General features: G+C 47.0%; 3 protein-coding genes across 3 annotated transcripts; 1 reads left to right on the forward strand and 2 right to left on the reverse strand.

The window, feature by feature from the left end:
- Positions 1-682: 682 nt before the first annotated feature.
- Positions 683-24,331, reverse strand: LOC135820698 (cAMP-dependent protein kinase regulatory subunit-like; the record flags this gene model as incomplete). Its single annotated transcript, XM_065333703.1, is given in 7 exon segments — positions 683-742; positions 4,241-4,339; positions 5,701-5,809; positions 9,342-9,433; positions 14,717-14,850; positions 19,494-19,626; positions 23,372-24,331. Coding segments are annotated over 7 exon segments (786 nt in total), but the record flags the coding sequence as incomplete, so codon positions are not given.
- A 4,847-nt stretch (positions 24,332-29,178) lies between these two features.
- LOC135820699 (uncharacterized) lies at positions 29,179-41,937 on the forward strand. Its single transcript, XM_065333704.1, has 4 exons — positions 29,179-29,593; positions 36,699-36,832; positions 38,086-38,188; positions 40,161-41,937. The coding sequence occupies exons 2-4, from the start codon at positions 36,725-36,727 to the stop codon at positions 40,964-40,966; spliced, it is 1,017 nt and encodes a 338-aa protein (XP_065189776.1). The 5' UTR covers positions 29,179-29,593; positions 36,699-36,724; the 3' UTR covers positions 40,967-41,937.
- A 4,696-nt stretch (positions 41,938-46,633) lies between these two features.
- LOC135820700 (uncharacterized) lies at positions 46,634-52,316 on the reverse strand. The gene is made up of 3 exons (XM_065333705.1): positions 51,712-52,316; positions 48,841-49,056; positions 46,634-48,215 (listed from the first exon to the last, which is right to left on the reverse strand). The coding sequence occupies exons 1-3, from the start codon at positions 52,151-52,153 to the stop codon at positions 47,302-47,304; spliced, it is 1,572 nt and encodes a 523-aa protein (XP_065189777.1). The 5' UTR covers positions 52,154-52,316; the 3' UTR covers positions 46,634-47,301.
- Positions 52,317-72,089: the final 19,773 nt, after the last annotated feature.

A 72,089-nucleotide genomic window follows, 5' to 3' on the forward strand; every position in this document is an offset into this window, starting at 1 on the left:
TCCCCGATTATAAGTCGCATCTCCATTTTCAGGTCCCTGTCATATCACTTCAATGCATTCACTTCAGTAGTAAGTCATGCTCGATTGTAAGTCACACCCTCTTTTTTGGCCATGAAGTTAAGAGTAAAAAGGTGTAAGACTTCTATTCGGGGAAATACGGTAAGGAAATGTTGACTGTATCATTGCATACAGAGATAGAATTGATCATGAGTCACTTGATGTTTGGACCACACTTGCCCATTTCTTGAGAAAGAAACATCAGTCACTTTTTTGAATGCTATCGCCAGCTACCTTTGAGACACTGAGTCACCAAAAAAGGATACAGGCAGGCAGGCAGCCAGGCAGGCAACTGAGGCAAGTGGGTGGGCAGGCAGGCAGGCAGGTAGCAGGCAGGCAAGCGGGCGGGCGGGCTTTTTGGGCGGGCAGGCAGGCAGGCAAGCGGGCAGGCAGACAGGCAGTCAAGTGGGCAGACAGGCAGACAGGGAAGGGGGCAGGCAGGCAAGAATGCATGCAGGTAGGCAGGCAGGCAGGCCAGCAAGCAGACAGACAGGCAAGCAGGCAGGCAAGAAGGTAGGCAGGTACGAAAGGCAAGCAGGTACGCAGGCAGATAGGCAGAGGTAGAGAGATAGACCAATAGTAAATTGGAAATACAAAGAATTCCACTTCTAAAAGAAAATCTCACCATGAGAATGCGCCGATAGCTGTTGTGATCAATACACCACAATGAGAGATCAGTCTTGGCCTGTACATTGTGCACACGCACATACACACATACACACATACACACACACATGTTCGTGGCAACAGGACTTTAGTTTGCGAGACACTTTCGTCCTGTCATCGCGGACGCAATTCTTAGTGCTGCTACCAGAAAACTCCGAGAACAAAACGATCGTAAGTCATTTGGTGAAGCGAGTCGTGTCGGTGAACAGCTGGAGAATATTCTGCCGCAGTGGAGCAGCAGTCCTAACACTTTTTAACTTCAGAGAATGAAGCGCTTCCCTATTCCGTTGACAAGCGCGGCGTTCACGGGTGTAATGCATTTTCGCATCAGCTTGCAGTAGATCGTCAGGAGCCAGAGGTACTACAGTCCATTTCAACAAGATTAGCAATCAGGTTTTGGTCTTAAAAAGTATGAAGATAAGGGAAATTTCGACAACAAAGTACATAGAATGGCCTGTTAGGACACGGCAAATTGTTCTGTGAAGGTTTCGGAACAATTGGACAAGCCGTTGAGGAGTTAGAATTTCGGCCAGGTTTCCGGCCTTTTCCCATGATTTACAATTTGCCCTGGAAGCCAGTATCGATTTTTTATCAAAACCCACGATTTATTCTTTCCTTTTTGGCCTTGCGGTTATGAATGCTGTCTGCTGACGATGAAGTTGTGAGTTCAAATCCCAAACTATCTTCAAGTCTAACTTTTTTTTCATTGTTTTGGTGATCACGCTGGTAAATCTACAAAAAGTACAAGCCAGAGAAGGTGGCTGCGCCAAACGACTTGTTGTTGGAGCTCGCGTTTCCTGCCGAACTTACTGACACTTGACTGGTTCACGCCATGTGAACACACCCACAACACTGAAACGGTGTGAGTGAACACGGAAGTCATTGCGCTGTAGCTACGTGTTGTTGAATACAAAGGCACATCGATCGATCGATTTCTTTTAGTACTTCAAGATCGCCAATTTATTTGAATATAGGAGTCAACGCCGTCTTCTATCAGCTTTCACAGGCGTCTGCTTTTCTCAAAATGTCGTCGAAGTCACACGGATAGCTTTGCCAAGTCATGGCCTTGGGAATGAGTCTGTGTCGATGTCGTTTTCGTCACTGATGGTGTCAATTCTTTTTCTATCCGTGCTGCATTGTTCTTTAATGCACTACACTCTGAACTCCGCAGTTCTTCACACTCAGCATTTCATGCAGAAATTCAACAACTTTTTGAAGGACCCAATGCAGGTCAACCGCTTTCTTAATTTCCTTTTTGGCCGCGTTACCAATGTGTAATGAACGTTGTATATCCTTATTGACTTCTTTTTCCTTGGTGCAAGTCACACTCCATGTATGTTCTTCATTATCTTTCTTTACCTTTACTGGGTGTTCACATTGTCTATAGCCTCATCTTTTAACTTTTCTTTTTCCTTTTTGCCTCATCGGCACTCTTTGAATTTGTGTGTCAACACTGTTGAGTTGTTCGATGTTAAATAGATACTCTTGCTGCTGCTGCTGCTGCTGCTACTGCTACTGCTACTGCTACTGCTACTGCTACTGCTACTGCTACTACTACTACTACTACTACTACTACTACTACTACTACTACTACTACTACTACTACTACTACTACTACTACTACTACTACTACTACTACATCATGAGAGTAAATTACATCGCAGCTCAAAGAAATTGGGCACGAAACGAATTAGGACCCATCCCGCTCGTCAACATTCACCACACTTTCGACATGTCCTCTCTGACTCCATATCGATACGAGGAAGATCTCGTTTGTTGTAAACCAGAGTATCGACATGAGTGAGTTATCATTTTTCATGCTTTCGCGCGGATTATTTCTTCGAGTTCACAGTGAGTTTTTCCAGCCAGCTCTTGAGCGCGCATACGGTAAGACGGCAAACTCCCCGGGCGATCGCCAGGATTGCTAATCTTTTTGAAATGGACTGTAGGTAGGTGTCGTTGTGGAAAGAATATAATTATGTTGTAGCTGCCAAGTGACATATGTGTAGTGTCTCTTCACCGTATTGATCGCCATTGTAACATGGTACATCTTGGAAATTTTAGTTCTGGACCAAGTGATCGCTGCCAGCGCTGTTTCCGTCAAGTTTGCAGTGAATGCGTCCGTGAGGAATCCATCGTCTGGTTGTCTCTACTCGTGACTCCAACCGCCTATCGCACTGCAGTGTATACTGTATACTGAGTATGACCAGCATAGCCACTGCACTGCAGTGTATACTGGATACTGAGTATGACCAGTATAGCCACTGCACTGCAGTGTATACTGGATACACAGTATGACCAGTATAGCCACTCCACTGTCGTGTGCATAGTACATCAGAAGTACAGTCGTCGCCAAAACCATCCGGCCAACATTATGCTATCTGTACATGGGCCCCATGCACTACCACTACTAGTGCAGTACATATGCGCTGACTTAGTGACTATGCCCTGCTATCCCCCCTGCTATCGGACCTGCAACCAGTACAGTGCTCGGCAACAGGCATTGCAGATCAGGGAGTCTGTTCAGTGCTGCCCTGGTACAGTAAATGCATGGATTACACCAAGCACTGCCGGTGAAGCTGCCTGCATTACACCAAGCACTGCCGGTGAAGCTGCCTGCATTACACCAAGCACTGCCGGTGAAGCTGCCTGCATTACACCAAGCACTGCCGGTGAAGCTGCCTGCATTACACCAAGCACTGCCGGTGAACATGCCTGCATTACACCAAGCACTGCCGGTGAACATGCCTGCATTACAGCAAGCACTGCCGGTGAACATGCCTGCATTACACCAAGCACTGCCGGTAAACATGCCTGCATTACACCAAGCACTTCCGGTAAACATGCCTGCATTACACCAAGCACTGCCGGTAAACATGCCTGCATTACACCAAGCACTGCCGGTAAACATGCCTGCATTACACCAAGCACTGCCGGTGAACATGCCTGCATTACAGCAAGCACTGCCGGTGAACATGCCTGCATTACACCAAGCACTGCCGGTAAACATGCCTGCATTACACCAAGCACTGCCGGTGAACATGCCTGCATTACAGCAAGCACTGCCGGTGAACATGCCTGCATTACACCAAGCACTGCCGGTAAACATGCCTGCATTACACCAAGCACTGCCGGTAAACATGCCTGCATTACACCAAGCACTGCCGGTGAACATGCCTGCATTACACCAAGCACTGCCGGTAAACATGCCTGCATTACACCAAGCACTGCCGGTAAACATGCCTGCATTACAGCAAGCACTGCCGGTGAACATGCCTGCATTACACCAAGCACTGCCGGTGAACATGCCTGCATTACACCAAGCACTGCCGGCGAACATGCCTGCATTACAGCAAGCACTGCCGGTGAACATGCCTGCATTACACCAAGCACTGCCGGTAAACATGCCTGCATTACACCAAGCACTGCCGGTGAACGCGTATCATACCTCTGTGTATCCATGGTGTTAGCATTGGCCGGATTTTTCAGGCAACGACTGTATTTATGAATAGCTTACCTTGACTGTGGCTGCTCTTGGTGTGCCATAGATGAGAGCTAGTTCACCAAAACTAGCACCACTACTAAGCGTGGCAAGGAATGTATGGTTCTTCCAAACCTGTAATACCACACACAGAAACACACAGAAACACACAGAATAATTACAGGAAAACCCGTTGAAGGTAAACACCCGTCTTTTCTTTCGGTACAAAATTCTCACCCGCTTCTAGCTACCAATGATTGGGTTTGTCAGTGTATAGAATGTGAAGAGTTGTTCCCGTATGTCACGTGATTGTCGCCTTGGAGTTGACCAATGACAGATGAAACAGCGCGGGCTGGAAAGCGCGGTCCTGCCTGCTCAAAGGTGATGGAACTGGATCCACTGCCCGTCGTCAAGTGACGACGGGCAGGAACGGATTCCACTGCCCGTCGTCAAGTGACGACGGGCAGGAACGGATTCCACTGCCCGTCGTCACTTGACGACGGGCAGGAACGGATTCCACTGCCCGTCGTCACTGGACTGACTCTCTACTTCATGGTTTTTCATTGGTTACTAATAAAATAAAGAAAGCAGATGAGCGACTGTTTGCAACCACAACTGTCATCATGGCGCTCCAACATTTGATCTGGAACTGGGAGAAAAGAAGCCCCTTTGTTGAACGATATTGGCGATGTGAATGAGCTCCTCCGAAAGGTTGAGGTTGAGACTGAAACTTTTATTGCGGAGTCGCTCGCGAAGGAGATCTTGGACGAGCCGGATGAGCCTCAACCAAAGCGCGCAATGCTCAGCAAACTGCAGGACCCGCGCAATTATTTGCCGAGGTTTCCGATTAAGACGTGGGAAGAATCCGTAGGAACAGAACAGCCAGAATGCCTGATGCCCAGTCGACAATGCATGTCAATGGCCCCACGAGAAAAAAAGCACTATGGACTACTACGAAAAAACTGTACCAGAAAACAATCACAAAACACAATGCAGGTGTGTCCAGGTGTCTTGTATCTCTTTATTTGGCTTGGGTGCACACGGAAAACACGTTCCAGTCACTCATACTCGGCCAGTACCGCTGTTCATCCAGCCCTTGCCGCTATCGCGGCGCGGGCTGGATTCCGCGGTACTGCCCTCGTACTCGTGCAGGAACCTGTACTTCTCGTATGCACATGAATAATACAAAGTAGAAAGCGGGGCGAATGGATTTGAGTACAGTCAGGCCTTGCTTATCTGGTCCTCTTTTATCCAGATCCCTCGCCACCCGGAAGAAAATCGCTGGTTACCAATGTGCAGCATACGTTATGCATACAACATAACCGGACCTCGCGATCCGCATACCGGTGCATGATTTTGTGTACAAACTGGTTGAAATGTGTACAAAAAAGTGTATCCAGAGTTGTACACTCTTGGAAACTTACATACTCATGCTACTATGCATTCACACCCACATACACGGAAGAAAAGAGAATACTGTGGGTTGTCAGACCTACCCCCACTTCCCCAGACTCTATGATGTAGAAGTTATCTCCAGGAGCACCTTGGTTGATGACGATCTCTCCCTCATAGAAATGTTGGGCAAACATTGCATCAAAGATATCACTGAGCAAGTACAATAACAATGAACAAAGGACAGTGAACAACGGACAATGAACAACGGACAATGACAACGGACAAAGCACAACGGACAAAGCACAACGGACAATGTACAACGGACAATGGACAACGGACAATGACAATGGACAACGGACAATGACAACAGACAACGGGCAATGGACAACGACAATGGACAACGGACAATGACAACAGACAATGGACAACGGATAATGGACAATAACAATGGACAATGACAGAAAAAGAAGCAGACATCTCTGTGTTACTGGAATATCCAAGGCAAATACTAGAATATTCAAGGCAAATACCAGAATATTCTAGGCAAAACCAGAATTTTCTAGGCAAAAACCAGAATATTCAGGCAAATAACAGAATATTCTAGGCAAAAACCAGAATATTTTAGGCGAAAACCACAAAATATAAGGCAAAATATCCAAGGCAAAAACAAGAATATCCAAGGCAAAAGTCAGTTGGCTATCAGCAATACATAGGGTAGAGGGATTAATACGGTAAAAATTGCCCCAAAAGTATGAATTCCACCTGATCGAACCTGAGTTCTGCAAGCCTTTATGGTGTAGGTACCATGAATCCAGCATGGATACAATAGAGAAGTGACAAGGCTAGAACAAAAATATGTTTGTTTTGGATCGGCAGCCACCCCCAAAAAATAGACTCGGTGGGCCGGGGAAAAAACCTCTTTCGGACAACTTATTTTGGGTGCATATGACAGAGCAATAGTGAACCTGGTGTGTACTTCCATTGGTTTGGTTGTACTTCCTCCGCGCCATCGAAATTGTCGCAGTTTGACTAGTGACTTTGTCACTTGTTACTGACAACTCCATAAGCTAAGCCATTCAAAACTTATTACACAGTATGATAGTCTGAAGACTAGAGTAACGTTCCAGGACAGTTGGACTGAGAGTTTTCATGCAGAAATGAAGTCCTCGTCGTCGCTGATGTCAATGGACGCAAAAACATCGTTCCGAAATATTTCAAGGAAGGTTGAAAGTTGGTCGCGCCTCATCTCAAACGCTTTGACCTTCTCCACAGGACAAGAGCTGCTATGCTTGTCGTCTGCTAGCTCTGGATGATTTCTACTTCACCACCAACGAAGCCTAGTAAGAATACACGATCGTTGCGAGGTCGGTTGATTACCATCGGCGGAATAACCTCGATCTTGAAAAGAACATTTTTTAGCCGGGGCATGCCCATTTATTTTACCTGTGTGGTCACAGCTCATGCAGGTAAGTGTAGGTCTACTATCACGTCCAGCGTGCCCTCTTTTTCAGCATCACCGGTATACCATGGTACGGCACCTGCGCGTGCATCACTAGCACTACGTGTAGAGTCTACACGGCTCTTGCAGGCACAATCATGTACTGAGTGTCTCAGCCAGAGCGACACATTTTATCGCTGTTGCAGGCATTTAGTTTGCTGACCCCTCGATGTTTCTCCAAGCGCTGCCCCTTGTTCCACGAAGTCATTCTCACCCCAGCTAAGGTAAAACAGGGATGAGGCTTGAGTGAATGGCCATAAGCACGAGAAATGTGCAGTCTGCAATGCCTGACTGATCTCAGCGAGTCGAAATTACCATTGCAGCGACATCAGCGAAGAAATTGCGTCTAGTTCAAAAAATTCCAGCTTCCAACAACAGAAAATAGAACTTTGCCGTCACCCTATACTGATGACTATCGCCTATGTCCGATTCCTTTCCTCTGGTACGAGTGCTGGTGAGTAAATACCCCGTTTTATATCAAAAGTCAAACTGCGACAATTTCGATGACGCGGAGGAAGTAGGTAATTACACTTCAAGAGGCTGGACACTGTTACTATTCACCCAAAAGTAGCAGGTATGTGGCAAAACCATGGAAAATTAGTGATAGAGATAGCAGAGATTTCCACCTTTGTGCAAAGTATCTTCTATAGTCTTCTTATCACTCTGGTATTTTTAGCTACTTCCTCCGTTAACAAAAACTTCGTGATGGATTTTTGAGGGACCGGTTTGCGCACAAACTGCCATGAAATGAGTCGCGGTCACATTCTCGGCCTTCCCTGACATGCCATGAAAGAGGTACGATGCAAGGAAAGCGACCTTTCATGACAAGCCGAGCGGAATCGATGGTTGTGCTGTGGCAACATAGGTGATTTACACTCATGGCGAACGAAATTGAAATAACACTTCTTCGAGGGGATAATGCCCTGCACGCTTGGCCTCTCTACGACTCTAGCACTGAGTTTGAGAGTGATAGAGAGCGATGGAACGGAGCAACGAGCCTACACAATGAGCGAGTGAACAAGGAGCTGCTCCGATCGCACTGCGCAATGAAATAACTCTCAAGTTTTTGTTCAACTGCGCAAAGCCCAGATTCGAATGCTGATGACCATGCATTCTTTCAGAAGTCTGCAGTCCGACGCGAGTTTCGTGGCTAAGGAAAGTCGACTGGACTTTTTAGGCGCTCTTGTTCAGTGCTTGTAGGAGTATCCATCCGAATCAGTTTGGCTGTGCCATTACTCCCGCGTTTCGCGGAGTTCTGGAGAGTGGAGATGAAACCAGGGAGTCGGAAAATATTTTCACGACTCCCTGGTGAAAACGAGTAATCGCCACTGCAGCCGATCTGTCAAACAGCTTGAAAGCCAACTTGAACGACGGCGACATCACCAAAGTTAGTTCAGCAGAGTGTGATCAAAGAAGCTGAAGAAAGGCTGAAACGAGCTGAACAACGACTCGAGAGAGAGAGATGATGACTCGCGTGCAGCAGATGACGACAGCGACGCAGGGTCAAAAATGAGTCGAGCGAAAGGGACGCAAACTGAACTCTCTGCTCACTCTGCCAACAGTTTCTCTTGTAAAGACGCTTTACATGGGGTGAACTACCTCCGTCCAGTGATTTGCAGTCGATACAAACTGTTCTTGACCTGTTCTAAGCGTTTTCATATCCATTAAAATCCATCACAAAGTTTTTGTTAACGGAGGAAGTATGAGCAATCGCTTCAGAATAAATATACCGGAAGTATGGGTTTGAAGTTCCATCTGCTCAAAATATGTTGCACAGAACTTGATTTTTGCCGGCAGTGAACCCCAAACTGCTATGCGAAGTGGTACCTCCAAACCTCAACTGTCTGCCATGGCTCATCTGTTCACCGTAGGACCATGGCTCATCTGTTCACCGTAGCACCATGGCTCATCTGTTCACCGTAGGACCATGGCTCATCTGTTCACCGTAGGACCATGGCTCATCTGTTCACCGTAGGACCATGGCTCATCTGTTCACCGTAGCACCATGGCTCATCTGTTCACCGTAGGACCATGGCTCATCTGTTCACCGTAGGACCATGGCTCATCTGGTCACCGTAGCACCATGGCTCATCTGTTCACCGTAGGACCATGGCTCATCTGTTCACCGTAGGACCATGAACCTTGGCTTAGGAGGAGCATAGGTATAATGTTTTCGAACTACAAAAATACCAAAGTGAATTTTTGTAGCCATAATGTATGGGCCAGACCATGTGTGGTGCATACCTTCTTTCATTTTCATCCAGGTGTGCGAACAAGATGTTACTTGCAATGGATGCACCAAGACGAGACATAGTCTTGTAGTCTTTTGGTATTACCTGTTACACACACGCACAACCACAAAAATACAGACATACAAAAACACGCACACACAACACACACAACAGACGCACGCACACACACTCACACGCATGCACGCACACACTCTCACACATACACACACACAATACGCACATACACAATACGCACATACACAATATATACATACACACATACATACATACTTTTACTTGTTGCTCACCGCCAAAACTGGCCACGTGGGTCTCCCCGGGAGAGGGGAGAGAGACTCAAAAGGAATCTTGGAAAGATGACTCAATTGGCTATTGATCCGCCCAACGGCCGACACCCCCTGAAATCCCCAAAACTCTGGGTGGACTTGAAAATGATCCCACTTATGGGCTCACCACACCTCAGGAAGTGGGTGAGGACAGGTTCAGAAAAAGGATTGACGGCATCAGAGTATCCGTCCTGGGATCCAACTGCAGTTACCCCTGCCCCCAGTGAAGGTAATACGTGCTACTAGTGTGGGTGGCTAAATAAGAGTGGATCTGATATAAGCTTCACTAGCACCATTGATTACACAAGAGTTAATCTACCCAGAAGCAGTCCATGGTTAACAGGTATGTATACTTCAAATAGAAAGTATATGAACCCTGGAACCAACAAAGGTGGCAGGTACAACATTACACCTTCAAGCAGCTGAGCCCGTTGGCAACAGACCCAACACAATCCGGCATAAGTGTACCCATCAACCGAACTAGCTGGCACATACACACATACACGCACATACACATACATACACACATACATGCACACCATGCATGTACACACATACAAACCAAAGACAATTAGCAAACATACACATCACATACACACACAAGTACATACACCTAAATACAAACACACAAAAACACAATCATACTTGAAGTATGAACCAGCTGAGGCACCTTCACCTCGGTAACCACAGCAGTTAACCGGATCGGGTAGCACGACACCTTTGCCTCGGTCACCACAGCAGTCAACTGGGTCGGGTAGCACGAGTTCATCACAAGTTTTCTGCAGATTCTCTGCATGACTAACTTTTCGCGAATTTCTCAATATTTACATCAGTCTAGTTGGCCAGTAAGCATCTCGCTGTCCTCCTCTGTTCACTGTCCTCCTCTGTTCACTGTCCTCCTCTGTCCTCCTCTGTTCATTCATGTTATGTGCTATTCCTCTAGCTTCATTCGACATCAAAGGCCCATCAACATCATTAACTTTCTTAGGACATGCACTACTGTGACTGCCAGGAAGCTAGGCTAGTAGGCTACTACCGTATACATTGCATGTGGTGAAGCGGACATCTGTACATGGATACCAAACAAGTACTACTTTGAATACTCATGACGAATAGCTCTACCAAGCAGCCGAGCGGGTAATTTTCTTCGGATTACTCCGATGTGCTTAGCTTCCTAATGACATCACAGGGTGGTGCATCAGCTTCCACGGTGACGGAGGTCTTACAGTCTTCATGCCATCATCTTAGACGCACGTCTTTGGCAAAGCCACTACCGTCTACATTAGCCCAACAGTACGAGCCCATACTGTAAACCGTGAAATTATTGCGATGGTCTAATTTCTGCGAAATTCGCGACCGCGTGGAAATCGCAAAATTTAGACAGCGCGAAAAGGAGATCCATAAAAGGTTTAGCATGAATGCCACAGTATCAAATTCTGCAATCGCAAAATTAAAACCTCGCAAACCTGTCCGGATTCTGGAAACGCGAACTAAAAACACCGCGAAAATTTCACGCTTTACAGTATTACTGTGCTGGCCATTACATGCCATAGATAGTTAGTTCCTCTTTGTCAGTTGCTACCACGAACCTGAACAACACTTAGCCTGGTTCACAAAAAGTCAATGTTTCAGCTGGCATGGAGTTGCACGAAAAAATCCTCAAGACAAGCGTGACATTTGCCTGATATGAATGGTGTTGTCCTGCAAGCTTACGGCATTTCTCGGGAATTGTTTTGTCGTCCAGTTTTCCGGTCAAGTATCGGATGGTCTATAGTTGGACAGAAAGCAGGCCAATGAGAAGTACTAGTACTTGCATGTTGTGAAGCGGGCCTCCAACCAATCGCTGACGGCTCTTCACCATGACAGCAGAGAGCGTTGGTGCAGATCGTGAGCTGCACTGGATCGCTACTGCACTGTAGCCTTTTCAGGATGTTGGCCCTTGTAGCTCGTGTAAAACGATGTGAGCCAGAGCGCGCTAAAACATGACCACAGCTTTTTTTGAAAAAGTCGAGATAATCGCGATTTGAATTCCGCGTCAAAAAATACGAAGTGCAGTGCAACGCGAGTCGCTGTTGTTGTTCTCCTCGGTCGACTGGACTGTTCCGGATGCATTTCTTTGTTGCAAGTAAGTTTACTTGTTTGAGTTTGTATTCCATGTTGCGCTGAGTTGCCTAAAACTGATCGTCAATGTATCGACGGAAGAGCCTAGTAGTAGTAATGTACTGCGGAGCGGAAGAAGACGACATCCTCGCGCTCCATGCGCGGGATAATATATTTTGAGGATTCGGGTCGGAAACAGAAGGAAGACAATGATGGCTACAGCGACGAATCATTTGAGGGCGACACTTTCATCGAGCGTAAAAGATTTGATGCTGGTAGTCCCACGGTCTGCATTGACGATGAATTCTAATCTGATGACAACCCGGCAAGCGATTGGCATCGACACTGACTTGGGAGGCGAGTCGGCCGATGATTTGGCCAGAATGGACATCGCTGCACATATCCAGGACAATGCCAGTCTTGGTTGCAAGTGCAAAAACAATCAATGGACTCTGCTGCTTCCTCAACTTGCTCAAGTCGATAATTTGAGTACCCTTATGCGGAACATCGCTAACACGAGCAGTAGGCAGCGAAAGCAGTACTCTCTGGCGAGCGAATAAAACCGTGTGCAGATGGGCTTTGGTGTGGGGAATATGAGTGCGACGTCGAGTATGTTGAGGAAGACTGTGTGCCGCAGTGTATACTGTATATCTGAAAGTACACGTGGAGTGTGATGGAGAGCTAGAGAACGTGAAGTGCCAACTTCTTCGGCCATCTACAGATGTTGACCGTGTTTTCGCTGGCGGTTCTCCAGTGGTGCTCCAAACAGGAGGTATTTCGGACACCCAGCTCAGCTGCCTATAGAAATTTAGGATGTGGCCGAGCACCTGTCAGCTCATGCTATAAGACCCTGGACAGAGGAACTGACCAGGAAAGGATGAACCAAGGGACATATCAACTTTGTGCAAAAATGACAATCCCATTGCTGTACATAGAATTTCACCATGTCAACAGTGCTGCATATAATACCATTGTAGCAACACTTAGACATGTCCAATCAATCACTTTCAGACAGTGAACATTAGGTGTGTTTGATCATTTTTGAACAAAAAACTGAAAATCGAATTTTTGGTCTGTGGTCATATTTTAGCGTGCTCTGGCTCATATCATTTCCGCCCTGGCGTCTGCTACGGTCGAGTTCGGCCCTGACGTCTGCTACGGTCTAGTGCGGCCCTGACGTCTGCTACGGTCTAGTGCGGCCCTGGCGTCTGCTATGGTCTAGTGCGGCCCTGACGTTTGCTATGGTCTAGTGCGGCCCTGACGTTTGCTATGGTCTAGTGCGGCCTCAACGTCTGCTATGGTCTAGTGCGGCCCTGACGTCTGCTATGGTCTAGTGCGGCTGTGTACCACGTGTACGAGTATGCACATGCCGGAGTTGGTGACGGAGCATCAGCCGAAATATTGGCCAACTCAACAAATATCTGGCACATATCTATTATCGGCTATTGTCAACCTGGGCATTTTGGGACGAAAAGTTGTTGTGGCTGAAATTTCGTTCTGCAAGGATCAGTATGACAGTGTATACAGTACAGACCGAAATGTTAATGTGGCCGAAATGTGTTGTGACTCTGAAATTTATAGGCGAAGAAAATGTGTATACTTAGAGTATTGCCGTAATCACCACCACTACCTTCAACATACAGAGCTGGCCGTAATCACCACCACTACCTTCAACATACAGAGCTGGCCGTAATCACCACCACTACCTTCAACATACAGAGCTGGCCGAAATCACCACCACTACCTTCAACATACAGAGCTGGCCGTAATCACCACCACTACCTTCAACATACAGAGCTGGCCGTAATCACCCACAGACAATACTGGTATCCGCAACATGTAATGCTCCGACCCATCCCATATCCTAGAGCAAACCCTAACCCTAAACCAACCCCTGTTCCGCCCCAGTTTGTTACACCACCACAGTACCTTTGCCCGCGACAAGTACTGCCAAAAATTGCCCAGCCAACACTACATACTCCGCGACCCTGTACTATCATCCGTGACAAACCCTGCCAAAAATTGCCCAGCCAACACTACATACTCCGCGACCCTGTACTATCATCCGTGACAAACTCTGCCGAAAATTGCCCAGCCAACACTATATACTCCGCGACCCTGTACTATCATCCATGACAAACCCTGCCGAAAATTGCCCAGCAAACACTATACACTCCGCGACCCAGTATTATCGTCCGTGACAAAACCTGCCAAAAATTGCCCAGCCAACACTATATACTCCGCGGCCCTGTACTATCATCCGTGACAAACCCTGCCGAAAATTGCCCAGCAAACACTATACACTCCGCGACCCAGTATTATCGTCCGTGACAAACCCTGCCAAAAATTGCCCAGCCAAAACCATACTTCCAACCTAGATATGCGCAAGTTCAGCCCGCTCACATGCATGGACATAACCCGCAGCACCAAATGAACTGTAGGTCTGTAACCACCACACACATCTCAAAGGTTACTATAAATTATCAAGGCGCCTGCCCCACGTCGCCCATGCTTCTGACAGTCAACTTCGTCTCGCACCAGCTCGAAAAAAAGCTGAGCGTCGTAGGAACCGTAAACGCATAAAAACACGCATTGCAGAATTAATTACAAAGTAAACCAAGCCCACCACACTAGTGACAACTATAGGTGATTTTGACACCAATGAAATATCTTGCGCTGTCCTGGGACTCAGACTTAAACTCGTCCTGCATACGCACTCCCGCAATCTGGGTAGGCGCAACTCAATCCAGGTTTAGGCATGGCCCGAGCACAACAGAAGTGGTCTGTATGCAGCGCTGGATTGCGTCTAAGATTGCGTAGCGCTACAACTGGGAATGCCACATGCTGGGGATTGACACACACACTCACGCACGCACGAACGTACGCACACACACATGTGCAAGATGTGTGTGATCGTGATCGTTGGAATTACAATACTACTCACCCTTCGCTCATAAGAAGCAGCATCTGCCTCTGTTAGCACCCCGGCACTAACACCACCCCGTCTTTCTCGCTGCTGAGGATCTTGTGCACGTAATGATGACATGGCTGCTTGATTGTTCGTTTCCTTGTGGGAACCTGCATAATATTACACAACAGCGCCAGCAGCAACGGCAGCAGGAGCAGCAGCAACAGCAACAGCAATGGCAGCAGCAGCAACAGCGGCAGCGACAGCACCAGAAGAAGGAGCAACAAAACAATCTTAAAGGTACAGTGCCCAGACAGCAATGCATATCATTCCAGTGTACTCCATCTCTGGAGCGGCTAGCTGTTTTGCTCACAAGTGATATATATGTATACATGGCATCTGATGTTTTTCTTTATTGTTTTTTTCTCACCCTGGCTTCCTGATTCAGGTTTTGATACTCACCTGTATCCCTGCCCTCCCACCCTTCATTTCCATTCATCTTGACCTTACTTTTTACAAGTAGGCACCAAACAAGCAGAGCAGTTTAGCTTGCACCAGTTTCTTTACATCAAAACAAAATACATTGAGAAGAAGAAGATAATTGGTCAGCGATTGAGTTTATTTTCAAAAATTGAAGTGAAATGCCCAACAGCACAAGATTCCAAAGTAGAAGTCTGTGATTGATAACCTTTTTTCAAGGCTTCAAAGGCCCAGGCCTACCGAAGACCTGATGCTTACCAAGACTGGAAAGCCTGGTACTCAGCTGAAGAGCACTCCCATCTATTTATTTTCTGGAAGATCAGCGTAAACTCTGGTGGAACAAAATCTCTCTGTACACTACGTACATCTTCATCAAAAATGTTGAATAGTCGATCTCAGAAATTCTCAAGTGAATTTCAACAGCTTGCATTCAGAGTGAGGACTTTCAGATCATGATGGCAAATTGCACAGACCACGGATTATGTACAACTTTCAAATCCGGGGACGAAATACACATCATTCCGGGTACTATGATCTTGTGTCGTCTCCCTGGCCTAGATGATACGACACCCTCGGCTAACCAAACCCTTAGATAAGTTTAAGAGCAGAATGCAAGTGATTATGCGTTCTACTCCACCAAAACAAGGGTGCTTAACCCTTTGTGTACCAGGCCCATCTCGAACCGTAACGTACGTTACGGTTCGACGCGCCGCACTGCGACGCGCCGTTCAGCGGCGCCCTTGCTTCGATCTACTCGCGGCTTGTTGGGCTAGACAGCTGAGATCCCACTGCAAATTTTGATGTGTGATGTGGGTAGGTTGCCATTTGAAAGTATGGAGAACGATCGCGGCGAAAAGTGCAATTTCAGCACTCTGCGATATATTTTAGCAATTTCGATCGTGTTTTCGTTCGGTTACGCTGCTTGTGTCGGGAATATAGCTTGCTCTAGCTGCTGGCGATGTCTACTAGTGATGGTGAACGCCTGGAGAGAGTTGTAGCAGCGATATAGTCTCAGGATCTGGATCGAAAATGAGAATTTCCGTTGCTGAAGCCATTGCAGTAGTCGCTTTCCAAGCAGCAGCGAGAGGGAGCGCAGCGATGGCCTGAAATAATCGAGGCAGGTGAAATTCCTCACCCAGCGACTATTCCTGGTCTTCTCAATCACCAATACCCTCGCTGGACGCAAGTAGATCAGCGAAAAGTACATATTCAAATCTGACACAATTTCAATATTTCGAAATTTTGATGCAATTGTTTGGCATCTGGCATTCACGCAATATGGCTCTTTTCCGTCCATTTCGCTATTGTTCCAGCCTGCAACTGGCGGCTATACTCTAGTGCACTGGTCTCCTGTTGCTCTGTGTGAAGAAGGGCAATGTCAGCAAGTCTATTCACGATTCCAAGTACACTGATCTAAATTGTCAGAAATACGGACAATTGACTCAAAAATAGGTATTCCAGGTATGGCCTGTATGTGTAGTTGTGTGCTCGGTCAACATATTTTCTTACCTGGACACAATGATACCAACAGATTCAGAAAAAAACATAACTTGCACATATAAAATGTGTCTTAGTTTCATGCTATAGGTCCATCATTACCGATGAGTACCTCGCGTATACATTGGATGCCTGGTACACAAAGGGTTAACATCACATGGTAGAGCAATCATAGAAAGCAACAGCTACCTAATAATCTCTTGGAGCAGGATGCTCCGAGTCGTAACTTACTATCCTCTTTCCCTCTTCTCTCTCTCTCTCTCTCTCTCTCTCTCTCTCTCTCTCTCTCTCCCTCCCTCCCTCCCTCCCTCCCTCCCTCCCTCTCTCTCTCTCTCTCTCTCTCTCTCTCTCTCTCTCTCTCTCTCTCTCTCTCTCTCTCTCTCTCTCTGCGTGCATGCGTGCACGCATATGTGTGTGCGCATGTGTGCATGTGCGCGCATGACAGTGGCGGATCCAGGACTTGGCCGAAGAGGGGCCCAAGGTATCCACCCCCCCCCCCCCCCAAAAAAACAAAACAACAAAATTAATTATTATTATTATTATTCACACATATCCGCCGGATGAGTACGCGTGGCCCATGCACCATGGGGACCCACGAATACAAACCAGCATATGTTCCCTCAGCAATACAAGCAAGCAAGCACGCAAAGATAAATGAGAGCCCAGGCAGCGAAAACAAAACGAAGAGAGATGAGGACATAGGCAACGAAAACAATTCCAAAGCATAGCCAGGGATTGAATGTGTGCATCTGGGTACGACAGTTAACACGGCTAGTGCAGCCGTACAGAGCGCAGCAGCATGTAAATACAAAAGCGCCACAGCAGCAGCAGCCAAGAGTGTGCAAACACTAAAAAAGAAGATCAGTCCATGAAAAAATTATTGTCGCCACAGGTAGACATCTCCGGCAAGAATGCATGCGTGCGCACAAGTAGGCAGGTAAGCATGTCAGATGTAATCGTATTATTATGGCCAGGCTAATTAACAGTGCTGTTTCGCAATGAATTCCATCGGCATTTATCATACGCCACCTTCCGAAGCTGGGCTAGGCCAGGTCGCGACAGAAGCACAAGCCCCAGCTTCTCCCGACAATCCAGTGAGAGAGTGGTTAGCAGTGTTGTTCTTGGTCTGCCTATCCTTCCCCGCAAGGCACCAGAAGCAGCAAAATCGAGAGCGACCTGTGGCGGTGCCCCTGATGGCATCCGGAGCACATGCCCCAGGAAGCTCCATCGCCTCGCCGCGATCTCCTTGGAGATGGGTTGGGTGCGACAGCGGTTGTAGAGTTCCGTGTTTAAAATTATTAATACAACAACAAAGTCCTGAAGTTGTGAAGAGCTATTGTATTTAGGGTCCGGCGGATTCTGCCGGCAGAAAAATTGGCAGAATTCGGTACTTTTTCTGGTAAGTAAGTTTCATGCATGTTTGGTATGTGGATAACAAAATGGAGCAGAATTCGAGGAATTGCCCGCCATAAGGTTTGTATGGTTCTGCCAATTTCACTGCTTTTCGAGCAGAATATGCCACCTTTTCGAGCAGAATCCGCCGGTCCCTAGTTTTATTCCATTCTCACGACATTTTCAAACTGCATCGGAACATTTCCACTCGACAGCGGCCGCGACGGACCTTTGGACGGCTCTTCAACGCGAGCTCTCTTATCTACCGGTCCACTGAAGAACGACCTTATGTCAGACGCTTTCCTCTTCATCGCATATCTGAAGGTAACCCGTTGGCTACAAGCGAAGTAGAGAGCTAGAGAGCGTTTAGTTTCTGACAAGTGAAAAAGAAAAAAGGAAGGACGAAGTCGACAGCACCGTGCACTATACAGGACTTCAGCCCAACGCGATCGCTGCACTATGTACCAGGCCCTGCATTTTTGGCACGTTTTTCACATGTTTGAAGTGCGGCCGTGTCCTCAGGTCGCAGTGCGTACAGTAGTTGTACACAGCGCGCTGACTAGTACAGTGCGCGACACCGGACACGTATAAAAGTACCCAGCACGCGAGACCCACTTGATACGCCAAGTCATTTCGAGCGCTCATTCTACAGTCTACTGTAATCCTAGACCAAGGTCGATATTTTCAAAGGGGGGGCCCAGGCCCCCCTGCCCCCCCCCCCCCCCCCCCTGGATCCGCCACTGCATGTGTGTGTGTATGTGCGTGCGCATGTGTGTGTGTGTATGTGCATGTATGTGTGTGTGCAGGTGTGTGTGTGTGTCCATGTGTGTGCATGTGTGTGTGCATGTGTGTGTGTGGGGGGGGGGGGTATGCGTACGTACGTGCGTGTGTGGCAGAAGCACATTCACATGTCTTGCAGGGTATGTACATGTCTTGCAGGGTGTGTACTGCTACCAAGGGTACATAATCAAGTGTGTCCAACTCGACGATCCCCCAGTCCACGGGGGAATTTTTTATGACATCAGTCTTTGGCGGCTGTTTGGCTCACTGATGCCATCATGCGTAGCCAGAGATCAAAGTACAAAGAATTTGTACATCACAGCTACGGTAGTTGAAGCAGAACAACGGACGATAGATCGATATGTTCTGAACCCGATGAACTCTCACTGTATCGACAAAACAAGCGCGGAAAGTATACGCACTTGATTATACTTCTCAGTAACTTCTGCCAAAGAATGACGCAATAAAAAAATTCCGCCGTGGGTGAACCCATCGCAGCTCGAGATAGGAGTTGCACACTCTTGGTCATGTACTCACACTCTTGGTTATGTACTCTTGCCGCCGCTACTAGTGTACGTGTGTGGAGTAGCTGTCTGTTGTTGTTGTTGTTGTTGAACATTCAACTAAGACTAGCGATATATTCAAGTATTCAAGTGAAGCTAACCTGAAATAGATGCTGCCAATCCTCCTCCTGCTCCACCACCTGCCGCTAATGCTGATGCTGCTGAAGACATATCCCGGTGGGCTTGCGGCGTCGAGACACCAGGTGCGCCATCATACAAATGGCCGTTGCTTATCTACACAAGAAAATCAACAAAACAGAATGGACCACAAACAGAAACGAACAATTTGATGCACATGAAGCATTCCTAAGCAGTATATTCGAATTGATGCGCAATCAAAATTAGCCAAGTGTGACTTCCGTATACTTCGGCATGACTGCAAATACAAAATGACATATAGTCACTAGACTATGCCCATCTTGCCCAGTAGAGCACATCATCAGGCACAATAGGGTGTCATAGTACATTTGAGACCAGGGGAAGAAGATGACGATGTCCACTAATTCAATATCTGTGCACACAAATATGTTGCGTGTGTTTGACTTTGTGTGTCAGCTATGAAATCAAACTTTGTGGTTTCATGCCCAGCATGCGGCTCATAAATACCCTGCAAAGTTTGAGTGCTGTAAGCCAGTACCACTCCAGCAAAAGACAGAGACTTTGGAGCAGGGCCGGCTAGAGTGTGCGAATATTGGTGCACTGCGTGAGAGTGGGTCACTATTGTCCAGATTTAGGAGGGAAAAACAGATTTAGGAGGGAAAAACAGATTTAGGAGGGAAAAACTCTACGTCCAATAGTTGTACATTCAAACATCTCTTATCCAGGGGACAGGGGACCGGGCACAGAATGTCTTATCCAGGGGACAGGGGACCGGGCACAGAATGTCTTATCCAGGGGACAGGGGACCGGGCACAGAATGTCTTATCCAGGGGACAGGGGACCGGGCACAGAATGTCTTATCCAGGGGACAGGGGACCGGGCACAGAATGTCTTATCCAGGGGACAGGGGACCGGGCACAGAATGTCTTATCCAGGGGACAGGGGACCGGGCACAGAATGTCTTATCCAGGGGACAGGGGACCGGGCACAGAATGTCTTATCCAGGGGACAGGGGACCGGGCACAGAATGTCTTATCCAGGGGACAGGGGACCGGGCACAGAATGTCTTATCCAGGGGACAGGGGACCGGGCACAGAATGTCTTATCCAGGGGACAGGGGACCGGGCACAGAATGTCTTATCCAGGGGACAGGGGACCGGGCACAGAATGTCTTATCCAGGGGACAGGGGACCGGGCACAGAATGTCTTATCCAGGGGACAGGGGACCGGGCACAGAATGTCTTATCCAGGGGACAGGGGACCGGGCACAGAATGTCTTATCCAGGGGACAGGGGACCGGGCACAGAATGTCTTATCCAGGGGACAGGGGACCGGGCACAGAATGTCTTATCCAGGGGACAGGGGACCGGGCACAGAATGTCTTATCCAGGGGACAGGGGACCGGGCACAGAATGTCTTATCCAGGGGACAGGGGACCGGGCACAGAATGTCTTATCCAGGGGACAGGGGACCGGGCACAGAATGTCTTATCCAGGGGACAGGGGACCGGGCACAGAATGTCTTATCCAGGGGACAGGGGACCGGGCACAGAATGTCTTATCCAGGGGACAGGGGACCGGGCACAGAATGTCTTATCCAGGGGACAGGGGACCGGGCACAGAATGTCTTATCCAGGGGACAGGGGACCGGGCACAGAATGTCTTATCCAGGGGACAGGGGACCGGGCACAGAATGTCTTATCCAGGGGACAGGGGACCGGGCACAGAATGTCTTATCCAGGGGACAGGGGACCGGGCACAGAATGTATCTCAGATTCGACTGTATGTCAGGACAGCTCATCTACCATGTACTCATAGTGAATAGTGCCCTATCTCAAATAGTGCCGAGTCACTAAGAGCCAGTGAAAAAATAAAGCCCTCTCTTGAATAGTGCCTCACCCCTCGGGCTTGAAGCCAAGTGCATGTGCAAGTTTAGTGTTCTTTTTGCTAAGTTTTGGTTTTGTTATTGCACATGTCATTGAACTGGTGATTTCAGAAACAAAATCGCAGTTCTTGGTAGTCATGGTAGCTTACAGTACACTTTAGGCCCTGCTTTTCTTTGCCTTCTCTCTGTTTTTCTTTGCCTTCTCTCTGTTTTTCTTTGCCTTCTCTGTTTTATGCTGGATGACGTAAAAGTGCCAGCATTGAAATAGTGCCCGCATTGAAATAGTGCCCTCTCTTGAATAGTGCCTTATCTTTGATGGACATTGAAAAGAACAGTGCCCCAGGGTAGGCACTTATCGCGCGAGCACGGATCACTTTTGAAAAGGTTGATTTAGCACGTATTGCACATGTTCTGAATAAAAAAGAATCCATTGATGAAAATTTGTGGACTACACAGGTTGGCAGTCAGAACTTGCACATACAAAAAATACCCCCCCCCCCCCCCCAATCGAAGCACTTTCGGCATAGTAACTCAAGCTGAAGTTGCCTGGTACACAGACATGCGGATATGAGACACATCAGTGTACATTCAAGCTACATGTGTGTTTCAATGGGTTTCATGCTGGGGTGGGGGGCAGCTTTGCTAATTACCAGTAATGCCTCTTCAATGTCCTGCTGATTTTCATGCAGCAACGCGAGTTTCCAAGAGGGATGCCAACTCAATACCCAGGTCACATCATGTCATACGTAATGGTCCAGCTCACAATGTCCAGAGACAAGCTGCGCACCCGAGGTAGCCCTCCACATGCAACGCATACACCCCATATCTCTTTGTTACTCAGGAGACTAGGCTGGATAGATTGTTTAACCGAGCTGTCCTTGCTGTTTGTAAGGCTCCCCCTTAGTCCCCTATGGCAGAGCTGCTCACATGCACTGCCATTTATCCCCTTAGGTTTTATGTGCAGCAGCGCGTACTATGCTTAATCTGGCGCTGCCTTCACGATGCCTCGAGCCGACTATTTAAAAGTTTCCTCTCCACAGTTCCATCCCGGAGAACGCGGGGTGATAGTAGAAACTTGCTCCTTATTCCGGCAGCTATTACTACTCACTCGGCCTTATTCCGCCAGCCATTACTACTCACTCGGCCCTATTCCGCCAGCCATTACTACTCACTCGGCCTTATTCCGCCAGCCATTACTACTCACTCGGCGAAGCGCATAACGCATGCAGGTGGTGTGCCAAGAAATGCTCGGCCTCCGGAAATTAGATGCATTGCAAGTTCGCCGGTTTTCAAGCCCAATGCCATGAACCATATATCATAAAGTTAACTATGACCTGGTCCATTGATGCTCTTGTTAATATCTCGTACTTTTCTTTCCTTCCACGACTTCTCCCCCACCCCCCCCCCCCCCCCTCTCCCTCTCTCACTATTGTTTTACCCAAGTGGCCCAGTGTCATTAGGCTTTAGCCTGTTGTGGATTTACAACTATAAATAAAGAACAAAACACACAATCCTACAAAATAATTGTAATATCTATGTTCCGGCCCGTCCGTCGATTCTGCCCATCTTGGGTGGGGGCGGGGGGGGGGGGGGGATGCCGATCTTAGGATCAGATTGGGTTTGATCAATGGAGATCCCGCGCGCGGGCCTTTTTTCACGTGGAATTTGTTTTTTTCATTTTCCCTTGTGTAAATTAAAAACGTGCTTTTATAAATTTATATATTAATGTGCGTTTATATTATTATATTAGTGCATCTCAAGTCAATCGATCCGAGAACGGGCCACCTCAGTGCCCATCCTAGGATGGGCATTAGCCATTTTGCCCATCTTAGGATGGCCAAAATCCTTGGACGTGACGGATCAACTACACCGTTGGCCCCTTCAAACACAGTATTGCACACAGAGTTTCTAAGTTTGCTATGTCAAGACATGGGAAAGAACACAATAGTACTACTCATTCTTATTTCCTGCACAGTACGAAATTGTATTATCTTACCTGGTCCAAATTGCTGAAATACTGAGCAAGAAATGCATTCACGTTCTCTGGTCGTTCACAGCTCAAAGCCGTCGTAGCGCCTTCTAGTATCTCCTGCACGTCATTATCCGCTAAGTACTGTTGCCTTGCAGCTAACTCGACCTCTTCCAGAGACGCCATGCTGCAAAAGTCTACGGTAACACTTTCTCAAAATAAATATACAAATCTCTGACCGTCTAGTACTCTATTTCTTCAGTTCCAGGGCTTGGGCACGTCAGACCGTCAAGCGCACCCAGCGCTGTGTCTGCTGAGTCTAGGGCAAGTAGGGTAAGACTACGCTGCGCACCCGACCACCTGCGGAACGGTTGTTGTATCTCAGACGTAGCTAGCTTGAAGCGGCCTGATTGCTGCCAGAAATAAATGTAAATAATTACAAAGTTTGAATGACTTGGAGAGTTGGCGTTCTCTGCCAGTGGTCCTCGCTGCTGCTGCTGCTGACTGGCACCGATATGTGACAAGTAGTTCGCTACCTGGCTTGACTCGAGGCTTCAGCCTTCACTGGCTTCAGCGACTACACTTCTACAGTGAGTAGATCTAGTACGGGCTGCTTGCGCCCCTGACAACTACTTCCAAGCACTTTCTGTGTACGGCGTATGGCACTATTCTGACCAAGAACATCCAGCTGGGGCTGCAACAAGCACTAGTTGCACTGCTCAGATCAGGTGACGTTGACAGGTCGCAGGACTAACTAGGCCTACCCTACAGTTGACGAGTTGTAGTAGGAGAAGTGCCAGCATGCGGAAACACTGAGCCTGGAAATACGGCGATTGTTGTATACCCTTTTCCAACTCCGCACTGCCCTCAAATAACAGGCGGCCTCTTCCCAGGGACAACTGCTATATCGTCGTATCGACACTCACAACAATGTTACATTCTCAAGCTCCCCAAGTTCACTTGCAGCACTACTAGTACTACTATCATGGTCTGCGCTAAAACGGTCGTTGAAGTGAAACAAGCACGCAGCGCAGCTCGTGACTTTGCACTCCTTGAAAATATTATTTCTTACATGATTGTGGCATGGCAGCGCATGCACTCCTGCCTGGTGCCATGCGCCCCGCAGTGCATCATGTACAGACATGGGCATGGGCATGCAGCATGGTAGATCCACTCTGGAACGCGATTTCGATTGATCAAGTGCACGTACACGACAAATGCGTGTACAAAAATGTCAAAACCTCTGAACGCAGCTCGCGCGGAACGCGGACATGCCAACGGAGGGATGACGAAGGGATGTTCCGCGCGAGCTGCGTTCATAATCAGAGTTTTTGACATTTTTGTACACGCATTGTCGTGTATCGTGCACTTGATCAATCGAAATCGCGTTCCAGAGACAGTCTGAGTACCGTATTATCTCTAATATAAGCACGGTCCTTTATTTTTTCAATGTACATGTACCTCCGCCCCGAGACGTTCCTTTATTGGAGACTGTTCCATTATTATTTCAACCTCATTTCAGAGGCATGTTGCCATGCCAGACACACACATTTCAGGGTTTTTTTCGCCGACACAGATAATGAATTTACACAGTGTGCTTATAATGGAGACTGATATCAAAAAGTATTCTTTCTAGACCAAAGAGTGGTATATTTGATAACATTTAATAACGATAGAAATTTTTACGATACTTCTCCAGACGTTTCGTTGTTCTGAACAACATCGTCAGTGGATCGTATCCACTGACGATGTTGTTCAGAACAACGAAACGTCTGGAGAAGTATCGTAAAAATTTCTATCGTTATTAAATGTTATCAAATATACCACTCTTTGGTCTAGAAAGAATACTTTTTGATATTACAATGAGAGTGAATAATCAACGGCTTGTCCACCAACACTAATGGAGACTGAGCTGATGAGCACTTTATTTTTTGAATGCCGCCCCAAGGTGTTCTATTATTATTGGAGACGTGCTATTATCATGATTATTGGAGACTGTGCTTATTGTGCGGGAAGCCTGTAGATCTACAATACATAGATCTACACGTCGTACAATCTACAGAGAGCGAAGTACTCCGGTAGATCTACATACGGACAGTAGTCAGTACTAAACAGTAGCGTCTACTCATATCATACTCATACTGAGTCATAGATCAACACTGTACTGGTACTTTTTTTTTTTTTTTAGTGGTAGACTGCACTGACTGAGTGTCGTCTGTGCATGACATGATAGTGTAAGTCTACAATCATAATTATACCAGATATACATGTAGTAGGTATATATTACAGTGTACTAGTACACTAGAACTTAGAAGTGGAATGCACTATATTACTAGTGCACTAGGCACCTGCGGATAATGCTGGTTACATGTACATGTACACTGTACGTGTATGTGAAAAAAATAGTCAATATTTTCTTCAGACTTTTCCCGTTTGTGTCTTTCCCTCAAACTAGTCAAAATAAATAATAATAAATTTAATTGTAAATAGGCGTCGAGGCGACAATAGTTTTAGAATTGCGATCAACAGAACGGGCTGAACCGACATTTCACAAAGGCTTTTATTGTATTCAAAAAACGAGTGGATACGAAGGCAGTGAAAAACATGGAAGAAAGAAAAAATGTGATTCTTTTTCTGTTTTGTGCCGTGCTCGTCATGGTTATAAGTTGCAGGTGAGTGTGTTAGAAGCTGTTTGTCAACGTATTCATAAGCCTAATTTGTGTGTCCAGAAGGACAGCATTATTCGTTTGAAATTGTTCTAGTAGCAGCTTGTTCTGTCTGTTTGGCCCTGGTTGGCCATGGTGTCATATCTTGTGTCACAGTATACTAGTAGTCTTTACAAGTTCGTTATGTGGTTTCGCAGTTTTTCCTGTTATTACCTTAGTGCTAGGAATATCATTTTCATAGGTGTTGTTTCTTCTCACTCCATTTCTCTTTATTAGTATCTTTCTGGATTGTTTTTCATTAGTACAACGTAGCTTCCTGAGGAGTGTTGTGCGAAAACTAGTTCGAAGTACGATTTTTTGTTCATCATTTTCTCCATATCACATTTTTCTTTCTTCCGTGTTTTTCACTGCCTTCGTATCCACTCGTTTTTTGAATACAATAAAAGCCTTTGTGAAATGTCGGTTCAGCTCGTTCTGTTGATCGCAATTCTAAAATTTAACTGTGCTACTAGCACTGCTACATAGTTATTTGGAGCGATTATGCTAGTTATAATACTAGCAGTGCTGATAGTGATAGTGCTACAAAATGGCAATCCTTGCGGTGGGAAATAATTAGGGCTCAAACGGTCACGGTTTTAGCACTGACGGTTAACTGCTAAGCTAACGGTCGGTTAACTGGTTATAACCTATAAGCCACGGCAATCCTGCGGACTCTTTTTTAACCGTATACATGTATTTGACTATACTCATTCAAAAAATGTACCCTATTCAGTACAACGCACACTTGTACATTCTCTTGCATGCTCATTCATACATACTCTCACACCAAGAGACCAGATATGACCGAGTTGACAGCCCAGAAATTGCGTACGCGTGCGACAGCCCGCGAAAGTGCACACTTTGCAACGACCTGATACTTGAAAAATTGACTGAAAAGTTACTGCGTAACCGTTATCTTTATCGGTTAACCGTTAATTCTTCGTAACCGGTCTGCAACCGGTTAATCGGACAAACCGTTTGAGCCCTAGAAATAATGACTTCCCTACGCAGTACGCAGTCACTCGGAATATGGCAGTACATGTATCACAGGGCGGACACGGTGCAAAAATGTTTACACTTTCATTACATCAGTACAGAGGGCTCAGGGCTGACAGTGCCAGCGTCGCAGGGAGCAGCAGTGTGTCTCTCTGCGCTCTAACGTTACAATAGTGCTACTTTTCACGGCGGAGCCAACGGACTGGACGTAGTGCTAGTTTCACACATCGATTGTGCTAGTTGGGTTCTTTTCTTGAACTTTGGGTTCTTTTCATTTGCTTTGAGTTCTTTTCATTTGCTTTGAGTTCTTTACATTTTAAAATTGTTTTGGGTTTTTAGTTGCATTTCTATTATTGATCAAGATGGTATTTTTGCCCGTACAAGAGCTATTAGACAAGGTCACATATTTGTAGGGCAATACTGGTCTTCCCCACTAGGGTCATAAGGCTAGTTATTATGCTAGCATTATCCGCCGGTGCCTAAGTCCTTCACGACTCCGGCTCCCTGCCCTAGGCGCACTATCTCACTACCTGTCTCAAGTCAATACTTCTGTCGAGTACTGGCGCCGACGGAATGTCGAATATGCGTCGTTTGAACCTGTGGTCATGACGGTGTCAGGTGGTTTTGGGCGTTCGGCAACCAGCCTGTATAAGAGAATCGCATCGCTGCTGCCTGACAGACGTAATGAACCATATTCACATATCATGGCATTTGTCAGGTGCCGCATTTCCTTTGCATGTACATGTATACATACTATTACATAGTGATAGTGTACCTTAGAGGGTCTATAACACTATCTGGAAAATATCAACAAAGAATTGATCAACAAGAGCCTCCCGCCACGCTGGCGGTTTCAGAGGCAGCTATTGCTGTTTACTATTACCTTTTCTGTATTCCTGGAGTACATCATGTCTGACGCTTTGGAGGAGTTTGATGGGTCAGTATGTATCGGCGGCATGTACGTGACCAACATACGTTTTGCGGATGATATAGATCTAATCGCATCGTCTGTGGAAGAGCTGATGGACCTGACCGAGCGCGTGGATACGAGTGCAACAAGACTAGGCATGCAGATCAATGCTTCCAAGACCAAGTCAATGGCAGCGCCGGAGGGCGGTGGTGATCTGGGGTGCATTCAAGTAGGCAATGAGCGAATAGAAGAGGTATCCCAGTTTAAATACTTAGGTGCCGTAATCACGTCGGATGGCAAGTCCGATGTGGAGATAAGAAGACGCTTAGCACTAGAGAAGCAAAAGATCATTGAGCTTCAATTCATTTGGAAATCGCCATCACTTTCTTTGTCTACTAAATTTCGTTTTGTGAGGTCTATTGTGCTAGCGACTGTTTTATACGGATGCCAATCTTGGACATTATCTGCCTCATCAATGAGAAGAATTTCATCCTTCGAGATGAAATGCTTCCACCGACTCTTAGGAGTAACATACCACGACCGGCGTACCAACCAATCTATCCTGGAAGAAATCAATGACATCATCGGAGCAAGGATGCGGCTAGCGAACGAAGTCAAGAAATTTAATTAAGTTGATGTGGTTTGGCCATGTTACGAGACATGACGTTTTCTCCAAGCCCTTCCTGCAAGGATCAACTCCTGGATCTCGACCGAGAGGAAGGCCCGCGACATCATGGATTTCTAACATTAAAAGTTGGACGGGTCTTCCCTTGCATGCTCTCTCTCATGCAGCACACGATAGAGTTGGATTCAGAGACATCATTCACAATTCTCTCGCTGATTAATGCCTCTACGATCAATGTAGTTATGCTCTTACCTCCGGAAGGATGCCAAATTATGCTCCAAATTTTCAAGCACCAAATTATGCCAATAATTATTATGATTATGCCGGCATAATCCGCCGGTGCCTAGTAGTAGATCTACTCGGTACTAGTAGTAGTAGTAGCTAGTAGGTACCGGTGGTAGATCATTCTGCCGTGCAAATCTACTCGTACAATAATCATGATAATAGGTGTACGTCATAATCACCTCGCGCTCCTAGAACTTAGTAGAAGATCTAACACAAGTGCACGGTATCAGTATTCGCGCTTTTTTTATTACTATGCACAGTCAGACTCACACAGTCATCACAGTGACGTGGACTGCTGAAATAACAGTTGGGTCAAACTATCACTGTATTACTAGTATTAGATTGCGGTAGAATCTACAGATTGAAAGGTAGATCCAGATCGTTCGGTTTCTAAACTGCCGCCCGGAGTGGCTTAGTTCACTTTCGCCATGCAGTGCTTCAGATGTATTCGTGCAATACCAGCGCAAAACTGAGCAATAGATTTAGCTTCCTCTGAGTAGTCGCCGTTGGTAAAGACTGGTCGAATAGTCGTGACTCGTCATTCAACCACTTTTGAAACAGTATCATCGATCATTCCCAAACATTGTCAATTGGTCAAATAGTAGCGGTGGTCCGTACCACGAACCTACCACCGACCTTCACGGTGGTTTTCACGGACGGAGGAAAAGACGACCCAAGAGCTACGTGGTTTTACCAACCAAACACAACTAAAGAAGTAAAGGCGTGAGGTAAGGTCTCTGAACAGTGCTCTATCATTACTAGTCTTGCTGACCTAGTGGCAGTGCGTGTGACACGACGTGATATCGAGCCATTCGCCATTCTCATCGCTGTCCCAGATTGTTTTCTGCCTGCAATAGGAAAACATAGTCCCCATTCAAACATTACTAGCATGCGGACATTTGTAGGACAGACTACAGTATTACCCTGTACACTGACTGTCAGCCGGACACCCCTGCTGGCTGGCATCACACATCCTGCACAGTCAGTAAAACTATGTTACACAACTGTAATAGTTACTTCATGATAGGATTAGATAGCCAACACCCCTGGGATCACATGTGTGTCAGTGAGTGTGTGGGTGTGTGTGTGTACATGGTGTGTGCATGTGTGTGTGGTATGTGTGTGTGGTGTGTGTGTGTGTGTGTGTGTGTGTGTGTGTGTGTGTGTGTGTGTGTGTGTGTGTGTTTGTGTCCCATATGGTGCAGCGGTATGTGCAGCGATTTCCAATAGATAGGTTGCGGGTTTGATTCCCGACAATTATGGTCAAACGCGTCTTCTCTTTCTCCGACTCTTCCTGACTTTCCTTTAATTCTCCTGGGTGGTTACCAACAGCCAGTGCATGGCGGAGTATGTGGTGTGATGTGTGTGCGGGGAAAAAAATGAAAAAGACCAAAAAGTAGAGATTCACTGGCCAGAAAAAGCCACTTCATAGCTTTGTGGTGTAGACCAGGCTGAATAGTGGCGGTCAATTCTTCAGCCTTGCAAGCTGTTGAATGGTGCAATCCCAGCAAAAGTTGCTATGGCTCCTGCTGTAGTATCACTATCATCGCCTCTGGCGATGGGCGTCCAATGGTCCAATGGTGTGTGTGTGTGTGTGTGTGTGTGCGTGCGTGCGCGCGCGTGCGTGTGTGCAGGGGCGTAGCACCCGCTACGACTGGTAAGACCATGGCCGTACCACTTTTCGAAAAGTGTGGTCCGTCTGGAACGTGCAAAACCGTAATAAAAAAAAATTTGGATCCATCGATGCATATGCGCATATTAGACTTTGACCTTTTTCTAGACTCGTACTCGTTATCTGCAGTTGTACTGGGTACTGTACTCGACTCGACTGCACACTGCACGCGCCAGAAGTTTGCCAGAAGTTCCCAGAACGTAGGATTTTGTGTCTTTTTTACAAAATTTTCACGGGGGAGGTCCCCCGGACCTCCTCCAACACGGCCTTTGGCCGCACCGACCTTCGGTCGTACCACTTCCGAAACCCCTCCTACGCCCCTGGTGTGTGTGTGTGTGTGTGTGTGTGTGGCTGTGTACAAATTTGTACACAGCCTGTGTTCTGTCGGTTTTACTCTACGGTGCTGAGTCATGGGCTCCGCTTCGGCACGACTTGGATCGGCTGGATAACTTTCACCACCGGTGCATTCGCTCCGTCTTATGTGTATCTCGGCGTCAGCAATGGGAGGAGAAAATCTCTTCGGCAATGCTCCGTGCGCGCTGGGGTGACACTACACCGGTGTCAGACCTTGTTCAGCGTCGGCGGTTGGAATGGCTCGGGCACGTCGCGCGCATGCCTGCAGACCGTGCTCCCGTCCAGATTTTGTTTGGAAGGTTGAGTGGTCGTCGCCCTCCTTGTGGTCCCCGGCGGCGCTGGAAAGACGTTGTCCAGAGAGACATGAAGGCAGCTGGCGTGGATTCCTGGTTTCAGAATGCCCAAGACCGGCAGAACTGGAGGATGTTCCTTGCTGAGCCACCACCGCACACAGATGATTCACCACCTTTGCGCTGCTTGCTGTGTGCCAGAGACTTCCGCCGCCGTAACGACATGGCCCGACACAAGTGCATTGCCCAGCGGAAGTTGCCTGTGTCACAACAGAAGGGTGCCAGGCAATGTATGAAGTGCATGCGGTGGTTGAGGAGCGCTGGAGGACTGGCTGTGCATCGCTGTCCTGTGTCCACGGATGTCCCCACTGTATCTATCCGCCATGAATCTGACTCTTTTCGATGTGATGTTTGTCGCCGATCCTTCCGCTCCCGTTCTGGTTTGAGCCGTCATCACTGTGACCGTGCGAAACGGATGTCACGTGCAGCCAGGAACAACTGCCGTCATGAATGCGAGCATTGCGAAAGACGGTTTTCAAGGCCACAGGACTTGCAACGCCATGCCAAATATTGTTGACTTTGCGATTTCTCTCTCTTCTCTTCTCTCTTCTTGTCGTTGTCTCCCGCTTCTGGGAGCGGCGTGGCCCGATAGGGTAGCTGTACATAGTAGTAGTGTGTGTGGTGTGTGTGCTGTGTCCATGTATATGCTGAGTGGTGCCCGTCTATTATATTATGCCACCCGTATGACCACATCTTTTTCCTGCTGTACATATAACTATTTTCCAGTTCCAAGCACTCCTTCCCAATAGTGAGTATAACCTGCCCTGCACGACCTTGGTGCAGTGGAAATTGTCCTGGTAAGACAGAATTCCGCTTGCTCCAGGGATCCATGTTCAACCCACAGCGCTTTGGGGCATGGAAATTTCACCCGTCAGTACAGGATTCCTCTTGACGCAGGCCAGCAGCCTGAACAGGGTCCGGCAAACACAGCTTTTACTGTATAGTCTGGGAAGTATACCCTAAAATCAAATTTTCACCAGTTGTAGTCTTCGGGGTGCTGAGTCGAATGGTCTTGGTCCGAGGAAGCTGAGACGCTCCCTTTCTCCTTTATTCCCAATCGAAAAGCACGGATGACCGCCATTGGCCCATATGTTGTAGTCTTTTGGACGCTGAGTCGACTGGTTTTGGTCCGAAAAGGCTGCGATGCAGCGTTCCTCCTTTATTCCCAATCGAACATGGTTGAACAAGCGGTCACGTGCTCCTGCGTACACCAGTCACCTGGTCACCACGCCTGCAGGGTACAACTTACTAGCCTGTTTGACCTTTTTTGGGTGCAGTCCTGTCACTCGAGTTGAACTCGAGTTGAACTTTGGTGTGAAAGTTGTCGCCTGCTGGCACGGTGACCAGGTGATTTGGGCACCCAGGAGCACGTGACCGCTTGTTCAACCATGTTCGATTGGGAATAAAGGAGGAACGCTGCATCGCAGCCTTTTCGGACCAAAACCAGTCGACTCAGCGTCCAAAAGACTACAACATATGGGCCAATCGCGGTCATCCGTGCTTTTATAAGAACGACATAGCACTTTTAGTGAGATTTTGCATACGAATCTCCATCTAGTAGGGCGTAGTCACCCAGTTTCGGTGGAAGTGCGCGGGTTCGATTGGGAAAAAAGAAGGAAGGGAGCGTGGCAGCTTCCTCGGACCAAGACCATTCGACTCAGCACCCAGAAGACTACAACTGGTGAAAATTTGATTTTAGGGTATACTTCCCCTAAGCATAGTAATTTTAATAATGTTTTGTCTGACCCCTAACTCAGCCTAAGCATATAATGTGTTGTCTGATCCCTAAGCATATACACCTGTACATTGTTTTATCTGATGACTGGCCCTATCATGCCATGTACTATGTTTTATCTGATGGCTGACCCTATTGCCATGTACATGTACTATGTTTTGTCTGATGGCTGACCCTATTGCCATGTACATTGTTTTGTCTGATGGCTGACCCTATTGCCATGTACATTGTTTTGTCTGATGGCTGACCCTATTGCCATGTACATTGTTTTGTCTGATGGCTGACCCTATTGCCATGTACATTGTTTTGTCTGATGGCTGACCCTATTGCCATGTACATTGTTTTGTCTGATGGCTGACCCTATTGCCATGTACATTGTTTTGTCTGATGGCTGACCCTATTGCCATGTACATTGTTTTGTCTGATGGCTGACCCTATTGCCATGTACATTGTTTTGTCTGATGGCTGACCCTATTGCCATGTACATTGTTTTGTCTGATGGCTGACCCTATTGCCATGTACATTGTTTTGTCTGATGGCTGACCCTATTGCCATGTACATTGTTTTGTCTGATGGCTGACCCTATTGCCATGTACATTGTTTTGTCTGATGGCTGACCCTATTGCCATGTACATTGTTTTGTCTGATGGCTGACCCTATTGCCATGTACATTGTTTTGTCTGATGGCTGACCCTATTGCCATGTACATTGTTTTGTCTGATGGCTGACCCTATTGCCATGTACATTGTTTTGTCTGATGGCTGACCCTATTGCCATGTACATTGTTTTGTCTGATGGCTGACCCTATTGCCATGTACATTGTTTTGTCTGATGGCTGACCCTATTGCCATGTACATTGTTTTGTCTGATGGCTGACCCTATTGCCATGTACATTGTTTTGTCTGATGGCTGACCCTATTGCCATGTACATTGTTTTGTCTGATGGCTGACCCTATTGCCATGTACATTGTTTTGTCTGATGGCTGACCCTATTGCCATGTACATTGTTTTGTCTGATGGCTGACCCTATTGCCATGTACATTGTTTTGTCTGATGGCTGACCCTATTGCCATGTACATTGTTTTGTCTGATGGCTGACCCTATTGCCATGTACATTGTTTTGTCTGATGGCTGACCCTATTGCCATGTACATTGTTTTGTCTGATGGCTGGCCCTATTGCCATGTACATTGTTTTGTCTGATGGCTGACCCTATTGCCATGTACATTGTTTTGTCTGATGGCTGACCCTATTGCCATGTACATTGTTTTGTCTGATGGCTGACCCTATTGCCATGTACATTGTTTTGTCTGATGGCTGACCCTATTGCCATGTACATTGTTTTGTCTGATGGCTGACCCTATTGCCATGTACATTGTTTTGTCTGATGGCTGACCCTATTGCCATGTACATTGTTTTGTCTGATGGCTGACCCTATTGCCATGTACATTGTTTTGTCTGATGGCTGACCCTATTGCCATGTACATTGTTTTGTCTGATGGCTGACCCTATTGCCATGTACATTGTTTTGTCTGATGGCTGACCCTATTGCCATGTACATTGTTTTGTCTGATGGCTGACCCTATTGCCATGTACATTGTTTTGTCTGATGGCTGACCCTATTGCCATGTACATTGTTTTGTCTGATGGCTGACCCTATTGCCATGTACATTGTTTTGTCTGATGGCTGACCCTATTGCCATGTACATTGTTTTGTCTGATGGCTGACCCTATTGCCATGTACATTGTTTTGTCTGATGGCTGACCCTATTGCCATGTACATTGTTTTGTCTGATGGCTGACCCTATTGCCATGTACATTGTTTTGTCTGATGGCTGACCCTATTGCCATGTACATTGTTTTGTCTGATGGCTGACCCTATTGCCATGTACATTGTTTTGTCTGATGGCTGACCCTATTGCCATGTACATTGTTTTGTCTGATGGCTGACCCTATTGCCATGTACATTGTTTTGTCTGATGGCTGACCCTATTGCCATGTACATTGTTTTGTCTGATGGCTGACCCTATTGCCATGTACATTGTTTTGTCTGATAGCTGACCCTATTGCCATGTACATTGTTTTGTCTGATGGCTGACCCTATTGCCATGTACATTGTTTTGTCTGATGGCTGACCCTATTGCCATGTACATTGTTTTGTCTGATGGCTGACCCTATTGCCATGTACATTGTTTTGTCTGATGGCTGACCCTATTGCCATGTACATTGTTTTGTCTGATGGCTGACCCTATTGCCATGTACATTGTTTTGTCTGATGGCTGACCCTATTGCCATGTACATTGTTTTGTCTGATGGCTGACCCTATTGCCATGTACATTGTTTTATCTGATGGCTGACCCTATTGCCATGTACATTGTTTTATCTGATGGCTGACCCTATTGCCATGTACATTGTTTTATCTGATGGCTGACCCTATTGCCATGTACATTGTTTTATCTGATGGCTGACCCTATTGCCATGTACATTGTTTTATCTGATGGCTGACCCTATTGCCATGTACATTGTTTTGCCTGATGGCTGACCCTATTGCCATGTACATTGTTTTGTCTGATGGCTGACCCTATTGCCATGTACATTGTTTTGTCTGATGGCTGACCCTATTGCCATGTACATTGTTTTATCTGATGGCTGACCCTATTGCCATGTACATTGTTTTATCTGATGGCTGACCCTATTGCCATGTACATTGTTTTATCTGATGGCTGACCCTATTGCCATGTACATTGTTTTATCTGATGGCTGACCCTATTGCCATGTACATTGTTTTATCTGATGGCTGACCCTATTGCCATGTACATTGTTTTGTCTGATGGCTAACCCTATTGCCATGTACATTGTTTTGTCTGATGGCTGACCCTATTGCCATGTACATTGTTTTATCTGATGGCTGACCCTATTGCCATGTACATTGTTTTATCTGATGGCTGACCCTATTGCCATGTACATTGTTTTATCTGATGGCTGACCCTATTGCCATGTACATTGTTTTGTCTGATGGCTGACCCTATTGCCATGTACATTGTTTTGTCTGATGGCTGACCCTATCGCCATGTACATTGTTTTATCTGATGGCTGACCCTATTGCCATGTACATTGTTTTGTCTGATGGCTGACCCTATTGCCATGTACATTGTTTTATCTGATGGCTGACCCTATTGCCATGTACATTGTTTTGTCTGATGGCTGACCCTATTGCCATGTACATTGTTTTGTCTGATGGCTGACCCTATTGCCATGTACATTGTTTTGTCTGATGGCTGACCCTATTGCCATGTACATTGTTTTGTCTGATGGCTGACCCTATTGCCATGTACATTGTTTTGTCTGATGGCTGACCCTATTGCCATGTACATTGTTTTGTCTGATGGCTGACCCTATTGCCATGTACATTGTTTTGTCTGATGGCTGACCCTATTGCCATGTACATTGTTTTGTCTGATGGCTGACCCTATTGCCATGTACATGTACATTGTAACTCAGAGTGACAACAAAACAAAGTTTCTGCCATTGTGAACTTGTGTGAACTTGTGTTGCAGACCTCTCTTCACGGGTTGAGCATTTTCACAAGTCAACGGCAACTCCACTTTGAACAAAGTGCATAGGCTCTGTACAATCATGCATATTGGTAGTGTACATACACTGTACAATGTAGACTGATCATCATTTGATTATTTTTTCTGCTTTTCTCCTTGCCCATTGCAGTATTCGTTGCGGATCCAGGTATCACCATGGCAACCTCTGATAGCGACAATGGTGATTGTCCTTATTGTTCATACTTGTCCAAGTTTGGTGTCGGTTCAGACTACGTGGACAGGATGGACCCGCCATGGACCATGGTACGTATACTGTACTCGCGTGATCAGTGCCCCAGGGGGGGGGGGGGGGCACTATTTTTTCAATGTCCATCACAGATGGGGCACTATTCAAGAGAGGGCACTATTCCAGAGAAGGCACTGTTTTTCAATGCTGATACTTTTGCGTTATCCAGCATAAAAACAAAGAAAAGCAGAGGCCAATGTTTAATGTAAACTATCACACCTCAACAGAAACAGCAATAAGAACTGCGATTTTGATAATGAGACCACAATGGACAAGAACATTACCAAAAGAACACCAAACCGGCACATGCCTTTGTTACAAGCCCGGGGGGGGGGGGGGGGCACTATTCAAGAGAGGGCTTTATTTTTTCACTGGCTCTTAGAGACTGGCGCACTGTTCGAGATAGGGCAGTATTCGAGAGAGGGTTCTAATCGCGCGAGTACGGTAGTTTGATACATATGGCTGGATTATTCAAGCTCCCCCCCCCCCCCCCCCCTCCAGGGTCGTGATCGAGGGGGTGCCAGGACTTTCCCACCCAAAAGTACAAGCCTTCAACCATGCAGAAACATGGATGAAACATACTTCGAAGTACCAGAAAAGTACCGAAATATACCAGTTTTTTGGACGGCATTATCCGACTGGTAATGGCTGGTACAAGCCGGAGTTGCCCTTGACTCAAAAGTTTCATTACCAAATTACCAAATTACCGAATTGCCAAATTGCCAAATCATCAGACATCCTAGTCAACGGCAGATAGGAACATGTAGATTGGTTTCAGATTCTGAAAACAAGTAGGTCTGAACTAGGATTGCTACAGTGTGCGATGTGCAGAGTTGCACATGTGGTCAGCGGTCCGTGTATCATGGTCTTCCCAGATCAAAGGTTTTCAGGGGTGCTTCGGCACACAAATCCCCTCTCTTCCCCCCCCCTCCCCCCTGCCTACACCCCTGTACCCATCAACACTGTCAGTGTTACAGACCCACCCTTATTTGTACATACCCACCCTTATTTGTACAGACCCACCCGTATTTGTACATACCCACCAATGTAACCGATAGTACATATCCACCAGCAGATCGAGTGCGTGTTATTCTAACATTTTTGGTGCTGATGCTATTGCTGTTGCTGCTGTTGCTCCTGTTGTTTTTGCTCTTGTTGTTTTGTTGCTGTTACCGTTGCTGTTGTTGACGGTGGTACCTGTGCTGCTGCTGCCGCCGACGCCGTCATCGTCATTGTCGGCATTCTTTGTTGTTCTTGTGCATGGTCTCAGGCCGAACCGTGCAGACTATGTCGTGTACAAAGGCTATCACAGGCCACGTTGCTAGCAGCCAGACAACGACAGTCAACCGGTGTTCTTCATGAGAGACAAAATGGTGAGAGAATTTAAACACTTTAAGAGCATGTATCAATGCCCCTTGGTCACTTTCATTATGACAATGTCTGGACCCGCCAGTTGTCAACCTACATGTATATAACCCGGGGATCAGGCACACAGGTAACACTACAACCTGGGTCATCACTGATCACTGATTACTGTTTAGATCTACGAATGTACTAAGAACGCACTCACACTGTGTCAAAATCTACAACTGCCGGCGATAACCCATGGCAACGCCTGGACTTTCCAAATGCAGAGCAGGCTACTGACAGAGCCCTTACACAAGTATAAATCCAATTTGATTCAGGATTACCATCCCGAAGAGCACCGTCAGCCTTCTGGCTGTCATTTGCCTGACATATTACCTAAAATACCACCAGAACACTACCTGAAATACTACCTAATACTCTACCTAAAGCCTAGTTCACATTCGACGGAACGCTGACGGTACGGGACGTAAGGGCCTGTCGGGAAGGCTGGGGTGAGCTGTAAAATCGTGTACGATTCGTACGACACGACATGCTGCAGTCGTTGCGTCGTTCAACAGCGAACGGCGTCAGTCATAAGCCACGGTCCGTGACGAGGTGGCTTTTGGACCTAATTTCTTGCTTTCGAGACTTCTTTTCAATTATTTCTCCTTGAATGAAGCGGAATCAAGTTCATAATACCAGCTTTTCATGAACACCAAAAAAGTAGCTTCGAGAGCTTACGTCGCGTCCTGTCGCGCCCCGTCGAATGTGAACTAGGCTTAACATACCACCTAATACTCTACCCAATACTCTACCCAATACTCTACCCAATACTCTACCCAATACTCTACCCAATACTCTACCCAATACTCTACCCAATACTCTACCCAATACTCTACCCAATACTCTACCCAATACTCTACCCAATACTCTACCCAATACTCTAACTAATACTCTAACATACAATACTAGCTACAGTATACAATACTCTACAGACGTGATCAATGAAATCCAATCCAGCAAGTCAATGCCACGCCGGGTGCTGGGCAGCCCCGGACCGGCGAACCGTGACTGGGATGTTTAAAATTGGATACTCACAGAGTTGCATACAGTCAACTTCGCCAATAACGACATTCGGCGGGGCATCAGAAAAGTGTCCTTATTCGCGAAGTGTCCTTATAACCGAAGTCCCATTTGAATGTATGTGAACCCATATTTTGTATAGTATGACATGCATATCAAAATCAAGCTCTTTTCTTGCTCTATGTCAATGTGTACTTTATTTTCATATTGCAGTTGAAAGGAACTAAAATTCAATATGCAACTTGCAAGGGAAATCAATTGAAAAATATGCCCTTTTGAGCCATCTACAGGGCCAGAGACATGTACATGTGTGATGATTACTGTACAATCATGTACAACTACATGTACATTGTATACATATAGGTGTGCTGGTAAATCCAACAATTTTGAAGCCAACATAAAAAAGGAAGAAAAAGCCCCCCCCCCCACCCTTGGCTGCATTTTCTTGCGTGTGTGCCTATAATAATATCCATCACCATAGGCTCTGGTACTTCTGCATGACAGGTACATGTACTTGACTGACAGGTACTTGAAATAGCTGTCAAAAGCCCAGAAAGTCGTTATTCAAGCAGTGAATATGACCTCGGGGCACTAAAAGCATGTCGTTATACGCGAATTGTCGTTATTCAGATAGTCGTTATATCCGAAGTTAAATGTATACAGTTAGATGGGACTTTGCTCTGGGCATGGAAATTCGGTTTGTTATTCGCGAATTGTCGTTATATCCGCAGTCGTTATTAGCGAAGTTGACTGTAATTGAGACGAACTGTAAAACATGAACAAGACATCCATCATTGGTCATTTCTCCACAAACATGAAACCAATAATTATTACGAAGAAGAGAAACAAAGGAAGTGAGTTTCTTTATTTCTTCTTATTGTGTTTGCTTGTTTCTCTACTCTTATTCTTATCCAGTTGCCCACAGCAGGCCGATGGAGAATCCTCTACCAGAGCCCGTCATGGCTACTAACTTTGATACAGCGTTTGATAGTTTTCATCAGTTTATGAGCTTTGCCAGCAAACAGTGTGGACGTTACCATGGGAACATGGTCAGCCAGGAGCAGAGTCATGGTAACGATGAATGCATGGGCAGAACACAGCATGGAGAGAATGTGCCTACCGCAGGAGGGGCGGGGCAGCGTGGTGAGGAGGTAACAACAGCGCATGTACATGTAGCAGGTCCTCGCAGTACTCGGCAATCTCACCAACGTAGGGCACGGCCGGTTCGTACTGCTGATCGTCCTGTCCCGGTGATAAGTGAAGCTAAGACTGGTGATGCTAGAACGTGTCTTGCAATGCATGACAAAGACGGTGCTGCCAGACATCCACTAAGACAGCATCACGCCGTTAATCCACGAAGACCAGCAGGATGGAATCCACGACGACAAACCGGTAACCAATCCCACCAACATCAAAACTGCAGCCACTGTGGTCACTGTCCCGCATCACCGTCACGAAGTACAACTACCCCTGCACCAGCACAATCATCTTCAGCTGCCCGTCATCACTACGCCCAGTACCATAGCCAACGACAAGGGAATCCCCGTCACCAAGGCAACCCGTTGAATGCGTGCGGCAGTGGTGGTGGTGTGCAGGTGCAAGTCGAACCAGGTACGTATGCTGTCACGGCGGCAAGATGGGGACAAGAGGGACGGCGTAATGATACACACATTGTCAATTTAGAAAAGGAACAATGTGTCCAGCTTACCTTTGCCCTATAGCAGCACCAGCGCTAGCACCAGCACAGTTTTCCGGCCGTATTGCCAGTATTTCAAACAGAATATTTCTGGTCTGCCGCTGCTAGTATTCGATATGGACCATAATCTGGTCGTCATTGCGAGTATTTCTCACGGACTATTTTCCACTTGCGTTGCTAGTACATGTATGTCAAGTTGAACGCAGACATTGCACCCTCGACATACATACAGTTCTGTATCTACCGTTGAACGCAGACATTGCACCCTCGACATACATACAGTTCTGTATCTACCGTTGAACGCAGACATTGCACCCTCGACATACATACAGTTCTGTATCTACCGTTGAACGCAGACATTGCACCCTCGACATACATACAGTTCTGTATCTACCGTTGAACGCAGACATTCCACCCTCGACATACATACAGTTCTGTATCTACCGTTGAACGCAGACATTGCACCCTCGACATACATACAGTTCTGTATCTACCGTTGAACGCAGACATTGCACCCTCGACATACATACAGTTCTGTATCTACCGTTGAACGCAGACATTGCACCCTCGACATACATACAGTTCTGTATCTACCGTTGAACGCAGACATTCCACCCTCGACATACATACAGTTCTGTATCTACCGTTGAACGCAGACATTCCACCCTCGACATACATACAGTTCTGTATCTACCGTTGAACGCAGACATTGCACCCTCGACATACATACAGTTCTGTATCTACCGTGCAGTTTTTCAGTATATTGTTTGCACGGAAGAGGTTTATCAGCAGTCAGTTGTAACATTACTAACACAAAACATGCATTGCTGCTGCTGCTGCTGCTCTGTCCTGTTGAGGTGCTATTTTCCACCCCCTTCATTCTGTGTCACGTCATCGCGATGCTCTGCAGTGACTGTGTATGTATCCGTACTCGTACACATTTCATTTCAAAATTTGATTATTTTGTAAAAATTACAATACATACAATCATGTACATGATTGTAGTCTTGCACGAACAGCCAACACAACGCTGTGTGTCAGTGTGATTTTGATCATTTGACTATGCTACAAACTATTGAGCATGTACATGTACATGTACATGTCATTGTACACTAGTATACATAAACGTGTGTGCCAGGGTTTCCTGCACTTGCAAGTCTAGCTGCTAGTGGTTTTAAATAGGTTTCCTGCATGTACTGAAGGGGACGTGGAAATCCAGTGTGTATTGACCGGGGCCCGTGCCCTCGGCGCGTACAGAACGCTGTGTGCAGTGCACATGTTGATCCAATGGGACCAGTGCGCTGCAGCGCATACAATGCATGTGTGTACCGCTTATCCACGGAGGCCACGGCTGCATGGCCAGCGCCCTGGGGCCGCTAGACGTGCAACCGGATTTCCATGTCCACAACAGTAGATGACTACATGAGTACAGTATGTGTCCAACTGGTAGACTAGTTACAAGACAACCCGCTCCCTAGATAACTGACCCTATCGGGTACTTGATAGTGGTAGGGCCCCGTAAGAGAGTACTGTTTTACCACTAGGTTGGCACCGTGGCAGTGCACGAAGTGGAAAGCAGGCAGACGTGTATGCGCACAGTTATTACTGAGTATGTGTATAGAGTATAAACGATAAACGATGTAACATGCAACCATGTCAAGTGACTACTACAGTGCTGGCAACTGAAATCCGACCCCTGAGCGGTGCGCTCACATTCTAGCGGTCTCTATTTTCGTAGTTTTACTACCCCGTGTTGGGTCTTTGCGATGTGAGCGCACGGCTCAGGGGTCGGATTTCAGTTGCCAGCACTGTACATGACTACTAGCAGGATCACATGACTAGCTGTAGCAGTGTCACATGACTAGCTGTAGCAGTGTCACATGACTAGCAGTATCACGTGACTAGCAGTATCACGTGACTAGCAGTAGACTAGCAGTATAACATGACTAGCAGTATCACGTGATTACGTGAATCACATGACTAGCTGGATATGTGTACATAATAAAACAGAGAGGTTCCAGACACTTTGCTTTGTGAAACCAATACTGATCCAGATTTCTCATTACTGTTCTCTGATGATCGCTTAGTGCGTGAAACTCGGAGTAAAAACACTTTCCCTGTCCTCTTATTGTTTGTTTTTTATTATCTGATTATCTAAGAGAAACAGGCAGGCACAGTGGGTTGGTCAAAGACCATGATTGAGATACGAGTGGTACCTGGTTCAAGTCCTGCCTGGGAGCGGTTTTCCAGCCGTGCTGCTACCCACAGTCAACTGGGAACTTGTGGCCAGGCACAAGGGGTACATGGATGCAGCTAATGGGGTCGATTTCGGCACTTGTGCCAGTGGTTGTGAGACTTGCCCACTCACCCCCACCGTTAGGCGCTGCATCTGCCGCTAGGGTTTATCGGGTGTTAGCGGCCGTCGTGAGTTCCCTTTGGGAACGGATACGATAATTCACTTCTTTTTTTAAGAGAAACACTCACCCATCTCAGTAGGCCATTATCTTTGTTCTCAGTGGGGCCGCCCTCCACACTCATTACCAGTAGAGTCAGTCTACAGTCAGAGCAGAAAAGAATTACGGAAAATTAATACTTTTTAAATATGAAGTGAACCCTCACAATAGTTCAATATTGACTACAGTCAACTTCGCTTATAACGACACTCGGCGGGGCATCAGAAAAGTGTCCTTATTCGCGAAGTGTCGTTATACCCGAAGTCTCATTATACATGTATGTGTCACAGTTGGATGGGACTTTGCTCTGGGCATGAAAATTATGTCGTTATTCCTGAATTGTCGTTATATCGGATAATCCGCAGTCGTTATTAGCGAAGTTGACTGTATACGTTTTATAAACATGACACCGTGCCCTGCTGTAGTGCTGAGTCTAGACTCTAACAAGGCAGCCTGTGTGTACACATAATCATTGTAGCAATGAAAAATATTTTCTCGTCAAACCGGGCCCAAATATACTTGGCCAAAATGCTCAACAAGTCAGTGAGCGTTGCGTAACGCAAACGGCACAGGCACTATCCCACATAAAAGTGCTCAACTACTCACTAGTACTAGTCCTACTTGAACTTCTATGTACAGTCAACTTCGCTAATAACGACTGCGGATATAACGACAATTCGCGAATAACAACAGAATTTCCATGCCCAGAGCAAAGTCCCATCCCACAGTAAGACCGGTACATAAAATGAGACTTCGGGTATAACGACACTTCGCGAATAAGGACATCGTTTTGATGCCCCGCCAAGTGTCGTGATAAGTGAAGTAACTTAGGGGCCGTCCGTAAATGTCGATAGTTTTTACAATCCGTGAAATTTTCGTACCTGGGTGGTGGGTGCAGGCGAAATTCAAAGTAAATAAAATATCGATGACACGCGAACCTGGCGCCCAGTACTGCGTGTGCGTGGGTCTGCGTGCGTCGAACCACACGTACACGTAGATTGTTGTCTCCAAAAAAATGTAGTGGAGATCGAAACTCTTGAAGCAAAAGAAAGAGGGAAGTTTGTCAGATATTATTCACAAGTATAATTATTGCACAATTATTCTAAGTATCACAGTACCTGATTAATCCGGGTCAAGTCCAGCTCTTATTTGAACTCCACATTGAAGAATTGCTACATCGCCAATGGTTGGAACAGTTCCCATGTGGAGCGTGGCCTAACGAAAATGGCACGGCAGACTACTTTGTTTGGTACAGCTGCCAAAAAAAGATAAGTTTTTCAAAGAGCTTGCCCATAAAGGGTATGATGTATTTGGAATGAGCTGAAGAGCAAGTGATTCTTGGACAACATTCCTGGCATAAGTCTGCCAAAATACATTGCTGTACTCTAGTTATGAATGACACGGTGAGCGTATGCCTGCGTGTGTATGGACTCCATGGACTCCACCTACATTTATGTAGGTACAGTACATGTATCATCAATATTTTATTCCGTAAAAAGTAGGGGGGTGGGTGGTGGGTCCTGGTTACTTTGTAAAATTCACGGATTGAAAAAACTATCGATATTTACGGATGGCCCCTTAGTTGACTGTATGTAAAGCCATGTTGTCTGCTGAGGGTTGTAGGCGATGATACAAGAACCCTCAGACCAGTCAGGCCTCTGCCTATGGCTGTCCCCGGGGAAAATTGTGGAAAAAAATCGCAAAAAACGCGGCAAAAAACGCGGCATAATATGGCATAATTTGCGGTAAATATGCGGTAAATATGCGGTGAATATTATTGATATCATCTCGCGGCGGCAAGTTTGCAGTTGATATGAGGCAATTTTCAGTGAGTATGTAGTGAAATCAATCAGTTACAAGTCTCTGGTGTAAGCGCGCTCGTCATATTTGAGTACAAAGCCGCCACCGGATGAGACGTTGCTGACCGAACAGTGCACTGTGTGTACGTGTAGCGCAACAGAAAAGTTCAAAAAACGCGGGAAAATCGCGGAAAACGCGGTCTTTTAAAAAATCGCAAAAAAACGCGGGAAAAAATGCGGCCGCAGAATCGCAATTTTCCCCGGGGACAGCTATGGGGACCATAAGCTCAAATTCGAGACATAAAATTAATATTAATTGCCACGACACAAACATCTAGAGTACTAATGGATTTACACACCACATACGCACACACACACACACACACACACACACACACACACAAAAAAAGCACAAGCCTCCCCCCCCCCCCCACACAAAGTACACACACACACACACAAGTACAGACACGCATGCATGCCCCCCCCCCCCCACACTACTACTACTACTACTACTATCAATCAGCTACCCCTTGGGGTCACGCCGCCCCGCTCCACTCAGAGAACTGAGCGCAAGGTGAGAGGCAGTGGCGCAAACAAAACAGGAAGTACAGCAAAATGAATTGAAAAAAAGGAAATCAAAACAAGGTGCCATAATTATTGATGGAAAGGGACTCACAAACAGAGGAAAGAAATATCACAAACCAGATGAACAGTCTGCTGTAGGTCCACTATTAACATGCAACGACTGAGAAAAGGAACAAATGTGAACATGATGTTCTGTTCAACAATAACGTCTGTATGCGTACTGCTTCGGCCTTCATGAACCAGGAAAGCACAATCTTGAGCTGGAGGGTGGGCACCGAACGTCCCACAAGGGCTCCACAAGACGTACTTTCACGAAACGACGATGAGTATGCGCAGCAAGCTAACATCAATACACCATCGCTGCACGACGACTGGCCACTCAGGTCCAAACAACACGACAAATTCACAATTCCAGCTATACACCGCGCAGGAATAAATTGTTGCGAGTGTGACCTGTATCCTTTCTCATCCAGGAATCCACTTGTTTTGCCGAACGCCACTGCATTGTTTCAGGCTGGGGATTGATCCGAGGGCTCGCCACGCCACTGCGGAGGATGCGGAAAGGACGCAAGAAGACGGTGACACCAACAAATTACCCGCCCTGGTCATCAGCTCACTGAATGTCCTTCCGCGCGAGCGAAACCGGCTGCAAGGCATGAAAAGCCTACTGCCAGTCAATACCCAGGGACGACCCTGACCAGAAGGCCAAGGCCGCCCCGTGGAGGAGGCCAATAAAGCCCCCCCCCCCCACACACACACACGCGCACACACACACATGTACACACACATGTACACACACATATACACACGCACACACATACACAAGCACACCCTCCAGAATATGAACACACGTACTGAAGTATAGAGTGGAGAAAAGCGGAATATTTAGTTCTCAGTGGTCTTTTCAAGGATTTCATCAGGATCTATAAATCAAGATCAAAACAAGATTCATGCATGAACGAGTATCAAGAACATGAGGTTCTGAGTGAAATCTGAGCAGAGGAAAAGTGCGCAGATCCGGGTAAGAGGTTTTTAAAAAGGATTTGGAATATTTCTAGAATAAATAGGATACCAGAGAAACGTCAATTTTGGTTTTTTGAACATATCACGGAGAAGTATTGCGAGAGGATATCAGGCAAGTGAACGGGCTTACAGTTGGTAATATAACGGGCTTACAGTGGGTAATATAACGAGCTTACAGTTAGTAATATAACGAGCTGTTGATGATAAGTTCATGGACTAAATACTGGAGTGGGTTATGGGATAAATATGCATTGCTCAGCATGGATCTACATTGCTGGAGTGCTTATAAATAGTATATACGTACAATTGCCAGTGGTGGCTTAGAGGAGAACTCAATAGATGTACGTAGACAAGTTTGCCTGCGCAAACAGAATTGTACAATAGGGGAATAATTAGCTGGAAAGAGTTGAACTGGCTCAATCATTGGATCCAAGTGAAGCATGCTCAGGATTTCACAAGTGCAAAGCAACAAAAAGTGTACTTATTTATAAAACTATCGCTCATACCATGACATGCTGCTGCGGTTGAGGTTGACAATACGGAGGAGGTAAATCTGCGGCAGCATCTTTCATCATCACACTTGTATCGCATTGGAAATGGAATGCCGTGGATAGTTCAGAGTACCTGACTAGGAGTTCTTGTGGTGATAACAACGGCTCTGGTTGACAGCGTAAACACGGCGGTGTGAGGGGCGCGGCGGATGTGGTGGTAGGGCTGGCAGGATTGCATGTCAATAGTGATGTCGGCTCTCTGCTACTCCGCTCCATAGTGATCAATGATGGTGCACTCGCCGAGTGTCGAATACTACGAGTGCGCTGAGGTGTTTCCTCCCGAGTGCATGATGCAACAAGGGACTGAGAATGAGCAATGCGTGATGTATGTATAGCGCCACCGCTGACTGCATGAGAACTGGCGGATACATCTGCAACATGCGGGCCGCTGTTTGTGGCTGTGGCAAATACTGTTCCATCAGCCTGCTGCAAAGTGTTACAACATGGCGCCGACGACGATGACATCAAACCAGCACTCGCGTCACTCACTGCAGCATCTGTACTTGCATGTTGACATGTGCAACAAGGTAGTTCAGCAGAGTACGGTGGGGGTAGATCACACACAGCTGCTGATATGGGTACTGCTTCACCAGTCAGTGCAAGCAACTGCTGCTCCACATCGCTGCCACCTTCCTCTTCATCCGTACTAGCCTTGCATCGCTGTGCTATACATACTGCGTAGAGCGACACTATCGCCATGGCAATGGACACCATGATTACCGTGGAAACCAGGTAGAACGCTACACCCACCACAAACCGCCCAGTGACGTCATCACCTGTTTGTACGGCAGAGTCGGCCGGTTGCCGTAGAGCTTCATCTGACCAGAAGTAAAAGACCAGTACTGACAGGATGCAGGAGAAACCTACAGTGCACAGTGCACAGAGACCACAAGAACACAAGACACAGGTCAGTGATTGATAGGTATAGCTATGGTACTGATACACGTACATGTAGATATGACCACAGATACTAGCTCTGAAGACAGTTAGTTGTTGCCATTATGCACACACGTATATGTTCCACATCTCATATCCAAAGGAGTAAATAATTTGTTGATTTCCGCATCTTAGCTAGCGTACAGGTCGGCAAAAACAATAATCTTGTAATTGTTTTACGATGTCCAAAAGTAGCTTTGAACATACAATAATTCTACATGAATAGCATCGTCTCAATTCCAAAGTCGGGGCATGCCAAGGCCAGCCAAATACTGAAAAAGCAGAAATTTTCGGTGGTGTAATATTTTCAGTATTCTCCAAAATCGGCGGTTCGGCGGAGGGAAATTTTCGGTAAACCCGCGTTCCAGGTAAGTGTACTAGTACTATACAGACATTTTCGGTGCGTTTTATTTTCGGTAAAAATTTCGGCACCGAAATTACTGAAAATAAAACACCACCGAAAATTTCTGCTTTTACAGTATAGCACATATCGGTGCATGTCAATGCCAGCCAAATATAGCACATATCATATCGGTAACCATGAAAACTTACAAGTGAGGAGAGAAGCCAGTGCGTGCACCACAAGACAACGAAACTTTGTCTCAGTCTTCCTGAATCTCCACTGCAACGCTATGGTGCAAACAGCAGCTAGTGCTGCGAGTACGGACAGTACGCATAGCGATTGGCTAGCGATGAGCTGCTCGTTATGTGTGTGATAGTCAACATCCCATAGAACAGGTCTAAACTCCGGACTTGATGCTGACAAATCTTCACACACAAGAAACAAAAGAACAAACAAATCTCTGGTCAGAATCAATGGCAATTGTCTTGCAAGAACCTACACATCGGTACAATATTTTTACAACTAGGCATTTCAAATATACAAGCCCGTCAGTCTCCACAGAACTTTACACATAAACACAAGTGCAACAGTTACACAGATACATACAAAATACATGTACATACAAAATATGTGGACTCAGATTTCTATGAGGAAATCATACTGATGATTCCCACCACTTAGATCTGTCGGGCATTCCGTCCCGAATACTCAATGACATCATGTGGAAGTTACTTATTACTTCAGTAGCGGCTACTGAGTATTACATCATGCACATGTACACACAATCCCCCAATTATGTACTTATTGTGATAGTCATGACACTTGTTCCTCACTCACTTACTCCCTCTCTCTCTCTCTCAGACTCCCACACTCCCTCTCTCACTCTCAGACTCTCACTGGTGATTAGGAATCACATTCCATGTTGGACACTGTGCACTCAGCAGGATCAGTGCTGTCAGCATTGTCTGAAGTGTCAGAAGTGCCAGAAGTGTGTGCACTGTGTATTGTGAATTTCTAATGCACTACAGCCTACAGGACAGCATGCTCTCACACTGACAATGACTCATTGAGTAGCAACAACTGCTGCAGCTGACATCATTCAACTAACTCAAGTACTAGTAGTACATGCAGTAGATTCTTTTGGGGGTCAGTGCTTGATAACACACACAGTCACACAGTCACACACTCACACAGTCACACAGTCATGGAAGTGCCAGGAGGACACATGGAAGTTATGCACTCCGTGACCATGGATCAATGCATGCACTTCCCTGTTACCCACTATTGCCCCATACTATGGTATGTAACAACTGCATACTAGTAATAAGGGAATGTGTTACAAGTACAATGAATTCCTTCAGACACAGACTACAATAACCTATGGTATGCTGCATATCAGCACGTAGATTGGTGTGTGGTTTGCAGAATGAGGAAGACCAAAGAAGTATCTGTGTGATGTGCATGGACAATCCCCTGGTCATAGCCTGTATCCAACTCCCATGCCACACACTTTCATACACCCAAACACTTGTAACAGCTAGTCAATGGCAGTGATGGTCACTGAGTGATAGTTATACTACTCTGTATTCTGCAGTACAGTTAGACAGAGAGTCATACAGGACACTGCAAAACAATGAACAAGTCAGGACTATGGAGAGTCATACAGGACAATGCAAAACAATGACCAAGTCAGGACTATGGAGAGTCATACAGGACATTGCAAAACAATGACCAAGTCAGGACTATATTCTACAACCCATGAACGCAGTTGCTTTCTCATGTACATGCATGTATATCATGTACATGCATGTATATCCTTAGGATGATCTAGCTGCTATAACTAACGTATTACTTCATTGTACATTATTGCAATCTTGAATGCAATCATCCAGACACTGTACTAGTCCCAGACTTCCCCCCAAAACAGCAATGCCACATTTGTCGACTGTAGACTGTAGTGTAGCTAAGTTAGTTCGGGCTGGAGAACCTTGAGACACCACTGCATGACCAGGACTGAGTCTGTCAGCAGTACTTCCTAATCCTAAGCTGCACGAGCCACTGACAGACTACCCATCGACTAGTGTAGTGTCAGCGGTGGTACCATTGAAGCAGCACAAACGAATCGGCACAAAACCAGCTGATCGTCTCGCTTGGTTGAACCTCACCGCCATCTAGAGACGTTCATGCACTCACAATACAATGGTTCGAGTGTGGGAGTGTGGCGGGTGCGTGGTCCCCTGCACAGCCCATCTCAGGCAACAGGCAACATGACGGATGCCTCTAATCGGTAATCCATACAACCAGCATGCTCAATGTAGCATGTGGACTACCACAGTGCGGCCGGTCGATAGCCATTCCCTGATTCTTTCACAATTTTTTCTAGTCACAACAACTATTGCTACTCGCCATACAGCCGCTGTTTTCTGACGGTGAGCGCTAACATTGCCCAAGTGCGCTGGGAATACTAATAGTACTCGCAGTTGATCATCAGGCACTACACATCGTCCCACAGCTGAGTTCACTCCAGCATTGGACTAGTCACAATCTTGATTGAATACACAATTGCAGAAGTCGTACGACTACATACCCCCTGTATCACCTTACAACAACACCAACAAGGAATGAACGATGTAAGTTCTAAAAGTTTGAAAACTTGAACAAGCGCATTATCAGATTATGGCGCGTTGATCGGCTAGGCACACACGTCCAGTAAGTCTTAGTCTATACAACCACCAGAGCCTGCGCACGGCACATACTGTCACTGGTTAGTTTGAGAGGCGATGTTGTTTCCTAGGCTAGAGACGAGAGTGACATTTCCTTTCGCAAGGCGTTCGTTCGTACATGCACAGGCAACAAGCAATCTATCCACCACTGACTGTCCCACTGGACCAAACTAGCAATCTATCCACCACTGTCCAACTGGACCAAACTACGATTAGCACTAACACAGATAACTAGTACCTGGATTTGTAGCACGCATACCGACACAAATACAAACATCGATGCAAATCCAAAAAATACGTGTGCACAGTAATGTCAGTATGGTGAAACAAGACGAGAGCCGTACGACTATTACTTACATGTAAAGCACGTGTTTAGCGTGCTCCTCTCGCATATCATGAAGAGTCCTAGCGTCACAGCACTGCTGTTTCTGCGAACAGTCTCCGAACCATCCATCAACAGCAACTCGGTACTGGGTCGAACAAGCCACGTTGGCATCACACATCCACTCAGCAAGAGTGATGCGCCCACAATCGACAGAAACAAACTGAACACGCGAGGTCGTTGCTGGTGATCCAGACCACAGAAAACGGAATCTTCGTTAGAAGACGTCAAACGGGGTGTTGGGGATGAAGTTCGCGCAGTGTGACTAGCAGCTGATGTTGCAACAGGAGCTCGATCCATATCCGAAGTTGTCAAGTGTGACGCTATCTGCAGCGAATGAGATGCTGCAGCAATGCTTCCCCTAAGATCTCCTCGAGCACGTTGTGATTGGTGAAAAGTCGGCACAGGAGCTTCCATTTCAAAAGACGAAGCAGCTCCTGACTGGAAACGAAAGGCAAGAGCAAGCAGAATGGACAGACGAGAGAGCAGAATAGCGCCCTACTTCACCAGACTGGTAGTGAGAATGATCAACCAAGAGTCAAGAGCGCGGACGTAACGTCTCTTTGAAAGCGTACCAACACAACAGAAGAAGGACTCACACAGTCACCTTTTGACCTTCCTTGGGTGACAGCATCCGCGCATCACGAGTAGATAACGTGCATAGTTCATGTTCGTCACAACAAGCTGCTGCAAGTGCATGCCATGCGCCAAGCCACTACTTCAGCCATATCACAGTGAGTACAAAATCTGAAAATCGGGCCATGCGCGGCATGTGGCCATGGCATTTCGTCGTGGTTGCGCTTCTGGCACGTTTCGATCGCGTGCTGTCACTTCGACCGCGTATACGCGCGTGCGCCGCGTTTGCACTGCATGCACACATGCACAATGCACTGAGTATCGACGGTCACATGATCCTAGCTTCCATGTACACGCGCTCTAGTGGCCTGCACCACAATCTGTCAATCACGCGCTCGCTAGCGATCGCTCTGTCACTCGACTGCATGTACTCACAGTCACACAACCACAGTCACAGATAGTCAGTCACACATCGCTTGTCGTGATCACACACAAAACTCACTAACTAACGACGTGTTAGTGTTACTTGCTCGAGAAATGTTCGGTCGGCTAGCGACTACTCACTGAGCCCACCACGCGCTCAGTGCTCACCCGACAAGACACCCAACAAAACCCAAGACTGACGTCATGACAGGAAGAGTCAAGATTCATCCTGCCTGTACATAATCATTACATCGTTACGTATTGGACCGTGTAACACACGACTCGTGAGTCGTGAGTCGTGACACAAGACGACGTGTCACCATGGTCACTCAGCCAAACCAGGCCACCAAACGCTGGGTACGGGTACGTACTGTAGTAATACATGACGTATACTCCATAGTCCATAGTCACACAAAAAGGCACAACTGACTGACTAACTGCATATACATGTCGCCTGATGAGTCACCGTGCGAATAATCAGCTCATCTCTTCCGTAGCTCCACCTCTCCTTCCATCAATGGCATCATGACCGAACACCAACTACACGTCATTTTTTTAATTATTATAGCAATGTCCGAAGCCTGCACAGACATGGCTGCTGAAATCCAGAGGTCATGACTTCGTATCATGAGTAATGTAGATCTACATTGGACTAGATCCCACCCGTCGAGTCGTCCGCCCCAGGATACCTGATAAAGGCTGATTCACTCGCATCTTCTGCTACATGTACTGTATCAGTGTGAGAAAGAACTTTGAAGAAGACGAGTTCGACCATACAATAATAATGTGTTGCCATGATTTCTACCCTGCTTCGATTGGCTGAGACTGAGAGACTCACCTACTCTCCCCTGACTCACTTGTGAGGTCTGCATTTGCCACTAAGGTACAAGGCATAGGCATAGTGGTGGCCTGCGGAAGCGAAGGCTAGTTTGTGTGTTTCCGAACATTCAAGCGATGTCAACGCGAATCCCGCGAATTATTAATTATCATTAGTATGTTCATTGAAAACACTATCTGCAGTGCATGCCCTCCAACTTCAAGCCCTTTACCATGCACTCAGGAGCAGACCACCAGGACTGACCAGGTGCATTGTACACAATTGTATAGCCTACATACTAGAATTGTGGTACAATCATGTAGTTATGCTCCTACCTCCGAAAGGATGCCAAATTATGCTGCAAATTTTCAACCACCAAATTATGCCAATAATTATGCCGGCATAATCCGCCGGTGCCTACTCAGTGATGATTGCATTGCGCAAGAAACTCTGAGGTGCCTAGGAGGCTAGGTCCTAGACCTAGACTCGAATAGTGGCTGAGCAGATTCCGATCGCAATAAGTCACTTGCCCTTCCAGGCGCGTCGCACCGACTTTTGAGGTGGGGCGGCCAGGGAAAAATTTCAAAAATTGAAGCCAATTGCAAGCATTTCCGGGCATTTGGTGCCATTTCAGTGTACGGTAACTATAATGAAAGATTTTTGATTCTGCAAAAAAACAAGAAGATGCTACGATCGGGGACAAACATTACCCTCCCCCGGGAAAAAATTCAAAAATTGAAGCCAATTGCAAGCATTCCCAGGCATTTGGTGCCATTTCAGTGTACATGTACATGGACTTTTGATTCTGCAACAAAAATTGCAAACCACGATCGGGGACAAGGATTTGCCACGTTTTGTTGCAGTGTGCTCAAAAAACTAAAACAAACAAAAAACAAAAACAAAAAAACGGCTGAAAAAGTGGGGCGGCCGGTGCGGTTCCGACGCCCTTGCCTTCGTGAATCTTTGTCCACTGAAAACGAAGTGCACCGGCCGCGCGTGTGCTACATGGACATGTCCATGTACAGTAGGTATCGGTTATAGCGTGGGTGTTTGAAACACGACATTTGATTCTTATTGCCGATATTTCTTACACACGATAAAAGTTAGGGTTAGGCACGTGTGACATAATATGCACGTGTGACATAATATGCGAGCACGTTTGGCATGTGGACACGTACAATCATGTAGGTCTACACATGATACACGGATCAGACTCGCGGTCGTGGTAGGCGACTGCCGAGCAGCAGATACGAGAGAAGTCGGAAGAAAGAGTCCTACTGGACAGAAAAAGTGATTCTCCAATGCTCAGTTGGACACAACTCTCTTTTTGTGTTGAATATTATTGTATTGAGTATCCACAGAGCACAGATGTTATTACTGTGATAACTCGCTCGGACAGCGTTCCGGTTAGTCTCGCCCATGGCTGTGTCGTCTCTAACCCTCGGAACGTTTTGTGACAAGTATAGTCACGGCTGGCATAACGCAACTTCACCCAGTCCTAACCCAACACACACATAACCAACTGATCTCGTCAGAGCAGAGAATATGTTCACTGTTTGGGAGAAGAGCACCGAAAGAACCTCTCGCTAAAAGCAGCAGCATGCCATGATATAACACATCGTAGAAAACAGCAAGCAGCGGCAGTAGCGATAGTACTTGCTAAACATGCAGCTGAACTGCCACTTTGTCCGCTGCGCGGAACGGCGATCGGACACGCACACGCACACACATACACGCACAGGTCTGCGTGATCTAGAAGCGGCTGTCATCATAAGATACGCAAAGTGTGAAAGGGTATTAGAACGGGGCAAGCCTAGACCCGGCGTCTGGACCGCAACATGTACTTGATTAAAAGCATAGCCAGTCAATGGTCAAGCAGGTGCAATCACGCACATCCACACCTAGCGTACTACTACTACTACTATAAAGCGAATTCATAACTACAGGTATTGCACTTTCTACTGCAAATGCACAGTCGTGCGCTTCATCCATTGACAGCAGCAAAACCTATCATTTTACAGTCTCACTGGGTAGGTGACCTCGCCGGCACACACCGTATATTATATTGTACAATAACTGTTCCAACTACGGTCCGGAAGACACAGTGTGTCCACGTTCTACGCACAGTAGCTATCAGCAGTAAGTTAAAAGTTACAAGCCCTCACTCTCGGGCTATGACATCTCCCCGCGCCTTCGAAAAGACTGCCACGTCCTCGTGGCGACAACATTCGGCTTACCGTCGTCTTCTCAACTGGGTTTGCATTCCAAAATACTGCGGTGGCCGGACGGTCCTCCCAGCTCGAGTCTGAACCGCAATCTGGGCTGGTTGTGGCGGTGGCTGGTTGACTGGTAGCGGGATCTGCACAACTGGTTGGCCGCCAACACCGTCCACGCCGCCATACGTCTCATGCTGGGCATCCTCATCAGAATCCCAATACAACAAGTCTGTAGGGTCCGGCACATACACATCAGCCGGGGGCGTTTCGACAGACTCAGCATCTTCAGGTTCCTTCACCTCACTCACAACGAATCTGGTGATACGTTCTAGTCACGCCTAAGTGACCTAGATGATCATGGTACTCACTCAGCACCTGACCGCGCAACGCAACTGGCACCAAAATTTGAAACTTTGTGCCCTCTCCTGCGTTCTCACTGTGCAAAACGCGACATATCACGTCCTCTCGCACCACAAGGCATTTTCGTCCTCGGAAATAATGCCTCAGAGCCGGACTCACACCAGTCAAGTCAGGCGAAGATGACCCGGAGCTGAGCCACTCACTCAGCCGTGTCAATTCATGATCACGTTGCTGAACATCAGCCCAATCAGCTGATGTCCAGTTTCGTCGCCGCACAAAGGGCGTAGGAAGGTCACTCTGGACCGACTCAGCATTCTCCACTGAGCTCCTTTCGTCTGATACCACAGCGATCACCTCATCAGGGACTGTGGTGCCACACCTCTGATCCTGCACTTGTCGAGACAAGCCATCAGCATTGGCATGGACTTTACCTTTCCGATAACGCACCTCGTAATCGAAATCACTCAGAAACTCAAGCCACCGCGCCACGATCGCACTTGGTTCTTTGAAACGGTTCAGGTATTTTAGTGCTTGATGGTCTGTGCGCACGACAAACCTTCGACCCAGCAAATAGCATCTGAAATGCCTAAATGCCCACACTAGTCCGAGGAGTTCACTCTTCGTCGAGCCATAATTCCTCTCGGCAGAGTTCAACCCTCTGCTTGCATACGCAATAGGTCGCTCCCGACCATCTGCGTCGGTCTGGGACAACACAGCTCCCAAACCATGGCCACTTGCGTCCACATCGACTACAAATGGGGGCGCATCGGTCTCAAACCTCGGATACGCCAACGTGGGTGCTGAAGACATCTTCTGTTTCAGCAATTGGAATGCGATCTCACACTCGCCATCCCATGAAAACCTCTGGTTTTGCCTCGTCAGCTTCACCAGCGGCCGAGAAATGGATGCAAAATCCTTCACAAACCGTCGATAGTAGCCACAGAAACCCATAAAAGAACGCACCTCTGCTACGTTCTTTGGGCACCGCCACTCTGACACGGTCTCAATCTTGTCCGGATCGGTGCGCACACCATCCTTCGTGACAACATGACCCAAGAAATTGACTTCTGTCCTCAACAGATGACATTTCGAGGGTTTCAACCGAAGACCAGCCTCCAGTCGTTCCAAGTGTTCGTCAAACGTCTTTGAGAACACGATAATATCATCGAGGTATACCAGGCACATCTGCCACTGCAAACCTCGCAAAACGGCACTCATCAGCCGTTGAAATGAGCTCGGGCCATTGCACACACCAAATGGCATCACGTGGAACTCATAGTGCCCATCAGGCGTGGAAAATGCCGTCTTGGCCTTGTCTGCCTCGTCCATTGGCATCTGATGATACCCAGAGCACAGATCAAGCGTCGAGAAGTACATCGCACCGCCCAACGCGTCCAACGTATCATCAATACGCGGGAGTGGGTATGGATCTTTCACGGTTATTGCATTGACTCTCCGATAATCAACACAGAACCTCGTCGATCCGTCCTTCTTCCGCACCAACACAACTGGTGAAGACCATGGACTGACCGATTCTTCGATCACACCCTGTTCAAGCATGTCGTCAACCAACTTCCGACATGTTTCTCGCGAGCTCCAAGGCAATCTCCTTGCGGGCTCATAAACTGGACCATCACAGCTAGTCCTAATCTCGTGTTTCAACACGTCTGTCCGACCCAGCTCGGACATGTTCATAGCGAATACACATCTGTACTGCTCGACCAAGGTTCTGAGCCTAGCCAACTGCTCGGCCTCAACCACAGGCTGCTCGCTGTTGCCTGTATCAGGTGGGGAGCATGCCTCCCAGTTACCCTCCTGAGAGCAACAGCCATCAGGCATCGTACCACGACCACGCTGGTCAACGTCGGCCTCGTGTACTGCCTCATCATCCCTCATCGCACAATGGTGTGACCGACCATCGTCATCACCACCACCGGTTTCAAGCAGCCTCTTCCCGCCTGGAGAGCGCTTCCCTGCGCCGGGACCACCATCGGGGTTCCCCACTCGCAGTACAGACCACAAATCCTGGTTAGCCCCGTAGCTACACCAGTCATTCGCCTCGTCCAACTCTTCACTACCGTCCACCACAGTTGCAACTGCACACAGCTTGCCAATCTGGGCTCTCTTGGGCAGAGTGATTTGTTCCACCGTGCAATTCATCAATCGCACGGGAACACGATTCTCTTGTGGCCGCACAACACACTTTGCCACCAAGAGACCAGGGTCGCTCGCAGTCCCACAATCTGGTTCCGTGAGCCCCAACTCTGGCATCCCATCGAATGCAAGAGTGTCCACCACAGCCGCCACGGTCATCTCGTGGTGTGGTGGGAGAACAATCTTCTCCTGCAAGCGGAGCGGAGCCTCATCTGCACCACCCCCTCGCCTTTCTTCGACCTTGAAACATAGCTTGCCATTCGCAGAGGTTATGTTACAGGGAATGCTGGACAGCACATCACGTCCCAGCACACATGGAAATCGTAGCCCATCGACTACCCGCATTTCCGGCGAACAAACACATCCTTGAACGCCAAGGTGAACAACCACTTTTCCGTTCACCACCAAAGGCTTACCATCTGCCCCACAAAACTTCAACCCAGGCGCATCCGCCGTGAGTCGATCCGGATCGTAGCCCAGCTTCCTGGCTAGATCCGCAGATACTAAGCTTACAGCCGCTCCAGTATCTACCAGCATCTCCACTGACAACCCATCGATTGTCCCCGTGGTCAACATCCCCGTTCCAGAGTCGCATCCGACCATAGGAATGGATTGTTCGACAGCACGCTCATCAGGTGCTGTCGGATTACACTCTCGACCCAAAGAAATGGTCTGACCAGGCACGTGGGCCATCGCCCCAGTCACTGGCCGTTTCCCAAAGGCCCTCTCCTCGAGCCATCGTATCCTCCGCGCCCCGTCTGCGCTTCACGAGGACATTGGGCTGCCCTGTGGCCCGGTTCACCACAGTTCCAACAAGTGAACATCTTCACTCGTCGAGCGGGCTCCTGATCCCGAGTTCTTCCTCGGCCTCGCCCTCCTTGACCACTTGGAGCATCACGCCTCTCCAGTAGTTGGTCGAGCGTCCTCACCAGGCTGCTCAAAGTACGCTCGAGGACGTCCGTCTGTCCTCTCGCTGGAGCCTCAGCAACATCCACAGCGGCCGTCACCAACTGTGTTTGCTGGCTCTCTCCGTAGGGGCCCACCAGCCTCTGTGGAGCTTCGCTTGGCAAGTCAACACTTCGCCAAACCTTTTCCAGGTGCAGCGCCATCTCTAATGCCGCCTGCACCGTCGCCGGAGGATTCTCCTGCAGCCTCACTCTCAAAGCCACAGGAGATACCGCCTCGATGAACTGGTCCCTCACCAGCTCATCCTGTAACCCACCCGGCATGTTGGGGTACGCCCGCACCACCAGCCGACGCAGATCATCCGCCAGATGCGCTAAATCCTCACCGGATTTACGCCTCCTCGTGCGGAATTGAGCCTTAAACTGCCGCTCATTAGCAGGTGGTGCGAACCTTCGCTCAAGGTCCGCACTCACATGCTGCCATACGGCCCGTCTTGCAGCCGGTATAGTAGCCAAAAAGCGTTGCGCCCCACCTCTGAGGCGTACCGCTAAGTACTGCGCTTTCTGCGGGTCATTCCACCCGTTCACCTGCGCGCACTGATCGAAGTACTGGATATACTCCACCCAGTCTCCGGAACCATCGTAGGCCTCGGGCATCACCGCAGGCCTCCCGAAGGCTGGAGCAACTGGCGCTCCTCCAGCACCAGCTACCGCTCCCCCTGCTGCAGCCATCACTGCAGCAGGGCCACCCACCGCAGCAGCACCACCAGCTACTAACGGTTGATGAACATTCGCAGCAGGCGCATTCACACCTCTGCCTTGTTGTTGCTGTTGCTGAGCCATCATCAACACAGCAAAAGAACGAGCAAAGTAGACAAATAGTGCTAGCAGGACGACTGATCCGCGAAGAACTCAGTCCTCTTCGCCTCAGCTCCCCTGATATACTCAGCCACGCCGCTGCCGTCCGATCACGGCACGCGCGCGCCTACGAGTGCACCCCAATTGCACGTGGGCACAGCGTACTCAACCACTGTAACCCTAACCGCCGTGTGAACATGCCAAGCGACCACCATCGCATCAGGTTTCCCGATCCCACGCCTGACTCGCGACATCTCGCGGAGCCTCGTGCGCCATCCGGATTCCCGTTCATCACACATTTATCCAAGCCGACCAGTGCAAGCCGCATCATGCATGCCTCTCAACATCATGCCATGATTCCTCGCGCACAAGACCGCCAATAGTTCACCCTAATCACTCCGGCTGGCATCCCAGCCTGAGGACTAGACCAAACAGACTAGAGAGATACGACACATCCATACCCCTCCTTACGAACTGTATGCCCATCATGCAGCATGCAATTCTCATCACAAAAGGCAGCTCAGTCATCACTGCGCCATGCCTATCGAGCACAACAGAGAACAAACCTCTTTGTTCCCTGGTGGAGGCCCGTTCCCGCACACACAACAACACAACCAGTAGTGAGGCAGGATACATGATCATTGAACATCTTCAATACATGTACGCAACAGCATAATGATAGCCAGCAGAGCAAGGCGTCACCATTGTGAGCACGACACTACCACGATCAGGTCTTGGACAACTCCATCTCCTGAATTGTGGCTAGCGCCTCATCCGCCTCTGCCGCTGCCATGGCCGCCCAGTCGGTGGCATCGTCCAACGACAATGCCGTCTCATCTCCTGCTGCTACGTTCGGCTGACCACCCTCGGCAGTCACCACCAAGGCGGTACAATCCTTCATGCGGTGTCCGGTCGAGCTACACCGCCAGCACACCGCGGGTTCTTTCGGCTTTGGCGCCGGCTTCGCCTTCTTGGCCGGTGGCTCCCCAGCCTCCAGCCGATCCGGGTCCTGCTCCAGCCGGCGTCCAGTGGAGCGCCAGAACACATCACTGGCCTTCTCGAACTCCTGCATCGCCGCCGCATGACGACGCAACTGCTGCGCCGCGGCCCGACGATGCATTGCATCCAGAGCATTCGCTCCGTCGAGCAACGCCTGATGCAAGTCTCTTCTCTTCTTCGGAATGGTGAACTTCGTCGCTACCGCCTTACCAGCCATCCTGTGGTCACAGCACCACTTGTGATAACTCGCTCGGACAGCGTTCCGGTTAGTCTCGCCCATGGCTGTGTCGTCTCTAACCCTCGGAACGTTTTGTGACAAGTATAGTCACGGCTGGCATAACGCAACTTCACCCAGTCCTAACCCAACACACACATAACCAACTGATCTCGTCAGAGCAGAGAATATGTTCACTGTTTGGGAGAAGAGCACCGAAAGAACCTCTCGCTAAAAGCAGCAGCATGCCATGATATAACACATCGTAGAAAACAGCAAGCAGCGGCAGTAGCGATAGTACTTGCTAAACATGCAGCTGAACTGCCACTTTGTCCGCTGCGCGGAACGGCGATCGGACACGCACACGCACACACATACACGCACAGGTCTGCGTGATCTAGAAGCGGCTGTCATCATAAGATACGCAAAGTGTGAAAGGGTATTAGAACGGGGCAAGCCTAGACCCGGCGTCTGGACCGCAACATGTACTTGATTAAAAGCATAGCCAGTCAATGGTCAAGCAGGTGCAATCACGCACATCCACACCTAGCGTACTACTACTACTACTATAAAGCGAATTCATAACTACAGGTATTGCACTTTCTACTGCAAATGCACAGTCGTGCGCTTCATCCATTGACAGCAGCAAAACCTATCATTTTACAGTCTCACTGGGTAGGTGACCTCGCCGGCACACACCGTATATTATATTGTACAATAACTGTTCCAACTACGGTCCGGAAGACACAGTGTGTCCACGTTCTACGCACAGTAGCTATCAGCAGTAAGTTAAAAGTTACAAGCCCTCACTCTCGGGCTATGACATTACTACAGGCGATACACTTTGCACTAATCTGGCATATTTTGCTACACAAAATCCATTCTTAGGGCACATATATTCTACTATGCGATAATACCGCTTGTAAGAATAAATATACACCTAAAAATTGTGTTATGATTATGAAAAAATGAGTGTTCATTCTTGTAGGCAGTATACATGTATTCTTGTATACGACCACACTATAACCGATACGCACTGTACATGTACATGTATGTGTGACTGCGTGCACATGCAGTGCTGCCAAACTGTCCGATTTTCCGATTTTCGGATAGTGTCCGATTTTTGAAGGCTCTTCCGAAAACGGGTCCGAAAAAGGATACAATCATGTACATGTACATGTATGTCCGAAAAGCAGCCAAAAGGTCAGGGGTCAATAGTACTCGTACTTTCCTATGCAGAAGTGAGCTAACTGAACACGCAAATCACTGTACAGTCATGTACATGTACATGTACATGTACATGTCATGTACATGTACATGTACATGTACAATGATACATGACTGATTGTACATGTATGCTTCTAAAAAGTCTAGCACTACAGTACTACCGTAAAATTCCGTAAATAAGCCCACCCTAAATAACGCCCATGTCCGATAATAACTTAATAAGCCCAGTTTTAGGGGGTGTACACTTCAAGTCCGTTTTAGCGCCCATGCCCGAAATAAGCCCAGGGCGTAAAGTGGACAAGTGGTTTACCTATCAAAACTGTAATTATTTATCACTACATTCTTGGTTACGACCAAATTTCCAGCTGTGGTTTGATGTACATGTACGTGTACCGTGCTCAGTGTGAATGGTGGTTCACTGAAACTAGTGCGAGTAGTGGGTTGCTGATAGAATGATCTTCTGCAGATTGCGTCCGAAATAACACCCATGCCCTAAAATATAAGCCCATGCCCAAATATACGCCCGGTTTTAGACGCTCTGCAAAGTATACGCCCGGGGAATTTTACGGTATACCAGTTACTATAGTACAGTGGCACTGACTGTTTTTGTTTTTTTTCACTCTTTGAGCCTCTTGTACGGGCAAAATAACACATTTTGTGAAGAATCAACACATAAAACGAATCATCAGATACAGTATTTACAGAGTCTGTCACTCAGTAGGATCACTGCACTGTGGCACTGCACTGATGGCACTGACTGCACTATACCAGTTACTATACTTTATATTTATTATGTTACTGTACAGTGGCACTGACTGTACTATACCAGTTACTATACTAATCTATAGTACAATGGCACTGACTGTACAACAACAAATACATGTACAGTACATGTATACAAGTCATCTACATCTCATGTACATGATTGGCATTGAAATGATTGATTACAGTATACTCACGCACAAAATAATAAACATCTTCTGGGCGCCATGTTGATTACCTTGGGAGTGACAACATTCCTGGAATTGTACTGCAGCAGTGTTCAGATGTCCTGGCACCTCCATTTACCACCCTAGTCAATGCATCCTTGACATCAGGTACTGTGCCAGTGTGTTTTAAAACATCACACATTAGTCCACTGTTCAAGAGTGGCGATGCAACATCCCCTACGAACTATAGACCAGTGTCATTGCTCCCTATTCTGTCCCGGATTTTGGAGTTCTTTGTAAAGAAGCAACTCACAGCATACCTCACGCAACATAGCATATTACCTAGCAGTCAGTTTGCCTACAGGAAAATGCACTCTACCGAAGATGCATTAGTTCTAGCCGCCAACCGTTGGCTGTTGGCCAAACAAGAGCGAAAATACACAGGTATTGTGATGGTTGACATGTCAAAAGCGTTTGACCGTGTCCAACATCAACGTCTGATTGATAAACTATTCACCCTGGGAGTCAATGGCAGAGTATTGTTATGGTTGGCTAGCTATCTGTCTGGTCGTACTCAACGTGTCAAGGTGTGTGAGGCTCCTTCTGATGCAGTCCCATGCTCAAGAGGTGTGCCCCAAGGCAGTGTTCTTGGGCCGCTTCTCTTTGTCCTTTACACGAGTGACATTTCCGACGTCATACCTTGCATTGTTGTTCATCAGGAGTTCGCGGACGACATCATCCTAGATTATTCTGATTCAGATCTGGACACTGTTTGCAAGACGTTGACTACGGCTGTGACACGTCTGTCTGACTGGCTCTCCGAAATTGGGCTTCTGCTGAATACCGGCAAAACCCAAGTCATGGTAATTCAACCTCGGGGACTCACTGGCGACATACCAGTCGTGAAATGTAAGGATCAAGCCTTAACTGTTACCTCCACTGCCAAATACCTTGGCGTAACCATTGATGACCAGCTATCCTGGCAGCCCCATGTCTCCAGTGTTGTGCAGAAGGCGTCAGTCGCCATCAGCCAGCTATGGCGCCATGGGCGATCTCTGCCCATAAGAGCCCGCAGACTTTGGTACATTGGCATTGTGCAAGCACGACTAACGTACGCATCCAATGCATTCTTCCCGTCGCTGACACAGCAGCTGCAGAGTCGTTTAATCAAATCCAGCAAATCCGGAATTCGTGCAATTTTCCGACTCTCCAGCCGTGCATCCACAGCCCCCCTCCTCGTGCGCTTATCTATTCGATCCCTAACTCACATTTTTAACTACAAGGTTTTATTTTTTGTTTTCCGTTGCCTACATGATCTTGCAAGTCCTCTTTTCTGCACCTACTTTCAGTTGATGGCTAACACAGGCCAAGCATCCCGGGATGATCGCCGAATTACTCGAGGACAGGAGCAGCGGCTACTGCAAGTGCCTTTCCTTCCTGGACCTTCCGGTCGTCAGTCATTGACATTTGTGGGAAGCACTCTTTGGAATTCCCTTCCCAGCGATATTCGCCTCCACAGTGCGGCGGTTGCCTTTAAACTGGCTCTGAACAGAATTAATTGTAATTTGTAACCACCTTGCTCGGCATCCCTACACATTACTGCATGTTTTCTCGGTGTTTTCTTCACTGCATGCTTACACATACACACACCCATTTGAATTATATACAAACTTTGTGCTTTGGAATTATCATGATTATGATTTTATTAGTGCAATTAGGAGTATAATCGATGCAGACATGGCCAGACAACAACGAGTTCATGGAATTTTTAAGGATTTTTATGTTATTCAAAATCGATTTTCGTGTTCCGCTCATCAGTGAATAGTATCGGAACTGAGGGTACTGTGTACAAAAATAGAACATTTTATAACAGCATAATTAATTAAAAGTGTGAGCAACAAAGGAAGTGCTACAGCATTACATAATAGGTGTCAAACATAGTGCTAACGTATATAACTGAGTGCAGCCACAAAGCAAGAGGTGATACAGTGCAACATGACACAACATTTACATCTGATAACCAGCTACGAGAACAACTTTAGCGCGACTACGTGCTTCTTTTGTTTACAAAGAACAGGATTATGCACACGAATACATACAGCTTCCAGAACCTTCAACTGCTTAACATAACTTGCACGGCACAAAACAGAAAAGTGAGAATCATCGTACACACTAAGACAATCTGGACGTGATAACAAGTGACAAAGTGTGGCCATGGGGTCCCCCGGACAACATCTGATAACCAGCTACGAGAACAACTTTAGCGCGACTACGTGCTTCTTTTGTTTACAAAGAACAGGATTATGCACACGAATACATACAGCTTCCAGAACCTTCAACTGCTTAACATAACTTGCACGGCACAAAACAGAAAAGTGAGAATCATCGTACACACTAAGACAATCTGGACGTGATAACAAGTGACAAAGTGTGGCCATGGGGTCCCCCGGACAACATCTGATAACCAGCTACGAGAACAACTTTAGCGCGGCTACGTGCTTCTTTTGTTTACAAAGAACAGGATTATGCACACGAATACATACAGCTTCCAGAACCTTCAACTGCTTAACATAACTTGCACGGCACAAAACAGAAAAGTGAGAATCATCGTACACACTAAGACAATCTGGACGTGATAACAAGTGACAAAGTGTGGTCATGGGGTCCCCCGGACCCGTTTTGGCAAATATATTCGTTGGATACTGTGAATCCTTGATCAATGAGTCGATGTGGCCTAAGGTATACGTTCGGTTCGTCGATGATTCTTTTACATATTTTGATTCCGTTGAGCAATGTGACACATTCTTTCATCATCTAAACAACCTACACCCAGCGCTTAGATACACATGTGAGCATGAGCATGACAACAAACTCGCCTTTCTGGATGTGCAGGTAGAAAAATCTAATAACAGCGTCGTAACATCAGTCTACCGAAAGCCCACTTTCACTGGGCAGTACATCGTTTATGATTCATATTGCTCACATCAATACAAGGTGAACCTGGTACGTAACCTGGTGGGCGGCTCTGCTCTGAAACGAAGCTCAACGACGAGCTGGAATTTCTCAGATCAATATTCCTTAAGAATGGATACCCACATGACTTATTGAACAAAATACTGAAGCAAGAATCTAATAACAAAGATACATTCACAGGTCCTCGGAAGTGTCCTATCTACTTATGCCTGCCTTGGAAAGGCAACGCGTCTGTCAGCATGTGCAGAGCTATCAAGACCCTAGTCAATAAAACATACTTTGCTGCCCACTTCATCCCCGTGTTCACCACGGTACGTGCGTTCATGGTGAGGAAGGATGTCCTACCTCCCCAGCTTTCAAGCCATTTGGTTTATCTCTTTGAGTGCCGGAATTGTGCTGCCCGGTACGTTGGTAGGACTCTTCAACACCTGAACGCACGTATCAGACAACATGTGCCGTTGCACTTATTACCACCAGCAGCCAGAGCAAAGCGGCCAAAGCGTGGTAGGCCGTGTAAGAACCCAGTTAGCTCAGTAGACAAACACGCTCTGCCGACAGCGCCGCCTGTTCCCGTGCCACCACCGGCCCCACCACCTGGGGTGCCGTGGGTGGCTGGGGCTGGGGTGGGTTTGCCATCATTGACCTGGCCACCACTTCTCGACCCACTGCAAACGGCAGCGGAGCCTACTCTAGCACAACATCATCGTCCTGGAATGGAGGAGGGGCCACCGAGAGACACTGAACCTTCACCTCGGCAGTTGCCCTTGCCTCCGCCTGAGCCACCCCCTTTACCTTTGGTGACTACCGAGACGGTGGTCCCCCCGGTGCTGGGATCCACGGTGCCGACTGTGTCTGGACAGAGAGGGAGATCATCGACAAACCAAAATGAAACCAATATCCTCACCCATAGACCCAGAAGAAGCACAGCAAACTATTCACTTGAAATTTATGCACGGAATGGACTTGGCCCACGCAAAATGGACAGTGGAAATGGGTGTGCAGTAGAAGAGAACCCAGCAGCGGTGACGCGGAGCAGCGGTCAAACGACTTGTGATGCTGGTGGAGATGATGGAGCCATGTTGGAGGCTGATAAGGAGTGCAGTGAGACTGAGCATCAAACGGATGATGAGGAAGTGACTGATGATGATGATGATGATGATGGTGGTGATGAGGACGATGATGATGAAGATGAGACGGAGGACGAGGATAGGGCGGAGGAGGTCGAAGGAAAGGAGCGGGATGAGACGGAAGAGAGCGACGTGAGCAAAAAGTCAGCTGTATTTTGTCACTTGTTATCACGTCCAGATTGTCTTAGTGTGTACGATGATTCTCACTTTTCTGTTTTGTGCCGTGCAAGTTATGTTAAGCAGTTGAAGGTTCTGGAAGCTGTATGTATTCGTGTGCATAATCCTGTTCTTTGTAAACAAAAGAAGCACGTAGTCGCGCTAAAGTTGTTCTCGTAGCTGGTTATCAGATGTAAATGTTGTGTCATGTTGCACTGTATCACCTCTTGCTTTGTGGCTGCACTCAGTTATATACGTTAGCACTATGTTTGACACCTATTATGTAATGCTGTAGCACTTCCTTTGTTGCTCACACTTTTAATTAATTATGCTGTTATAAAATGTTCTATTTTTGTACACAGTACCCTCAGTTCCGATACTATTCACTGATGAGCGGAACACGAAAATCGATTTTGAATAACATAAAAAATCCTTAAAAATTCCATGAACTCGTTGTTGTCTGGCCATGTCTGCATCGATTATACTCCTAATTGCACTAATAAAATTGCTTTCTCCACGCCGACTCTTTAAATTGTTATGATTCTTTTTAATATTTCCTTCTCTCATAATATTATATTCGTTCTTAGCAGAAACCGGAGGTTTTTCCTCTGGTGAGAAGGCAGAATTGCCTGTGCTCTAAACGAATTCAAATAAAAGAAACAAACAAACAAACCTTGCCAACGAAGCGATTTTTCTTCGCATTTTGGGCGATATTTTGAAAAACATTAAATTACTGATGATTGGTTTTTGCCATGAAACTCTGAGTAGCAACGAAACAGCCCGATTTTACTTCCTTTTTGTCACGCTGGAAACAGAGCGTCTCTGCAAGTTTGTATCCCTGGTAATTAATGTTTATGCCTGAAGAGCACTAAATGCCCTGTGGTGCTCTTCAGGCACAATCTTCCTCAGCCTACACAAGCTCAACTGATGAGTTGTGAATTCCCCGAAACACTGTGTATTGAGCCGAAAGTGGTGGTTTCTTGCAGGTTTGTCGTGTGGACGGTTCGATGGGCTTCTTGTGTGCTCTGGAGGCAGAGTGTAGTGCGCAAGAGGTACCTGTACATGTACCTCTGCCCATTCGGGGCATTTCAGCACTATCACAGGTTACCGGGCATTTCAGTACTATCACAGGTTACCGGGCATTTCAGTACTATCACAGGTTACCGGGCATTTCAGTACTATCACAGGTTAAAGCTCGCGCTTTTCCTGCCGACTTGAATTCTCACTTGACTGACTCACCACTACCATCCAGATCACACAAGACGTCCATCAAACCGTGCACACGACAAGTGAACCTGCAAAAAAGCACCACTCCCTGCTCAATACACAGTGTTTCAGGGAATACACCCCTCATCAGTTGAGCTTTGAGTAGGCTGAGGAAGATTGCACCTGAAGAGTACCACAGGGCATTTAGTGCTCTTCAGGCATAAAAATCACCAGGGATACAAACTTACAGAGACGCTCTGTTTCCAGCGCGACAAATACCTCCTGAACACCAGATAGCAGCGTGAGTCGGTGTCGCTCATGGAGGTGCTAAACAGGCGCTGAGGACCATTGGCCATTCACAGCGTGAAAAAAATAATACTTCGAAGTAGTCTAGGAGCCAAGTCAGCAAAAGTCCAAGGAATAAGGAGTTAGTGTGACACCTTGTCCAGGAAAGATTTTTTTGACGGATTTGGAATGGCATAACAACTAGCAACTGATCCCTGAAAACCAGAACGTGCCAATGTTGTCCATTCAAGAGTTATGGCCGATTTACTAAAATTGCCATGGTTACCATAGCAACGTACATGTAAATTGCCTCTTTTTAGCTCAAAAGACATGCAATATGGATCAAATAGATAATGAATGGCTGTCAAAGTCATAAGTGAAGATAAAAGTTCCCAAAACTGCCTTCAAAATATTATAAATGTCATCGAAAGTGAATTATTTAATAGTGGTGTGGTTTGTATATGTACAATGTACATTGTACATGTATTTGGTATAATTATTGCATTGTATGTAGAGGTAGTATCGCCGTTATTTATCAGTGGGAAATTGCTGTGTGGTCGCCAGGAGCAGAGCTTAACACTGGCACACTGAAGTACGAAATTAGAACTGTTCAGTATGCTTCACAAACAAGGAATGAATCTGCCCTACATGTACATGTAGGTGCAGTGACCGTGCAGAAGGGTGAGTCGTCAGGCAAAGCTGTTGCAGCTCTTCGCTAGTCCTTTTCTCTATCCTCCAGCGACTATGTGTCAAGCTGCAGCAAAAGCTCTGGACCTGAAATCTGTGATGGCCATCGGATGGAGAGGTTGTAGCATACCATCAATGGGCAGCGGGATCTGGGATACCATCATACCAGGCTGAGCAGCAGCACATGTCTCCTGAAAGAGCTGCCTGGAAGGTGGCTTTGGCTATACGGATATACATGTAGTTATGGGAGTCTTGGAAGGGAGACGACTCATGGATAGCCCACTGGAGTCATGAAGAAGAGCTGTTATCGTGCCTCGTTGACAGATGTAGTCGCTGGAGGATAGAGAAAAGGACTAGCGAAGAGCCGCAACAGCGTTGCCTGACGACTCACCCTTCTGCACCAAGATCTGGGGCAGATTCATTCCTTGTTGGTGAAGCATACTGAACAGTTATTTTTTTGGATGGAGAGCCAAGGATAAATTTATAGAAAGGAAAAAGGACCATTGAACTGCAAGCTATGCTAGAATATCCACGAACACCACCAGCTACTAAACAATCACCTTCCCCTCATATGTTATCATATACATGTCACTTAGAACTTTCCAAGTTGGAAGGCTAGTGTAGTGCGCATCCAAGATGTGCTAGAGCTGTTAGCCAGTTAGTTGTAGAATGTCAGTACCGTCGGTCTGTGTCGTGCAATGTTATCGCATGAGCTGATTGTTCAGTAACTAGTGGGGTTAGTGGATGTTATAGCATAGCTTGTAGTTCGATGGTCCTTTTTCTTTTCTGTAAATTCTTGTTTTGTACTTCTATGTGCCAATGTTAAGCTCTGCTCCTGGTGACCACACAGTAATTTCCCACTGATCAATAACGGCGATACTACCTCTACATACAATGCAATAATGATACCAAATACATGTACAATGTACATTGTACATGTACAAACCACACCAGTATTAAATAATTCACTTCTGATGACATTTATAATTATTTTGAAGGCAGTTTTGGGAACTTTTATCTTTGACAGCCATTCATTATCTATTTGACCCATATTGCATGTCTCTTCAGCTAAAAAGAGACAATTTACATGTATGTTGCTATGGTAACCATGGCAATTTTAGTAAATAGGCCATAACTCTTGAACGGACAACTTTGGCACATTCTGGTTTTCAGGGATCAGTTACTGGTTGTTATGCCATTCCAAATCCGTCAAAAAATCCTTCCTGGACAGGGTGTCACACAGCTCAGTTCTGATGACCCCCTGGCTCCTAGACTAAAGTACATGACTATTGTAGTGTTCGCACAACACTCTTCAGGAAGCTGCATGACTGTACATGTACGTTGTGCAACTGAAAAACATTCAAGAAAGGTATAAATCCGGACCCCGGGCTTATACTAGAGACTGGCCTTCTACAAGAGACTGGGCTTATAATTGTTTCAACCACCTGGTACATTATACAGTTGGAACAACCGTACGTTGCGTATTAAACTTCACGGTTCGCGTGAGACTCGGCTGGAAGCCGAGTTTTCCGCATCCGCCGTGGGAACGCCACCACCCCCTAGGTCTAAACTAGGATCAAGGGCGCAGATGCAGCGCCTAAACGGTGGGAGGTGAGTAGATCAGACCCACCACCAAGTGGTCAAAGACCGAAATTCCATTAGCTGCATCCATGTTACCCTAGTGCCAGACCACGAGTTCCCAATTAACTGTGGGTCGCAGCACGGCTGGAAAAATTCCTTCCGCTTCCAAGCAGGACTTGAACCTGGTACCCTCTGTTTCTCAATCATGGTCTTAGACCATCCCACTATGCCTGCCTTTTATTTGTCATTATATCAGTAAATGTTGAGTCACCTCCACCACCACACTGCGCTCTTTAGCCGACTAGACCCTCCTGCAGACAACCATCACCATTGCGAGGACACTTCCGTAGACGATATTGATAAACTCCTTCAGACAGCTGTTTCGCTAATACATAGCTCATCAGTGAAGGTAGATGTTGAATGATTAAAAATATAGACTAAACTGCTATTATTATAGGGGGTTTCCACATACAAAACTGGCATAGCTGAGGTGATAACGCGGGAAAAGGAAAGTGTGAAGTACTGTTGACGCGCATTGGTTCTACGTCACTTAGGAGCGGGACATTTCGACGAGCGTCAGTTCGAAGAGGTCATATCGTCGAGAGCCGTCTCGTCGCGGACACATTTCAAAACCCGTCACTTCGCTGCCACGACAACTCA

The sequence above is a fragment of the Sycon ciliatum genome, chromosome 7 (assembly GCF_964019385.1).
Source record: "Sycon ciliatum chromosome 7, ocSycCili1.1, whole genome shotgun sequence".
Classification (NCBI taxonomy): domain Eukaryota; kingdom Metazoa; phylum Porifera; class Calcarea; order Leucosolenida; family Sycettidae; genus Sycon; species Sycon ciliatum.

Bases quoted from the DNA above. Each gene is read 5' to 3' on its own strand.
- LOC135820699 (XM_065333704.1), top strand. From the start codon at position 36,725: ATGGCAACCTCTGATAGCGACAATGGTGATTGTCCTTATTGTTCATAC. The intron at 36,833-38,085 runs GTACGTATACTG...GCATGGTCTCAG, and splicing joins TGGACCCGCCATGGACCATG to GCCGAACCGTGCAGACTATG. The intron at 38,189-40,160 runs GTGAGAGAATTT...ATTCTTATCCAG, and splicing joins TCTTCATGAGAGACAAAATG to TTGCCCACAGCAGGCCGATG.
- LOC135820700 (XM_065333705.1), bottom strand. From the start codon at position 52,153: ATGGAAGCTCCTGTGCCGACTTTTCACCAATCACAACGTGCTCGAGGA. The intron at 49,057-51,711 runs GTAAGTAATAGT...TTGTGTGTGAAG, and splicing joins GCTAAACACGTGCTTTACAT to ATTTGTCAGCATCAAGTCCG. The intron at 48,216-48,840 runs GTAAGTTTTCAT...TGTGCACTGTAG, and splicing joins ACTGGCTTCTCTCCTCACTT to GTTTCTCCTGCATCCTGTCA.